At 38.0% G+C, this 72089-nt stretch overlaps 1 pseudogene; it reads right to left on the bottom strand.

Annotated features, from left to right (window-relative positions):
- Window positions 1–29884: 29884 nt before the first annotated feature.
- On the bottom strand, window positions 29885–29985 carry LOC122914809 (annotated as a pseudogene).
- Between the last annotated feature and the right edge of the window lie 42104 nt (window positions 29986–72089).

Raw genomic sequence — 72089 nt, 5'->3', positions numbered from 1 at the left:
TGCACCTACATTCTTTTTTATTTTATAATTGCTACGACCTCTCAAGATGCTAGAACCTGCCAGCCCAACTCCATCCCGATGGATCATCTAAACATCTATAAGCTTTCCTATCTTCTCTAGAAGAAATGCAATTTAAGCTTGGGTGAGTGTTGGGGTCACACTCTTCACCTGCAATGGTGGTTTGGCAATACCCATCTCCTTTCTGTGTCAGAGCACACAGAAGCCAAAAGAACTATTTTCTGCCCATTTGTTCAGGTTAACCATGTAGTTAGTTCTCACAAATACTTCCAAACACACTTGGGGTATTTATTAGTTTCTGTGCCATATGTAGTAGCTCATTTGTAGCAAATCTAGTCTTACTTGACTGCATTTCTTTTCTGGGTGGAAATTGCTAATGAGAGTAAAAAGGTCCAAAAACTAGTTAAAGGAAACCAAAAGTGATGAGTTCAGTGGGATGCACTTATAAAAGGTGTGCCTATTAAGGGCTGGCAGAAGATCAGTAGATATTCTCTGTGGGAGATAAACCTCTGAGAATCATTAATGACAAGTAGTGGTTTAATCCTTGGGCCTGAGATTCCCCAGGAAGATTGCATAGAGTAAAAAGCAACATTTAAAAAAAAAATACCTGCCTAGAGTGAGAGGCAAGATGGCAGAAGAGTAGCAGGCTAAAATGACATCAGATCCCAGGAGTTCAGCTAGAGAGCTATCAAACCATTCTGAACACCTACAAACTCAACAGGAGATAGAAGAGAAGAAGAGCAGCAATTCTGGGAACAGAAAATCGAACACTTTCTACAAGGTAGGATGTGTGGAGAAGTGAATCCAAAGTGATGGGAAGATAGATGATCAAGGTGGGGGTGGCTCCTGGTAAGCATCAGAGCAGTGGAGCACAAAATCAGAATTTTTAGAAGTCTACTCCACTGAGGGACATTGCACCAGAGGATAAGTAGAAGTGGAGCCCTTGCAGGGACAGTGTGGTCTCAGGTCCTGCAGGGTCATAGAAAGATCAGGGTGTCTGAGTGTGGCAGAGCTGCCAGTATCAGAGTGGGGAAGCCGACTACAGAGACAGAGCCGAAGAGTGTGCTTTCAGATCAGGGTAACCTTAAACCATGATCCAAGGCACACTTGGACCACTACTCTTCAAGCAGGGAGCCCACAAGTGGAAAATCTGGAGAGACTCACCTTCCTCCTCTGGGAAAGCAGCATGGCAGGAATCTGCTGGGTTTGGACTCCAAAGAGGGCTGTGCACCAGAGATAGAAATGCTTGGTCACAGGACGGGTGAGCACAGAGTGTGGCCATAAACCAGGGAGACAGGAGTGATCGACTGCTTATCTCTGAGGGTATACTGAGGAATGGGGCCTGAGTTCTCAGCTCCTATGGGCCAGAGACTGGGAGGCTGACATTTTCATTCCTGTCCTCCAAAGCTCTACAGAAAGCATTCAGGGAACAAAAGCTCCAAGAGCAAACCTGAGCAGATTATTTAGCCCGATCCCTGGTAAGGGTGGTGCAATTCTACCTCAGGCAAAGACATTTGAGTATCACTGTAACAGACCCAGCCCCCAGAAGACCAGCAAAAATATCCAGCCAAGAACAAGCTCATGACCAAAGAGAACAGTAGAACACCAGAGCTGGGGGAAAGCAATGCATAGAATTCATGGCTTTTCCTCTATGATCCTTTAGTCTTGCAAAGTTAATTTTTTTAATTTATTTTTTTCTTATTCTCTTTTTTAAACTTTTACTCTTTCCTCTTTTCCCACTGTTTTAACCAGTTTATCTTAATGATACCTTTAAAAAACCATGTTTTTAAAACTTCATTGTCATAGTCACATTTTTTCTCTTCATTGTGTAACCTTAATTTTTATATACATTTAGGTTTTTTTTTTCCTAAAAAATTTTGGGATACAATTTTTTCTACTAGATCAAAATATACCATAACCTAGCACATGGCTTTGTTCTAGTCTCCAGTCTGAACACATTCCCTCCTCTTTTTTTTTTTTTTCCCTGTTTCCAACAAACTTATCTTATCAGTTCCATTTTTAGGATTCATCTTTACAGTCATATTCCATCCCTTCATCGTGTTTACCCTTATGTTTCTATATATATATGTAAGTTTTTGTTTTTTTAAAATTTTGGGAGATAGAGTCCTCTAAGACACCAAAATACACCCAAACTCAAGTGGGTGGCTCTGTTCTATTCATCAGTCATATGTATGTGTGTATATATATATATATATATATAATCATATATAGTATATGAACATAATATATAATATTTTTATTTTTAATTTTTTAATTTTTATTTCTTTTTTCCCCATTTCTTCTCCCCCTGGTTTTGGATCTCTTCTGATTTGCTTAGCTTACATATTTCCAGGGTCTTTGCCACTCTTAGTATTTTATTCTCTCATTCATATATTCTTATATGGATAAAATGACAAGGCAGAAAAACTCACCACAAAAAACAAACAAACAAACAAACAAACAAACAACAAGATTCAGTACTGACAACTAGGGGCCTAATCAATATGGACATTGGTAATATGTCAGAACTAGATTTCAGAATGACGATTCTCAAGGTACTAGCTGGGCTTGAAAATGGCATGCAAGGTATTAGAGAAACACTTTCTGGAGAAATAAAATCCCTTTCTAGAGGAAAAAAAAAGAACTATAATCTAACCAAGTTGAAATGAAAAAGCTATTAATGGGGTTCAATAAAAAATGGAGGCTCTTACTGCAGGATGAATGAGGCAGAAGAGAGAATTAGTGATATAGAAGGCCAAATGACAGAGAATAAAGAAGCTAAGCAAAAGAGAGACAACTACTGGACCACGAGGGGAGAATCTGAGAAATAAGTGATACCATAAGATGAAATAATATTAGAATAACTGGGATCCCAGAAGAAGAAGAAAAAGAGAGAGGAGCAGAAGGTATATTGGAGCAAATTATAATAGAGAATTTATTATTATATAATATAGAACAAGCATCAAAATCCAGGAGGCACAGAAACCACCCTCAAAATCAATAAAAATAGGTCCACACCCCATCATCTGATAGTAAAACTTACAAGTCTTAGTGACAAAGAAAAAATTCTGAAAACGGCTTGGGACAAGAAGTCTATAACATACAATGGTAGAAATATTAGATTGGCAGCAGACTTATCCACAGAGACCTGGCAGGCCAGAAAGCACTGGAATGATATATTCAGAGCACTCAATGAGAAAAATACGCAGCCAAGAATACTACATATAGCTAGGCTATCACTGAAAATAGAAGGAAAGAGAAAAAGCTTCCAGAACAAACAAAAATTAAAAGATTTTGCAAACACCAATGCAGCCCTACAGGAAATATTGAAAGGGGTCCTCTAAGCAAAAAGAGAGTCTAAAAGTGTAGACCAGAAAGGATCAGAGACAATATACAGCAATAGTCATCTTATAGGCAATACAATGGCACTAAATTAATATCTTTCAATAGTTACCCTGAATGTAAATGTATTAAATGTCCCAATCAAAAGATACAAGGTATCAGAATGGATAAAAACCCAAAACCCATCAACATGCTGTCTATCAGAAATGCATTTTAGACCCAAAGACACCTTCAGATTTAAAGGAAGGGGGTGGAAAACAATTTGCCATGCTAATAGATATCAAAAGAAAGTTGCAGTGGCAATCCTTATATCAGATAAATTAGATTTTAAGCCAAAGTCTATAATAAGAGATGAGGAAGGACACTAGATCATACTTAAAGGGTCTGTCCGACTAGAAGATCTAACAATTTTAAATATCTATGCCCCTAACGTGGGAGCAGCCAACTATATAAATCACTTAATAACAAAATCAAAGAAACACATAGACAATAATACAATAATAGTAGGGGACTTTAACACCCCCTCAGTAAAATGGACAGATTATTCAAGCAAATGATCAACAAGGAAATAAAGGCCTTTTATGACACACTAGATCAGATGGATATCACAGATATATTCAGAACCAAAGAGGTAAAGAATCTGTACTCAGAAAACTATAAAGTCCTCATGAAAGAAATTGAGGAAGACATAAAGAAATGGAAAAACATTCCATGCTCATGGATTGGAAGAACAAATATTGTAAAAATGTCTATGCTACCTAAAGCAATCTACATGTTTAAAGAAATCCCTATCGAAATACCACCCATTTTTTTTCCAAAGAAATGGAACAAATAATCCTAAAACTTATATGGAACCAGAAAAGACCCTGAATAGCCAGAGGAATATTGAAAAAGAAAGCCAAAGTTGGTGGCACCACAATACCAGACTTCAAGCTCTATTACAAAGCTGTCATCATCAAGACAGTATGGTACTGGCACAAAAACACATACATAGATCAATGGAACAGAATAGAGAGCCCAGAAAGAGACCCTCAACTTTATGGTCAACTAATCTTTGACAAAGCAGCGGACATGCATCCAATGGACAATCTCTTCAGCAAATGGTGTTGGGAAAATTGGACAGCCCCATGCAGAAGAATGAAACTGGACCATTTCCTTAAACCACACACAAAAATAGACTCAAAATGGATGAAAGAACTAAATGTGAGACAGGAATCCATCAAAGTCCTTGGTGAGAACATAAGTAGTAACCTTTTTGACCTCAGCTGCAGCAACTTCTTCCTATAAACGTGGCCTAAGGCAAGGGAAACAAGGGCAAAAATGAACTATTGGGACTTCATGAAGATCAAAAGCTTTTGAACAGCAAAGGAAACAGTCCACAAACCAAAAGACAATTGACAGAATGGGAGAAGATATTTGTAAATGACATATCAGATAAAGGGCTAGTATCCAAAATCTATAAAGAACTTAGCAAACTCAACACCCAAAGAACAAAGAATCCAATCAAGAAATGGGCAGAGGACATGAACATACATTTCTGCAAAGAACGCATCCAGATGGCCAACAGACACATGAAAAAGTTCTCCACATTACTTGGCTTCAGGGAAATACAAATCAAAATCACAATGAGATACCACCTCGCACCAGTCAGAGTGACTAAAATTAACAAGTCAGGAAATGACAGATGCTGGTGAGGTTGCAGAGAAAGGGGAACCCTTTTACAGTGTTGGAGGGAATGCAAGCTGGTATAGCCACTCTGGAAAACAATATGGAGGTTCCTCAAAAAGTTGAAAATAGAGCTACTCTACAACCCAGAAATTGCACTAATGGATATTTACCCTAAAGATACAGATGTTGTGATCCGAAGGGGCATCTGCACCTGAATGTTTATAGCAGCAATTTCCACAATAGCCAAACTATGGAAAGAGCCCAGATGTCCATCAACAGATGAGTGGATAAAGAAGATGTGGTATATATATATACTATGGAATACTATACAGTCATCAAAAGAAATGAAATCTTGCCTTTTGCAATGACGTGGATGGAACTAGAGGGTATTATGCTGATTGAAACAAGTCAATCAGAAAAAGACAATTATCATATTATCTCCCTGGTATGAGGAATTTGAGCAGCAGAGTGGGGGTGGTTTGGGGAGTAGGGAAGGAAAAAAATGAAACAAGATGGGATCGGGAGGGAGACAAACCATAAGAGACTCTTAATCTCACAAAACAAAATGAGGGTTGCTGCAGGGAGAGGGTGTGTGGAGAGGGTGGTTGGGTTATGGAGATTGGGGATCTCCATATATGATATGGTGAGTGTCATGAAGTATGTAAGCCTGATGATTCACAGACCAGTACCCCTGGGCAAATAATACATTATATGTTAATATAAATAATTAATTTAAAAATGTAAAAAAAAAACCAAACAAACCACAAAAAACAAAAACAAAATTAAGACCCAAACTTGACACTCATAAATAAGAAGAAAACTCTCAGAAAACAAAATCATATAATTTTACTAATATCACTGAGGATCAATGCTAATTTTCATATTTCAAAAAGCAAATGTGTGAAAAGAAAACTGATATTGGGCATGATCAATTTATACTGTTTAATGTTTTTGTATACTTTATTATACTATAATATTGTTTCCAAGAAACAGTTTACAATCAGAAAGCGTATTACCAAATGGATGCAATTTTGCCTGACTCATTCAGTGTGGCCAGCTGGTCACTGAGAGGAGGAAGGGCAATGTTGGGCCTCAGTCTCCCAGCACCCAGGTCTTTGAGGGAGGTGCTACAATCACATCCCGTTTGACAGAAAAGGGCACCAGGACACAAAGACAATGAAGTTGCCCAACATTGCAAACTAGGTGGAAGTGTGTTGTAGCTTCAGGCCTCCCAAGAAAATGGGATTTACATTTCCCTTTCTACCCTATGTTTGGTAGCATAATCTGGGATGCGTTTAGGGAACTCATCCCAAGCATTCTCCAGTTGCTGCCTTGTTCACACAATACAGATGACTGAACTTTTTTTTTTTAATCTCCTACTTCATTCTAATCTCTTTCTTTGGGATCAGAGTCATTCATTTAGGCTTTTGTTGACTTCCCTGGAGCTTACAGTTCCTAGTCCTAAACTTCAAATTGGCTGTGGATCAGTTGCTGCAATGTGATTAAAAAATTAAAGCAATGTGATTAAAAGAAAAAAGAAACAAAAGAAGAAGGAAGTAAGAAAGACTGTACATCAGATCAGACTCCTTTGAATGTCAAAGCTTGTCCAGACCAAATACAAGTCTCTAAATCCTTCAGGACAAATTGATGTCATTTAGCCTCTTCCCACTGTCATACCACAGACCCTTCCCCCCAGTGACAGAGCTCATCACAAGTTTCCTTCTGACGCCTAACCAAGGATCAGCTCAAATCACATAATTTTTCGTGACCAGTGGTGTTCAAAGAAAGATTTCATTTTCGTCTCCTGACATTTTCTCTTTTAAAACACAGGACTACAACAGATCTGAAAAATTTTCAGGGCTTTGCGAGAAGCCTACTATAGTATTTTCCAATAAAAGGTACACAGATAAAAGGAAGAAAACGTCACCAAAAGTTCAGATTCAAAAGAACTGTCACTTGCAACACTGCCCTTACCTTCCAGTGAAAGAAAAGATCAAGTGTTCCAACCATGTCCTCACTCCTTCAGGAAGAAAAACCAAAAAACAGCTTCTGCCAAGAGAATAATTAACAGTTGTTACTTATTGGCCTCTCATGACTGAGTTGCAAGGCATTCATAAGCATTTTCAATCACTGGCTTATTTCTTAGTACTACTAGTTTCCAAACCCAATCCAATGTTTTGTGAAACGCTGATCAGGATGGTGCCTATACTGTCCTGGATATTAACAGATCTTGGTCTTTGTTCCTATTCAGCATCAATTTCTGTGTTGGTTCCTTATTTTGGGACTTCAAATGAAGATGAAATGGGCCAGATGATAAGAGCTTTGCGTACCATATTATGAAGTCTCCCGTTTATTCTCTGTGTAATTATCGAAGAGATTTACTGAGACGTTTTAAGCAGTGAAGCTTTTTTGAGGAAATATGTGGCCAGCTGGGTGGGACTGTATTATAGGGAGCAGGCATGGAGGCCACTTAGAAAGATGGCATATATTCCAGGCGGGAGATGAGGAGATTTCCACTACACTAATGGGTGGGGTGACACGAGGTAATGCATCAAAATGAGTGATCAGTATTTGTGGAAAGAAGAGAGGAAGAAAGGGAGGGAGGGCAGGAAGAGAGAGAGAAGGGAAGGGGAGGAAAGAGGGGGGAAGGAGGAGAGGAGAGGGGAAGGATAAGGAAGGGAAAGAAAGGGAGGGGAGAAAGAGAGAGTGAAGGAGAAAAGAAAGAGAGGAAGGAAGGAAGGATGGGTGGATGGAAGGGCGGGCTGGAATAGCGGACTGGAATAGCTGAAACCCCTTGAAATTCTCCCAGGTGGTGAAATCACATAGACCATACATAATCTTTAAAAATCTTGTTCTATACCAGTAGTTCTCAACCAAGTGGCACATTAAAATCATTTGAGTAACCTAAAAAATCTTTGATGCCATGACTATATTCCAAACCAATTAAATTAGAACCTCTAGGGGCAGACCCCAGGCCTCGGTATTTTTTAATGCTCCCCAAGGATTATAATGTGCAGCCAGGGATGAAAATCAGTGTTCTGAAGACTGTCTGCCTCTAGAATCAATCTCTGCCTGATCATCAGTTGCCATGGAAATTTATCTGCCAGCTGGTCAAGGGATGTCCAACCTCCAGGTTACTTTTAAAACTAACAATAACTGATACTTTTCAATCATTGCAATAATAAAATTATTTTTTGATCCACAGTGAAATGAAAAGTATCTCAATAGGATCCACTCTCCCTCTCTGTATACCTAATCAGGTGTCCTCAGGTGGACTCTAGTTCTAACTACACACTGAAGAGTATAAGAAAAGCCACTGGACATTCGTTCCCCCCTTGCTGCACAGGATCACTTCTAAGGGGTACATCCAGCTGTCATTTATGACCCAGTCATGGTATAGTGAGGGAATGTGCACAAAAGGCATGTAAAGCTTCAGCCTGTGTACTGTCTCTGCCATTTACCATCTGATGAGACAGTGGGCAGACCACTTAACCTGGTGGATATTCAGTTTCTTTATCTGTATAACAGGACATTAGTACTTTAATCAAAATCTTTTCTTGAATTTAGCATAAGATGTGTCACTTTGTAAATTTCAACTGTCATCTAATATCTGTAATAACAATAGTAGATATTTCATTTCTTTGTTGACATCAACAAACGTGATACAGAATTTTAAGATTAAAAGTAATTTATGCAATACCTTCCCTTTATTCTACCAGTCTCTAAATACCAACATCCAAGGGCTCCCCTGTCCCTCAAAGGGCCATGTTAAACAATAATTTGGACTGGATACTGTGTCACATTTTTCTAGGGCTTTAAGGCAATGTTCAGCCCGAGTCTTGCTAGGGAGTAAGTGCCCTGTTAATAGAGTCAAGTCACAAGAAGGTCCCCCACAGTAACAAATTGTACTGTCCAAATGCTGGGATTTGTTGATGGAAATGACTAAAATGCTCCTGTTCGTGAAGGAAGAGTAACAGTATCATGAAATCCCTGCCCTTCACTAACCACCTCCTACAGGTGATCCCTGCAATTGACAAATGCACCTCAGTGTTGTTACAGATGCTCTGTTACTTAAAAAGCAAACTTGAGGGGAGATAAAAAGAGCAAAACAATTCATTTTCAATCTAATTAAAGTCATTATAAACAGCCTCCCGGTGCTTAACCTTTTTTCCTCCAAAATCCCGATCTTTCTGCTGAACGCTCAGATCTGGAGCTTCATTGAGGTTTTTCTTAATTGCCTTTCCATCACTAATGGGATTCACTTCATTATTACCTCTGCCAAAAGCTGCCTCCAACTTCCAGCCCCCATGCTGAGTCATTTACATGTCTATTTATAATGCATAGTTTCACTAAATGGTGAAGTCACACCATCTCAAAGTTTTAGGAAGCTAAATTGGATTGTGGCCTCTTTAACTGGAAAGCCCTGACTTAAATTATATTTCCTTACATTTCTACACACTCTCTCTCTCCAAACTCTTCCCTCTTTCCTTCCCTGATTCCTTCCTCCCCTCCTTCCCCGTTGTTTTACATGCTTATCCTTATAATATCCTTGCAGATCAATCTTACTACTTCAGCCATGTCTATGACCACCTGACCATGACTTTCACTGAGCAACTACTTTACCACCTGATTTTATTTAACCCCGACAAAAGCCCATGAACAATAACAACAACAACAAAAGAAAAGAAAACCTGTGAACTAGACTTAATGATCCCAATTTAAAGGCAAGGAAATTGAAGGTTGAGAGAAAAAAATAGTGTGACGAAGAACACCCAGTTTAACTATGATCAAGCCAGAATTTGAACCCAATCCTTAGCGTCTGAAAAGAACTGAGACCACAAAAAATCATGTTTTATCATAGAAGGAAAACCACCCAGAGGGGGCAGTGCTTGTCCAGGGTCTGTCAAAAGTATAGCAAGAATCCACACCTACAAACTCCCACTGCATGTTTTTTCCATCCCCCTTCACAAATCTCCTGGGATAGAGCATTAAGGAAGATTTGCTACAATCTAGTCTAAGAGAATGAGTTAGCAGGGAGAGGAGGTCAAGGATGGGGCAGATTCTCACCCAGAGGGAGGAAGCAGGCAGGCAGTGCTCAGTGGGGTTGTAGTAATTGTAGTTGGTTTGATGGTTTGTTGGCACGAGGCTGTGGAGATACAGTTTAATGAATTCTATTTTCTCTGTGAACTAAGAGAGAGAACTCCTCCGTTGCATGTGAAAGAGCTGTTGGGGTAGAGGAGAACCTGGAGAGATTTTTTGGAAAACTGGAGACTTGATATGGTTTCTGATCCCATGTCTACCAAAGCTTGCCTAGTCAAGCATGTGTGTACATATTATACTACGCAGAGAGATGTACGTGAACAGAGCCTCTGCTGTCAGAGTTGTAAACTTAACTAGAGAACTTTGAGAATGACTTACCACATCTAAGAGGCTAACACTGAAAAAATGAACAAGATATTATTAAGAAATAAAAAAGCAACAGGAGGAAGGCCAAGTAAATTATGATTCACTCCTAGAACAAATATTTTGAAGACTTTAGAAATGGTGATTTTGGAGGAGGAGTCAAGACAGCGGAGAAGTTGCAGGCTGAGATTACTTCAGCTAGCAGGAGATCAGCTGGATAGCTTATCTAAAGATTGTAAACACCTACAAATCCAATGGGAGGTCGAAGAGAAGAAGAACAGCAATTCTAGAAACAGAAAATCAACCACTTTCTGAAAGGTAGGACTGACGGAGAAGTGAATCCAAAGTGATGGGAAGATAGACCACTGGGGGAGGGGGCGGCTCCCGGCAAGCGGCGGAGCAAAGGAGCACAAAATCAGGACTTTTAAAAGTCTGTTCCACTGAGGAGCATCAATCCAGAGGCTAAACCAGGGTGAAGCCCACGCAGGGTCAGCGTTGCCTCAGGTCCTGCAGGGTCACAGAGCTTAGAGGTATTAGAATGGGGAAGCCGGCTACAGAGAGAGACGAGGAGTAAGCTCTCAGGTCGGGGTTACCTTGAACTGGTCGCAGGCTTGGTGAGCTTGGAGCGTGTCCAGAGGCCGGGAAACGGGAGTAATTGGGCACTGTTCTCTGAGGGCGCACTGAGAACTGGGGCCCCAGGCACTTGGTTCCTCCGGGCCGGAGACCTGGAGGCCGCCATTTTCATTCCCGTCCTCCGGAACTCTATGGAAAGCGCTCAGGGGACAAAAGTTCCTGAAAGCGAACCCCAGCGGATTACGCAGCCCGACCCCTGGTAAGGGCGGTGCAATTCCACCTGGGGCAAAGACACTTGCGGAATCACTACAACAGGCCCCTCCCCCAGAAGATCAACAAGAAATCCAGCCGGGACCAAGTTCACCTACCAAGAAGTGCAGTTTCAATATCAAGGAGAGCAGCGGAATTCCAGAGGAGGAGAAAGCAAAGCAAGGAAATCATGGCTTTCTCCTCATGATTCTTTAGTCTTGCAGTTAATTTAATTTTTTCTTCTTTTTCAATTTTCTTTTTTCTCTTCTTCAGCTAATTTTTTTTATTTTTTTTAACTTCTACCCTTTTCTTTCTTAACTTTTTAACAGTTTATCTAATATACATATTTTTTCTTTTTTTATATTTTTTCTTTATTCATTTTCTTTTTTTTTTTTTTTTTTCCTTTATGAACCTCTTTTTACCCCTTTCTCCCCCCTCACGATTTGGGATCTCTTCTGATTTGGTTAAAGCACATTTTCCTGGGGTTGTTGCCACACTTGAAGTACTTTACTTGCTCCTTCCTATACTCTTATCTGGACAATACGACAAGGCAGAAAAATTCACCACAAAAAAAAGAACAAGAGGCAGTACCAAAGGTTAGGGACCTAATCAATACAGACATTGGTAATATATCAGATATAGAGTTCAGAATGACAATTCTCAAGTTTCTAGCTGGGCTCAAAAAAGGCATGGAAGATATTAGGAAAACCCTCTAGGGAGATATGAAAGCCCTTTCTGGAGAAATAAAAGAACAAAAATCTAACCAAATCGAAATAAAAAAAAGCTATTAATGAGGTGCAATAAAAAATGGAGGCTCTCACTGCTAGGATAAATGAGGCAGAAGAAAGAATTAGCGATACAGAAGACCAAATGACAGAGAATAAAGAAGCTGAGCAAAAGAGGGACAAACAGCTACTGGACCACGAGGGGAGAATTGAGAGGTAAGTGACACCATAAGACAAAACAACATTAGAATAATTGGGATTCCAGAAGAGGAAGAAAGAAAGAGGGGAGCAGAAAGTATATTGGAGAGAATTATTGAAGAGAATTTCTCCAAAATGGCAAAGGGAACAAGCATCAAAATCCAGGAGGTGCAGAGAAACCCCCTCAAAATCAATAAGAATAGGCCCACAACCCGTCACCTAATAGTAAAATTTACAAGTCTTAGTGACAAAGAGAAAATCCTGAAAGCAGCCCGGGAAAAGAAGTCTGTAACATACAATGGTAAAAATATTAGATTGGCAGCAGACTTATCACAGAGACCCGGCAGGCCAGAAAGAGCTGGCATGATATATTCAGAGCAATAAATGAGAAAAACATGCAGCTAAGAATACTATATCCAGCTAGGCTATCATTGAAAATAGAAGGAGAGATTAAAAGCTTCCAGGACAAACAAAAACTGAAAGAATTTGCAAACACCAAACCAGCTCTACAGGAAATATTGAAAGGGGTCCTCTAAGCAAAGAGAGAGCCTAAAAGTAGTAGATCAGAAAGGAACAGAGACAATATACAGTAACAGTCACCTTACAGGCAATACAATGGCACTAAATTCATATCTCTCAATAGTTACCCTGAATGTTAATGGGCTAAATGCCCCAATCAAAAGACACAGGGTATCAGAATGGATAAAAAACAAAACCCATCTATATGTTGCCTACAAAAAACTCATTTTAAACCCGAAGACACCTCCAGATTTAAAGTGAGGGGGTGGAAAAGAATTTACCATGCTAATGGACATCAGAAGAAAGCAGGAGTGGCAATCCTTATATCAGATCAATTAGATTTTAAGCCAAAGACTATAATAAGAGATGAGGAAGGACACTGTATCATACTCAAAGGATCTGTCCAACAAGAAGCTCTAACAATTTTAAATATCTATGCCCCTAATGTGGGAGCAGCCAACTATATAAACCACTTAATAACAAAATCAAAGAAACACATCAACAATAATACAATAATAGTAGGGGACTTTAACACTCCCCTCACTGAAATGGACAGATCATCCAAGCAAAAGATCAACAAGGAAATAAAGGCCTTAAATGACACACTGGACCTGATGGACATCACAGATAAATTCAGAACATTTCATCCCAAAGCAACAGAATACACATTCTTCTCTAGTGCACATGGAACATTCTCCAGAATAGACCACATCCTCAATCCCAAATCAGGCCTCAATCGGTATCAAAAGACTGGGATAAGTCCCTGCATATTTTCAGACCACAATGCTCTGAAGCTAAAACTTAATCACAAGAGGAAATTTGGAAAGAACCCAAATACATGGAGACTAAACAGCATCCTTCTAAAGAATGAATGGGCCAACCAGGAAATTAAAGAAGAATTGAAAAAATGCATGGAAACAAATGATAATGAAAACACAATGGTTCAAAATCTGTGGGACACAACAAAGGCAGTCCTGAGAGGAAAACATATAGCAGTTCAAGACTTTCTCAAGAAACAAGAAAGGTCTCAGGTACACAACCTAACCCTCCACCTAAAGGAACTGGAGAAAGAACAAGAAAGAAACCCTGAACCCAGCAGGAGAAGAGAAATCATAAAGATCAGAGCAAAAATCAATGAAATAGAAACCAAAAAAAACACAATAGAACAAACCAATGAAACTAGGATCTGGTTCTTTGAAAGAATTAATAAGATTGATAAACCCCTGGCCAGACTTATCAAAAAGAAAAGAGAAAGGACCCAAATAAATAAAATCATGAAGGAAAGAGGAGAGATCACAACTAACACCAAAGAAATACAGACAATTATAAGAACATACTATGAGCAACTCTACGTCAACAAATTTGACAATCGGGAAGAAATGGATGCATTCCTAGAGACATATAAACTACCACAACTGAACCAGGAAGAAATAGAAAGCCTGAACAGACCCATAACCAGTAAGGAAATTGAAACAGTCATCAAAAATCTCCAAACAAACAAAAGCCCAGGGCCAGATGGCTTCCTGGGGGAATTCTACCAAACATTTAAAGAAGAACTAATTCCTATTCTCCTGAAACTGTTCCAAAAAATAGAAATGGAAGGGAAACTTCCAAACTTATTTTATGAGGCCAGCATCACCTTGATCCCAAAAGCAGAAATGGATCCCTCAAAAAAGAGAACTACAGACCAATATCCTTGATGAACACAGATGTGAAAATTCTCACTAAAATACTAGCCAATAGGATCCAACAGTACATTAAAAGGATTATTCACCACGACTAAGTGGGATTTATTCCAGGGCTGCAAGGTTGGTTCAACATCCGCAAATCAATGTGATACAACACATTAATAAAAGAAAGAACAGAAACAATATGATACTCTCAATAGATGCTGAAAAAGCATTTGACAAAGTACAGCATCCCTTCCTGCTCAAAACTCTTCAAAGTGCAGAGATAGAGGGCACATACCTCAATATCATCAAAGTCATCTATGAAAAACCCACTGCAAATATCATTCTCAATGGAGAAAAACTGAAAGGTTTTCCGCTAAGGTCAGGAACACAGCAGGGATATCCATTATCACCACTGCTATTCAATATAGTACTAGAATTCATAGCCTCAGCAATCAGACAACAAAAGGAAATTAAAGGCATCCAAATCGGCAAAGAAGAAGTCAAATTATCACTCTTTGCAGATAATATGATACTATATGTGGAAAATCCAAAAGACTCCATTCCAAAACTGCTAGAACTTGTACAGGAATTCAGTAAAGTGTCAGTATATAAAATCAATGTACAGAAATCAGTTGCATTTCTCCACACCAACAACAAGACAGAAGAAAGAGAAATTAAGGAGTCAATCCCATTTACAATTGCACTCAAAACCATAAGATACCTAGGAATAAACCTAAACAAAGAGGCTAAGAATCTATACTCAGAAAACTATAAAGTACTCATGAAAGAAATTGAGGAAGACACAAAGAAATGGAAAAAATGTTCCATGCTCCTGGATTGGAAGAATAAATATTGTGAAAATGTCTATGCTACCTAAAGCAATCTACACATTTAATGCAATTCCTATCAAAGTACCATCCATTTTCTTCAAAGAAATGGAACAAATAATCCTAAAATGTTTATGGAACCGGAAAAGACCTCAAATAGCCAAAGGAATAATGAAAAAGAAAGCCAAAGTTGGTGTCATCACAATTCCGAACTTCAAGCTCTATTACAAAGCTGTCATCATCAAGACAGCATGGTACTGGCACAAAAACAGACACATAGATCAATGGAACAGAATAGAGAGCCCAGAAATAGACCCTCAACTCTATGGTCAACTAATCTTCGACAAGCAGGAAAGAATGTCCAATGGAAAAAAGACAGCCTCTTCAATAAATGGTGTTGGGAAAATTGGACAGCCACATGCAGAAAAATGAAATTGGACCTTTCCTTACACCACACACAAAAATAGACTCAAAATGGATGAAGGACCTCAATGTGAGAAAGGAATCCATCAAAATCCTTGAGGAGAACACAGGCAGCAACCGCTGCGACCTCAGTCGCAGCAACATCTTCCTAGGAACATTTCCAAAGGCAAGGGAAGCAAGGGCAAAAATGAACTATTGGGATTTTATCAAGATCACAAGCTTTTGCACAGCAAAGGAAACAGTTAACAAAACCAAAAGACAACTAACAGAATGGGAGAAGATATTTGCAAACGACATATCAGATAAAGGGCTAGTGTCCAAAATTTATAAAGAACTTAGCAAACTAAACACCCAAAGAACAGATAATCCAATCAAGAAATGGGCAGAGGACATGAACAGACGTTTCTGCAAAGAAGACATCCAGATGGCCAATAGACACATGAAAAAGTGCTCCACATCACTCGGCATCAGGGAAATACAAATCAAAACCACAATGAGATATCACCTCACACCAGTCAGAATGGCTAAAATTAACAAGTCAGGAAATGACAAATGCTGGCGAGGATGCGGAGAAAGGGGAACCCTCCTACACTGTTGGTGGGAATGCAAGCTGGTGCAACCACTCTGGAAAACAGCATGGAAAACCTCAAAATGTTGAAAATAGAACTGCCCTATGACCCAGCAATTGCACTACTGGGTATTTACCCTAAAGATACAAACGTAGTGATCCAAAGGGGCACGTGCACCCGAATGTTTATAGCAGCAATGTCCACAATAGCCAAACTATGGAAAGAACCTAGATGTCCATCAACAGATGAATGGATAAACAAGAGGTGGTATATATACACAATGGAATACTATGCAGCCATCAAAAGAAATGAAATCTTGCCATTTGCGATGACGTGGATGGAACTAGAGGGTATCATGCTTAGCGAAATAAGTCAATCAGAGAAAGACAACTATCGTATAATCTCCCTGATATGAGGAAGTGGAGATGCAACATGGGGTGTTAAGGTGGTGGGAGAAGAATAAATGAAACAAGATGGGATTGGGAGGGAGACAAACCATTAGTTAATTGATTCTTAATCTCACAAAACAAACTGAGAGTTGCTGGGGGAGGGGTTTGGGAGAAGGGGGGTTATGGACATTGGGGAGGGTATGTGCTATGGTGAGTGCTGTGAAGTGTGTAAACCTGTCGATTCACAGACCTGTACCCCTGGGGATAAAAATATCTTATATGTTTATTAAAAAAATTTTAAAAATTAAGAAAAAATAAATAAAAAAATTAACTGTTACTAATATTTACAGGAAAATGAAAATTTTCTTAATTTAGTTTTTACCTAAATGATTAGATATTTGTGGTATTTTTTCAGAAGAAGTTAAAATGAAAGAAAGTCTAAACTTTATTTCTGTATTATGAAAAATTATACCTGTAATAAAAACACTTTAGCATACTGTCAAAAAAAAAAAGAAATGGTCATTTTGCAAAGATTCACTGAATGCCTTTGCTTAATACTGTTTAAATAACAATAAATAATACTGTTTAAATAACACGAACAAAGATATGGTATTGATTTGTAAGTTACTTTAATCAAGTATTAAATATGTTATCTTGAAGTAAATACTGGAAGCAATGAGAAAAAAAAGAAGAGAAAACTAAGCCATTCTCACTTCCTTGGTAAAGGAACATCTAAGCTGAAAACCTGGAGAATAAATCAGAATGAAGCAGAAGTGAGGATTATTTTCTTTTTGACTTCCCTGCCCCTGTCTATTCTTTATCCTTTTCTGACCTGTTGTTCTATATCCCCTTGGATGGATGCCATCTGCAGAATATAGTACAGGCCCTTACTTGCCCTCTGGATTCTGGATGAGGCTTGCCAATGGGACATGCTGACAGGAAATAAGAGGACTGGTAGAAGGAGAAATGGGGTGTTTCCACCCTGTTTTGTCCCTGCTGTGAAATCACATCTCAATCAGTTGTGTCTCTCCATGACTACAGAACCTGCCTGGTGGCCCTTCCTCTGGGGTTCCAGGTCCTGGTTCTCGGTTGGCCCCAGACTATTTTGCTCTATGAGGGTAAGAAATTTTCATCTTACTAGTTGCTGAGTGTCTTTCCCTTTTTCTCTCCATCCTTTTCTTTTTCCTTTAAAACCAGCTAACCTTCAGTAAGTAGGTTCCTACGTTAAAGCCTCTTCATTTGAGCAACTAGAGGTGAATTCTGTTTCCTGTTGGCAAGCTTCACCAGGTGAAGGAAGAGTGAGAGATGGATTGGGAAGGGGTTAATGTTCAAGAACCACATATTGTTCAGTATAGATGGGACAGAGGATGACACTGGGATAGAGAGCAAGGTGAGACTTAGGAAGGAAGCCAGACCCAAAGGGCTTTATGTGTCAAACTCGGGAATTTCTACACAAAATGTAGAAAATGCACATAACATATTAAGTTAAAAAAAAGGATTGAAATACATACATTACAATTTTAACTGTGTTGTACCTAGGAAAAAAAAATATAAATCTTTCAAGATGACAAATATATCAAAATGTGGCTATCTTATGGGTTTTGTAATAAAGGGAGATTTTTCTCTTTTCTATTAGGCAAACTTTCCGAAATAGGTTATGACGATTATATGAATTTTAAAATAGACTTTTTAAGAGCAAATATTCTGAATAGCTCAACATTTGAAATTCCCTTGGGAACACTAAATGGAATGCATATTCCTGATTCTGGAATGCATATTCTTGATTCTTTTTCAGCCTTCCTCATAACACTGGCAGTCCTTGCAAATGGACAGTGCTGCAGCTGTGCACACCAGACGACCTAATGGGTCTATGGGTGGGGAAAGTTTCACAGTGGAGCCCAGGGCGAGACTTTTTCCACAGGAAGGCTGCCTCTGACTTTCCAAAGGTTTCCTGACAACAGGATGCTTTATTAACAACCCTAAAGTGAGGGTATGTCAGGGAATAGCCCATTTCTTGAGAAGAGAGGCTGACACAATTTTTGAGCAAGTTCTTTGAGGAAGAGAGACCAGTTCATAACACAGGAATGGAGCATGGTCTGACAGGTGATCTGTTATGAGATTGGGGGGCAGGTGAGTGAGTAGTGGGGTAGGCAGTGCTCATCCCAGTGCGGTGCAGGAAGACAAGGTCTCAGCCAAAGGATACTGCCTGTCACCACTGCACTTGCAACAGTAATAATAACAATGACCAGAAGAACAACAGGAGTTCCATATATTGAATGTATATGACCATCATTTCCTGGTTCAAAAAATTGCATTGCTACATCTTATGATCAATGTGCATATTGAATTCTGCCTGAAAACTTGGAAAAATATGCACCTGAAAACTTTTGAGAATGACTTACCACATCTAAGAACCAAGGGACTATATATCCCCAAACTGTGCTTAGCCCTTAATACATGAGTCTTCTTGCTATTATAGCACACAATGCTATTAGTATTTTACAGTGGGAAAACTGAGGCCAGGTAAAAATAAAGTGTTCACTGAAGGTGACATGGCTAGAAGTAGCAGGACCGAGATCCCAACCTTGGTTCATTTAACTCTGGTATCTGTGTTTTAGTCACTTTTAGCCATTGAATATAGAGTGCTTTGGCTAAGATAAGACTTAAGATCACACTTTTGACTGTCCTTGTTGTTTCACCAAGTATCCTTTTTATTAACTACTCTGTGGAGTTGCTCACAAAGAGAGGTGAGTTTGTGGTCTGATCTATGCTGACTTGAATTTCTGGTACTGGTATCTGTCATTGTGGATTAACACATTTGTATTCTGATCTTATATACCAATCTCCATGTATTTGGTTAATGTGAATCTGTCCCTGAGAGAAGCCACCTTCACAATGAACTCAGGTAGGTACCCCTTGGAACCCCTCTTCTTTTGTACCCTTTTTGGCATCTTTTTTTGAGTTCTGCATTTCAAATGGTAACATGACTGGGACTTAGCCTGGCTAAGGGAAGAGCACATCCATGAGTAAGGATTGATGCATGAATCATGCTATTTCTTAAGCAGGTTCTAAAATGTTAGCACAGATAGAATTTTCTAACTTCTAGGGGAAAAATAATCTGATAAAAATAAAAATTTGGAGAGCAGCTCCCAGAGTTGCGGACATCTGTAAAAGGCAGAGACCAAGAACTCAAATAGCTTCTAAACTTTAGGCCCTTAAATCCTGGCCCCATGCAGTAGTGGCCTTTATGGTACAGCAGAAAGGGTAAAGCCCATGATTATTATGACAGGTGGCTGGGAGCTAACCCTACCATCTGTCTTCCTGATTCTTCTGTCCCTCTGCCTAGGCTCTGCCTGTGGCCAAATCTAGCTGGGGGACAGAAGTGGTCACTAATAGCCAACAAGCCATATGCAAAAAGGACAATGCACTTATGATGTACAACAGGGAACCCCACAACAATATTACTGTGGCAAGCAAATATTGCAGGAGGAGTCTACTGTGGCATTCCTACACTGTAGAAAGGAGTTGTATCTCTTAGGGAAGAACACCATACCAAGAGTTCAGAGAGCCAGTATGATTCACCAAGGCTCATGAGCCAGGCTTAATGGGGTTCAAGTCTTGGCTGTAGCATATATCTATAACTCTCTGTGTGGTCCCGGACATGTTTTTCTACCCGTCTGTCTTAATTTCATCATCTGTCAAAGTAGATTAAAGGAAACTTAACTGTTAGCCTTAGTTTGATTGCTGGATGAGAAAAAAGCATAAGCACCCATGTTAGACATATGCAAGTTAACAAATGTTACTTCCTTCCTAAATTCTTTTCCTCCACACATTTTCATTTTGTACAAGAGAAAACAAACACACAAAGAGGAGAATGTTTTCTTCTAAAGTCACACAGTTGTGTTTGGTAAAGCCTGGTGTGCCAGAAAGCACACGGCATCAGGAAGAACTGGGTTTCAATCCCAATGTTATTTTTTAAAAAAGATTTTATTTATGTATTTGAGAGAGAGAGAGAGAGAGAGAGAAAGAGAAGGAGCAGGGGGAGGCATAGAGGGAAGAGGGACTCCAAGATCATGACCTGAGCCAAAGGCAAATGCTTAACCAACTGAGCCACTCAGGCACCCCCCACCCATATTATTTTTTAATGTGATGTAGGCAAAGTTGCTTAAGTTCTCCAGGCCTTGACTTCCTCATGGATCTAAGGGGGATAACAATGCTGCTCTTCTTGAATCTTTGGCACATAGTTACTTTATGTTGCACTAAAAAAGAAAAATGCCAACCTAAGGAATCTAACAGAAAACCCCCACATAAATCTCTGGTTATGCCGTTGGTACAGGGAGATAATGAAAGGCATTCAGGAAGTGTGCCTGTCACAGTTTGGTGGTGGAGGAATCTCTCTTTAGAACTTGAATCCTAAGTGTTCAGGTCACTTTGCCTTCCAGATTTACAATGCCGGCACAGCCCTACCCCCAACAAAAAGCCAAAAGAAAACAAAAACCTCTGAAGCAGAAAATATAAAGTGGGCTCAGGTTGATAATGTCCCCATATGACTACTAGAAGCAAACATCACTGGAAGAAGTTTGGCAGTTAACCACAGAGATTAAGACATTAAAGGTACATTTCCAATTCAAAGATGTTAAAGTATAAAAAGATATGAGTCTCAGAATTGATGAAATGGTAGACATGGCAGTACCTCTCTCATGTGATTATTCTATGAAATAATGATTACATACACATGCACACACACACGTGCTTGACTGTGTGTGTGTATGTGTGTGCACACACAATCTTCCTAACTGTGTGGCTTTTGGTGAGTCACTTCGTGGATGAGATTGTGGTTCTTAAGGTTCCCTTTACTTTTTCATTTATGATTCCTCTTAGGATAATACATGTGTCTTTGTTTATTCACAGTAATTTAATTCTGTCAGCTTTCAAACTCAAATTAAGGCGTCCTTGATTATACTCTAAATGCCCCACAACAGTTTAATGGCTTGTTTTTCTGTAGAGTTAGGAGAAGTCAAAGATTCTGCCACATTCCTCTATATCACCTGCAGTTTCTGTTCTAATCACCTGGTATTGCTCATTATCTTCCTTAGCGTTAAAATGTATTACTATGCCAACACTTTTCCTGCTCTGAGATTTAGCTCTGGACAAAAAAAGACAAAGGAATCCCAGAAGAAGCCATTTTTCCATGCTTGGGTTCTAATAATGAGGATGGTAATTAGCTTGCAACCTTTTGTTTTTATGTCACAGTAAGAGATTTCATGAGGGATTAATTCGTTAAAGACCACAAAAGGGCCATATCTACTTTTCTTATCCATAACTAATTAGGGAAGGACAAAGGGCTTTTTTTTTTTTTTTTTTTTTTTTTGGCATGGGGTGGGGAGGGGGGCAGTGTGCTGAGGAAGAGTGAGGAACCAGCAAGTCTGCCCATCCTTTCAAACACCAGTGCTTCCTTATGATGCTATCTGCTTTGCAATTCCCTTGCCCTGGTGGGTTAGCAGGACTAAGAGCAGCATGTGAGAGAGAGATTAGAGTTTGGAAGGAAGTCATATTTAGAAGGGCTAATCTCAGTATCTTTCAACCAAGCACACGTGACAAAACCTGAAATAGTTCTTCTGAGAGCTAGGGCCCTGGACAGGAAGGAGACAGAAACATGTATGCACCCATTCATTCATCCAGCAACAATCTACTGGGTATAATCCCAGTGCTATACACTGTGCTAGGCACAAAGGAAGGGTTGAAGTTTCCATGCCGCCTGCTAGGGATCTCTTCTGTCAGGCAACTGTAACACACACTAGCAAAGGAAGAAAGGCTTCCTTCTTCTCCAAATTAATGAGTGTATCTGTCTTTTATCCCTTCCTTTACTTATTTGTCAGTTTGATCGATATCTGAATACATGATCTATGCAAGGGACAGTGGTCAGTGTGGCTTTCAGGGGAACCTATATTCTAATAAACCTACCTATATGTTTTCATTCCCATGATGTGTTACAAGATCTTACGGTAGGTGCTCAACAAATCTTTGTCAACAAGGATGAGGATTTACTCATTAGACTTTTTAAAAATATGTTGCACATTAAAAAAAATTGATGTAAATTCCAATTAACTATTAATTACTTATTTTAATACAATGGCACTAATTTCAGCAGAAGATTAGTCTAAGAAAATGTCAAGTGATTTGTTAGTGCATAATGTTTTTTACCTAAATAAGTTGATTACTAATTTTTTTTCAGGAAAAAAAATAGTGTTTTTAATAATTCCTGATACAAGACTGACAATGAAATTAGATATCAATTTAGATGCTCAACAAAAATATATGTTTTTCACAAAGTACAATTTCGCTTTATATTCCATCTGAAAGCTCCTTTTGGAAGGCCCTGGGAGAATGAGTTTATGGAAGGAACACGAGAGGGATTATCCAAAAGCATAAGTTCGAGGCTGTGATTTCAACTGTTACTTTTGCATTAAGCACTCTGAATGGTCGCCTCTTCATTTAAAAACAAGGGTTAAGTCCCTGCCTGGTCCACTGTTTGGGGTTGTTAGAAGAACCAATAGGAGATAATACGCACAAAATATGATACCTATATAATGATTAGGATTTTTATTTCTGGGTTTCCATAACAATACAAACTAGAAAAGGGAACAAAGTTTTTGTTGTTACACATTTCCCGTTCTGAGTTAGGACCACAATTAAAAAAAAAAAAAAATCCACACCTGGCCAGGATATGAGGCCACTGTCTGAAATCCCTATATTACAGAATCTTGAAGGTGGTTCTATCTTGGAGATTCCTTCAGCTGAATTTTAGATACTCTTGGCTGGTTATGCCATGTGACACAGGGAGAAGGGACTTGACCCACCTGCCAGTGAATGCCAGCTCTTCCACTTCTCAGCTATGAGGCCATGGAAAGATGGTCTGTCTTTTCTGAGCACAGAATCCTCCTCAGGGAAAACAACTACCTGAAATGGTACTTGGAATATATGAGGTACACGCAAAATTATATTTCCAAGTCATCCATGAGATTGAGGGGAGGAAAATACAGGATGCTTCTCTCTCAGCTTCTTTAGAAAGGAACAGCCTTTCTAGGGGCAACGACCCTTCAAAAGGATGGGACAGAGTGGACAGAGGTGACAGAGCTGAGCTATGACCGTGTCACCTGGGCTTGGCTTCTTAATCTCTCTGAAACAGGTGAACACGGATAAAGTAATTGCATGCTCCCCGAATTTGGAGCTAGAGACATTTCTGGTAGCTTCCTCAGTGTCAATTTTTATCTTCTTCACTAATAAACCCTTAATTAAGTTCAGGGTGGACATCTGCCCAGCTTAAACAACCAAATTTCCTAGCCTTCTCTGCATTTTGTGACATAATTCTTCATGATGAGATATAAATGTAAAGTCACTCCTTGGGGCTTTGGAGAAAATCTTTCTTTTTTTTTTTTTTTCAATTTATTTATTTTCAGAAAAACAGTATTCATTATTTTTTCACCACACCCAGTGCTCCATGCAAGCTGTGCCCTCTATAATACCCACCACCTGGTACCCCAACCTCCCACCCCCCCCGCCACTTCAAACCCCTCAGACTGTTTTTCAGAGTCCATAGTCTCTCATGGTTCATCTCCCCTTCCACTTTACCCAAAAGCATATACCCTCCCCAATGTCTATAACCCTACCCCCCTTCTCCCAAACCCTCTCCCCCCAGCAACCCACAGTTTGTTTCGTGATCATGCTTAGCGAAATAAGTCAAGCAGAGAAAGACAAATATCATATGATCTCCCTGATATGAGGAAGTGGTGATGCAACATGGGGGCTTAAGTGGGTAGGAGAAGAATCCATGAAACAAGATGGGATAGGGAGGGAGACAAACCATTAGTGACTCTTAATCTCATGGAGAAAATCTTTCAAATGCAGGTGGCCTCACTGGCATTTACCCTCTGCTCTTTGATAGTCTCTTTCTTCCTGTCTGAAACACAGAGGTGATGATGGAGACTGGGCTCCCACATCACAACCCTAAAGAGTCCTGGAGCCGGGCGCCTGGGTGGCTCAGTGGGCTGGGCCGCTGCCTTCGGCTCATGATCTCAGGGTCCTGGGATCGAGTCCCGCATCGGGCTCCCTGCTGAGTGGAGAGCCTGCTTCCCTCTCTCTCTTTCTCTCTGCCTGCCTCTCCGTCTGCTTGTGATCTCTGTCAAATGGGTAAATAGAATCTTTAAAAAAAAAAAAAAGAATCCTGGAGCCAAGGTACTGGCCCCAGAATGCTTCTTGTTGTAGGAGAAAATTAAAACTGCCGCTTGGCTAAACCACTGTAACTGAACGTCTGTTATGTACAACTAAGTGCGCATCATGAGTGTTAGGAGAACTCTGTGAAATCACTGAAGTTCTTCTACAGTGTCTGACAATATAGTGTCAGACCTCACTAAATGTTACTTCTTCTTCCCTTTTCTTGCCAAGATAGAGAACACACACAAGGACTCAAGATAGAAGCTCTGTTCAGGAGTAAGAATTCTCTGCAACTATCTTGATTATAAATAGAGTACTAACCAATTAGGGAGGAGTAAATAGCAACTGGGAAACAGATGTCTCTACAGGAAACGGGGCAGTGGTATGTACTTTGCAGTATGTATTGTGATCTCCATTCAACAAAGGAGGAAACACACTCGGTGAGGGTAAACAACTCAGAGAAGGTTGATGTGTCCAAAAAATTCTCATTACTAGAGATTTAACCCTAGGGGGCTAATTCTGATGTTTGTATGTCCTTTTCATTGTGCCCTTCAGCAGGGGCACCAGGCAATGTCCCAGAAGAAACATACTTTTTTTTTTTAAGATTTATTTATTTATTTGAGAGAGAGACAGAAAGAATGGAGGAAGGGGCAGAGGGAGAGAATTCCAAGCAGATTCCCTGTTGAGCAAGGAGTCTGTCTGATTGGGGGACGGGGGCTCTATCTCAGGACCCATGAGATCTTGACCTGAGCTGAAACCAAGAGTCAGATGCTCAACTGACTGACCACCCGGGTGCTCCTGGAAGAAACATTTAATAATTTGACTTGCATTTTATAGTTTAGGTTTCTGTAGGACTTTCATTTTCCAAGAAGTATGAGGGGGAAAGATGGGAAACCTTTTTTTCTTTCCATTATGTCTCTTCTGAAAGTTGGAAGGCACAGAGGGAAAAATGCTCACAGTTTCCAAAGGCTGAAGCCACAAAGGCATTAGATGCAGACAGTTTTTGCCAGCGCATGGGTCCTCATAGTTGTGCAAGTCAACAAGGACCTGAAGATGATGCTCAAGTGATCCCCTGTGGAGTGTACTGTGGCATCTGGAGATGGATCACTGAGGCCTTTGAGCTCAGAATCAGAGTTATTTTTTTACCAGCTGTTTGATTAAACTTGGGTAAGCTGCTTCATTGCTCCATGCCTCATTTTGCTCAAGTGTAAATGGATACGATGACCTAATACAAAAGTTGCTATAACAAATGAATCTGATGAAAATGCTCAGTCCAGTGCCTAACACATAGTAGGTACTCAGTAAACCCTGCCATTTTATTGTATTATTTTTAGCTTTCATTTTTCTAGTTGATTGTAAGTAGAAACAGGTTTACTATCAGAAAAATATAACCATGTAATCAATATGCAGGAGAAAATAAAAATTATGTGTCCACATGTTTATGGAAAAAGAAAGCTGTTGAAACTAAGCATCTCAGCTGTTTCTGAGTTTTCTCATTAACATTTGTTTGCTCTTTTTGATTCCTTTTGTTTTCTGCTAGCAGGGAAGTGGTAGCAGGTGCCAAAGTTTAAGGGAAAATATGGGAGAAAAATGTAAATGGGATTATAAATATCTATTCATTAACTCTTTTTCTCCCTGCAAATTCTATGGGGGTGTGAATGAGAAGAATGTAACTCAGGAAACCAATCATCTTATGCAGATGAGTCCCATGTTGGGCTTCTAGAAGGCTAGGCTGAAGCTGACCAGCAGAGGCTGGTGAAGAGCTTCCCAAGGGGGCCTATCATGTTCTATTTTTTAACAAACTGGCCTAGGCATAGAGGGACCACTGGTCCCAGTCTGCCTGAGATGGTGTTTTAGCCCTGGAAGTGCCACATCCCAGGAACATCCTCAGCCCTAAAAACCAAAATGTTTGGTCACTTTAGCATTAATTAGATTCAGCAGCAGGTAAAACTCAGCAGCAAATTATGCAAAACTGCAAGATGGCCAGCCGACATCCCCCAGCCTCCAGCTTGGGCCTCTGTTTGCTGCTGAAGGAACAAGCCACAATCACTCAGCAGTCAGACCTCCTACTGGTCCGTCAGAGAAAAATGACAAAAGGGCAACGGCTGTTTCTCTTCTGCTGACTCTTACTTCCTGTCCATTATTTGTTTGTTTATATACAGAATGTATTTATGGGTATATTTTTCTGTCTGCAAGCTGAATGGCTGACCCATACTGGTAGCAATGGAGGCAGCAAGGCAGGGCAACCCTGAACAAAGGCTTAACTGATGCGATTACCCAGTGTGGCAAGTACAAAGAATGCACAGTACATTCAAAGTGACTGTCTATGTGGATCCAGTAAATGAGATAACAGATTAACAACAACAACAACAACACTTGTTTGTTCTAGAAAATACAATCTGATATATTGAAGAGAGCCTAGAAAAAAAAGGTAAGATTTTTTTGTAGCCACTTTTTTGAGCACTTCTAAAGTATAATACATTGATGTATATTCTCATTAAAACTTGGAACAATTTGTGAGATAGTATAGATGTGAAAAACAGTGAGGCTCAGGGACAAATTTGTGGAAGGAGAATGTGATTTTCTGTTTAAGCTATTCTAAAATCTAGCCAAATCACCTCAGATATGCCTGTTAGCCACAGTATACCTCTTTATGTCCATCTGTAAAAAAGGTCCATCTTATTTACCAGGGTAAGTTTCAGGATTAGAAAAGAGAATTTGTAAAATGCTATCCGCACATAATCATGTCTCCACTACACACACACACACACACACACACACTCACTTGTAGGAACACATAAAGACATAACTAGTACTCTTGGGAACTTTATTTCCTCTTTCCAACAAGAGCTAACCAAGAAATAATTTATGAATGGCAACTATGACTTTAGTCTTTATCTGAGTCCTGTCATTCCCTCTTCAAGCCACACCAAAGAAACATAAGATGTCGATACAAAGTACTTCCTTCCAGATATAGCTCCCCTCCGTGTCCTTTCTGATTCAAAGTCCCATTCTCTATCCTGGTTCTAAGCTGGGTTTCACATCTATACATCCTGATTTCTGACTGTTTAACTATCTATTGGAAATATGAACACAACTAAAACACTTGTGCTTAGAATACTGATTAAAATTCAAGTATCAATAAGGAGGATGTGTTATATAACAAAGAGAAGTAATTGTATTTATAATTTGTATCTTGATATCGTGTGGGGTTCTATTTGTAATCTTTTCAATTTTTGCACATTTGTAATGATCTCCTTTTCACAATGGGCAAACAGCTTGTTTTAAGGCTTGATAATGTCTCATTTCTGTCACATGTTATGAGGTTTTGTGTTTCAGAGAAAACTAAAGGATGGTAACTTCTAGGCAATCTGGCATTTGTTGAAAGACTTCAATTCTTGACTTTAAAAGTTTTTCATTTAAATCAAATTGAGATGCTATCTGATATAGAACTATACCAGCAAACAGGATATGCATGACTATTCAAAAGAAAAAGAATCTGCAAAATTGTAGCTTACTTATATCAAATATAAAATATTAGTTTTTAAAATCTACTCACTTTCAAAAAGGCCATCTGAAATTCCCAGCAACCCTTAGCAATAGAAGCAGTATTTTTGCCAATGGCAAAACAAACCCAAATATCAAAGGTTTGCTGATGTTGAAAACTAAGATCGCAAGAGGTCTGAGAAACTTTGAGTTAGATACACATATTCTCTTATTTTTTTAAGGCTTGAGGTATAGATAAAAAAAATCACAAGGCTATCATATTCCAGTAGCTTCCTAATGTCTTCAGTGTATTTATTAAAAGATAAAAGTGAGAGCCAAACTGCTCTGAAGGCAACCATAGGAAGACAACCATTGTTTCTTCACAGGTATTTACCAAATCAGGGAGGGCTGAGAAAAGCAGGAATACACACATGTTAACCAGATTTCCCCTATGGATAGATTGGGCTATTCCCTTCGATTTGTCCCACTGAGTTCCACACAGACCCCCTCCATCCCCACCCTCCCTACCCCCTGCCCCAGCAACCTACCAAGTCCTCATCATTTAGGATTTTGTAACAGGGAATCACAGACTTTTGTTGTTGAAAGGGACCTTAGAAGTCATCAGATTCACTTTCTTTTTCTGAGCTTCGATTCCTTCCATAGCCTGTGGGTCACATGGTCAACTGACTGGTAACTAGGGGCCTTCCATGATTAGGAATTCATCACCTTGAGGGCAGCCTAGTTCTTTGGATGGTTAGCACATCATGCTGAATTGTCATTTGTTCTGCTCTAGATTCCTTTTTTCATCACTTTTCTTTTTCCATTTCCTTCCTTCCTTCCTTCCTCTCTCCCTTCCTCCCTCCCCTACTACCTTCTTTCCTTCCCCAAAACAATAACTAGGCACCCACCATGTGGCAAGTACTATGTGCTAAAATCTAGGAAGACACAGCTAGGGTTAGAAGTTAGGCTAGGGTTTCTGCTATCAAGTATCTAACCCTTTGTGGAGATAACTGGACTATCACATACTATCACACACTATCACAATACTGTGATGTGTATGTGCTGGCACAGTGAATAAATGAGAAGTAATGGGAAAATGGAAACAGGACCCTTAATACTTTCTACATGAAGCTATAACTCCAGAACAAGAATGTGATTAACAAATAGGGGTTAACTGAACAACGATGTGTGGAAATACAGTGAACAGTTCTTATTTGGGGTATTGCCAGACCCATTCCATCTTCTAACAGGAAATATTTTCTTTTAGAAAATATTTGTTCTGACTGCATCAATGGATGGTAGAGAATATAAGCAAAACAACTGCAATCTTTCTCTAGGGATTTTGAATCTTAAGTAGAGTAACAAAGTGGTGAAGAAATCAACTGGAGTAGATATTTTTAACTAAAGAAATAATAAAACATAATTTATATATAATGTTGGATAAATTTATTGTACACAATGTGTTGATTTGTTAAATTTATATATTGAAATAAAATTACCACTGTAGTGTTACCTAATACATCTATCCTATCACATAATTAGGATCTCTTTTTCGTGATGAGAACATTTAAGATCTAGGCTCGTGGCAACTTTTAATATATAATATAGAGAAATACAGAACATTTCACAAATCTGCTTGCCATCCTTCCCCAGGAGCCATGCTAATCTTCTCTGCATTGTTCTAATTTTAGTAATATGAAAGTGAGCACTGGACTAGATTTTTTATGACAGATCAGTACAATGGCCCAGGTTTTCCTGCTGCTCAGGAAATATAGCAAGAGGCAGCAACAGTTATTAATCAAACAAGTCTAACTGAAACAAGACGGTTATGCTACATAGAAGGTACAGTATATGCAAATACCTGGAGGCATGTAAGAACCCAAAAGCTTAATTCAAGATGCAGTTAAAGGAAAGAAGCAAGGATGGAAGGATGGAATTCACTGGGAAACAAAGATCTTACATAAGTTCCTGAAGAGTTTTCAAGTCAAGACACAACAGAGTTTTATTCCTGACTCTTATCCCTATCTTAATGTTCACACAAGAAGTCCAAAGATCATAAATTACTCTTTCAAATATATATGTGTTTACTGGTTCTGGAGTTGAGCCTAAAATTTGAGTGATAGAAGATTAGACCCATGCTACTATGACAGCTTATCTCCCCTTTTGATGAAAATAAAAATAAAATAATTTTGGTCTTCTAAAGTATACCATACACACACATACACACACACATGGTATCCATAAACAATGCTCAGTAAGAATAGCTCAATGTCAGAAAAATTCAGTGATACAGTTCATTGCATCTCAATAGATCTAGAAAAATTTGATAATATTAAATATTTTTGTCTGATTAAATATAAAACATTTCTAGAAATACTGAGTAGGGAATTTCCTTTACTTACTAATAGCTTCTTACTCATAAAAACCAGAAAATATCATAGTTAAATATGAAAATGTAGGTCATTCTCTTTAAGGTTAGAGACATGATACATTTCCATCACTAATATAGTTCACTGACACTCAACAGGGCATGGTGGATTAATAAAAGCAAAAGAAATAAGAAATTTAAAGAGTGAAAAGGAAGAATAAAAAGTATATTATGAGATAGCATAATGTATGTAGGCTATCAAAATAATCAGCATAAAAATCAGCAATTACTGGAACTAATTAGAGAATGTAAACAAAATTTGTGTCTCTGTAGTCAGTATACGCAATCAAAAGTATCCCTCTATATTAATAACCAACCATGAAATGCAAAAGAAAATGAGATCACTTATAACATTACCAAAAATAGTCTAAAGCATCTAGGAATTAAACTAATAAAGACTAGACAATCACTTTAAGAAGATTAAAAAAGACATAAAATTATAATAAATTAATTAAAAGTAGACCTAAATATATAAATACTCTCAGTATATGAATGGATATAACTATTTAACTTTGTGAAGAAGTCATGTCACCTCCCCCCACCCAATTTTCTATTAGCTAGATGTAATTTTGCTCAAAATTCCAGTGGGGTTTTGGGAGGACTGTGTAAAATGTCTAAAAAGTATAGCAAAAGCTAAGAATATATAGAAAAAATAAGAACATAGTTGGAGATTCACCTTACTGTGTATTAGGAAATATAATAGAACATTTCTGCTTCTAAACATGTTAGAATAAAAGGAATTGGACTTATTCTCCTGTCTCAAACAACTGAAAAAAGAGAAACAAAATATGAAACCAGGGTCTTCATCAAGCAGTACAGGACCAACAGCTCTGGAGGTTGAAAAGCAAAGTGAGCCCTTCTCTGCATTGTTCTAATTTTAGTAATATGAAAGTGAGCACTGGACTAGATTTTTTATGTGACAGATCAGTACAAAGGCCCAGGTTTTCCTGCTGCTCAGACTTGCGGCAACTTGTGGTTGACTCCACATTCTGTCTGGAGAGAACTTCAGACCACAGCACTGAGAACAAGAAGTCAGGTAGAACCTGGGCAGAGGAGCCAAAGCTGGAATTCTGGGGTGCCAAAGTGGCTAGAATTTTTAGTACACACTCCTTGAGAGGCAAGGGCTGCCCAGAGAGAGCACCATGGATCTGCAGAGGGTCTCCCAGAGTCTTCAGCTGAGTTTTGATTAAACAAACAAACAAACATGCCTGGAAGGAAATTACACGTGGCTGAGGAAGATCTGAGCATCTTGAGGCTTAGAAGTGATGGATTAGCTATGGATGAACTATCATCCTCGGGCTCACACAAAGGCAAGAACAGACTTCACACATGAGTGAGTCAATAACTGATTGTTTAGTAAAATACATTGGGAAAAATGAAGTTGGAACCATTTCTTAAACTATACATGACAACAAATTTCAAATGGATTCAAAGTAACATAAGGTTCATGAAAATACCTGATTATCTTTACGGTGACTGGGTTTGGAAGAAATTCTTAAGCAAAATCTGTTAAAAAAACAAAAAACAACATCACCCCCCCCCAAAAAAAAACAAAAACAAAAGCCACAAAAATTACATAACGTTTTAAAACCAAGTATGTATTACCCTAAGACAACTATTTGCTATGCCAGCAATTGTTTTTGGAATAGTATGTGATTCAATCCTGGTCAAAAGGGCCTGAGATAAACGTCTTCTGAGAAGAATCTAGAAATAATTTCCATTCTTTAAGAAGGAACTTACAGAAAGCATATTAAACGTCTACCAGCAGCTGGCCTGTCTTAAAATGAATCTTGGGAACAAATTGTGACATCATCGGGGCATTACCTGGTTTGGTAGAGCAAAACCTTGAGAGTGCCTTTGAGGATACGGGTGAGGCTTGCATCTATCCTATATTCAGACATTGGTTAAAGTATTGCAGTTGCTGTTATGTCACTTCTGTGGTCAAAAACATCCCAGAATGTTGGAGGATTTATTTATTATATGTCCATTTTATAGCTGTTCAAGTCAAGGCCCTTTTCTGGGATGTGCCCAAGTTTACACAGTTAGAACTAAGTCTAGAAACAAATAGGTTAGCTGAATATCAGCACATTTGCTAGCTGAATAAGCAGAAATAGATATTCCCCAGACATGACTCTCAAATTCTGAATCTAGCCATAATGTTTTCATTATTTCTATATTTGGTCCACCATGATGGATAAAATCTAGAAGATGACCCAGTTGAGGGGATGGAGTGATTGCAGTCAAACGGTCTAGATAGAACTCTTGTTCCATGAAGGTAAAAGGATTTCTCTCAATGACTGCAGAGCTGTCGAAAGCCCCAAATGTTTTACATCTGGGATTACTTGGGGCACATGATATACACACTGCAAAATGCTGTACTCCATGGAGAAACAGCTCTACTGTTGAGCTTTTGACCTTGAGAATGAAGGAAAATCGTGTAAACTTTCTGAGCCTGAGCATTCTCACAATGACTCGGGAGATTTAGCACAAAACAGGTATTCTCTAGATTCTGGGGGTGAAGTGATTTTTACTATATTTCCCCCTAATTTTCTACACTGAACATGTATTATTTTTTGCAATCATAAAGAAACTATAAGTATTACTGAAAATAATTAGCACAGCTTTTCCCAGTGCAGGTGATTTGTGCTCCCATTTTGGTGGCCTGGTGTGTTCAGGCTTGATAAGGAAATTGTTTGTCCAAAGGGCACTTTCATTTATATGTTGCATGGATCTATGTGAAAGGCAAGAGGTTACCATTTAACACAAGTCTGTTTATACACAGACTTAGCAGCCCAGAGCCACGAACAATTGAAAAAAAAATGTAAAATATTTCTATGCTAAGACATATTTTATAATTACTTTACTGTGTACAATGATTTATCTTTTCAAAAGCAATTTTACATCCATTAACTTGTATTCTATTTATCATTTTTTTTTCATGTAGTTAGGGCAGGCATTACTATGGTTGCTTTTGTTCTTATTGTTGATATTTTTTCTCAAAAAGCAAATTAAAAATAAAATAATTATCCCAAATCACAAAGCTGTGAAAAGGTAAAGTGTGACCTCAAACTCAAGTTTTTTTTTTTTTTAAGATTTTATTTATTTATTTGACAGAGAGAGAGAGAGATCATAAGCAGGCAGACAGGCAAGCAGAGAGAGAGGGGGAAGCAGGCTCCCCACGAGCAGAGAGTCTGATGCGGGGCTCGATCCCAGGACCCTGAGATCACGACCTGAGTGAAGGCAGAGGCTTTAACCCACTGAGCCACCCAGGCACCCCAAGTTTGCTTCTTTTAAGAAGTAAACAACTCACTAAAATAGTAATGAGAAAGATAGCTAACAGTGGTCCCCTAATTTATTCTTCAGATATTGCCTAATTTAAACTCTACAATAAACCCATCAAGTAGGTACTATTATCCCCATTTTGCATTTGATAAAAGACACTAAACCTGAGAAAGAGATTTGTTCAAGATCAGAGAGTAAATAGTGTAAAGTTGGACTTGAACACAGGTCTGTCTGGCAGCATGACAAATACTTTTGTATTTTTGTGCCCTCTCTGTACACAGATGGAATGGCCACACTGCCACCTTCATGTAAATAATCACTTCATCTGCCTCTTCCTCTTCATTTCAGCATGGCTCTGTGCTGTTCCCAACTGTTTCTGTAACAACTATTGTATGATATTATTTTCAGTTTTGTTTGCAGGCAGATACGCAGTCCCCTAGCCTATAGTACAGTAAAACAAGGAACATTGAATATTCTGGGTAGGTCTGGGTTAAAGGTCATGCTCTGTTGCTTATCGTTTGAATGCAAAAATCACTTGAGAAAGTCAATTAACTGTTATCATCCATGGTTCATTAGCATAAAATAGGTGGATCAGGACATCTACTGCTCTTGTCATAAATCTACAATGAGGACAAAAGTAGGTACAAATGCTTATTTCTATAAACTCTAATTTTTTAAAAAGATTTTATTTATTTATTTGACAAAGAGAGAATTATTTATTTGACAGAGAGAGAGACATCTAGAGAGGGAACACAAACAGGGGCAGTGGGAGAGGGAGAAGCAGGCTCCCCCACTGAACAGGAAGCCTGATGCAGGGCTCGATCCCAGGACCCTGGAATCATGACCTGAGCCAAAAGAATACGCTTAATGACTGAGCCACCCTGGCACCCCCGTAAACACTAATCTTAGGAAATGTACATTTAATTCATTTATAGAAATAATACATCACTTATAATATATTTATTTACAATAATAAATGATAAATATTCCTATTCCAGGAACTGAGCTTGGTTGATTTATATACATTATCTTCTGAACAAGTAAAGGAAAATAAAATATTCTTACTTTGCATATGAGGAAACTGAGTTTTCAGTTGTCTAAATAATTTGCCCAAGATAATATAGTAGTGAATAAATACTTTCTTTCTCTGTGATAATATAATTTACGTTAACCAATGGCACAGACTAACTCCACAGGGGGAGAAAAAGAATATGGCAGCAAACTGTATTCCTTCTGAATAATCTCAGAGAAGTATGTGATTTAATTATAATTAAATTATATTTGTGATGACAATATGCCAAAATATTTGTTCCCTCTGATATGGAAAGGAGATAATACCAACCAGTCTTTGAAGCCAAGATTGGACAACTTGACCAAGCTGAGTAATTAGTTATTTGCTGGGGGGATCAACTAAAGATTTTCATCATTGCTACTCAACATTTTATATCCAGTATTCATTCATTACCTCAGATGCAACCACACATGTTTATGCTGTTTATTAATTCATCTGCATAGGAAATCTGTCCTTAGAAGGGTCTTTTAAAGGACAGATTATTAATTTTAATCACAGCCTTAATATAATTTGGATTTTGTTTCTCTTCACATGTCACTCATTCATTCATTTATTGAATAAATATTTACTGAACATTAATTACATTTAACATACTTGAATCAAAGATCATGAATAAAGATATAGAGCAGTAAGGGGTGGTTTATAGACAAGGATTATAGCCCCTCTCCACTTTTTTTTTTCTTTCACCTGGGTGATCAAGAATCAAAAATCCTCTCACCTGAGATTTATAAAGACATATATAATGTCAGTCACTTCAGCCTCTGAATACAGATCTAGAATGATCATTTTAGCTTTGACCATAGTAGTTGTGATCAGTGGTTCACAACTCACTAGCCCATGAATCAGGGAAAACTTGGCAGAATCTTCTGGGAAGTGTATTAAATTATAAATTTCTGTTCCATATTTTCACCCAAAGATTTGAATAAGTCTGGAATGGGATACAAAAAACTTTATTTTTTCATTGTAGGTAACCCTGATGTACTACTTAGGGTCCACTGACTATATCAATACATGCTATTGTAAGGAAATTGTTAAGTGTTTTGGATCTTCCCCCACTAAGGTATATATACCTGTGTAAAATATAAACTTTCTATATAAATTCAGAGATTTCACAAAGTTTCTACAGGATACATTAGCATATCTTTGGGTGACTGTAGATGAGATTTAGAACTCTTCATCTAGACCCATTCCCTCATCTTGAAGCCATGATAAGACAGTCTAGGTGCAAGATAGATACCATTAATATCTGAGCAAGGAAGGGAAACTGAAGCCTAGAGAGGCAGATACTTTCCCCACATAACTCAATAGTTACATGTTGTGAGTGATTATTTCTAGGAAAAAATATGTTTCTTTACATTCTTTATATGCTGCCTTATAAAGAAAGTATCATTGGACTAAAAAAGTATTCATAATGAAGGAAATTTGAAAGAAGGAAAGGAAAGGAAAGGAAAGGAAAGGAAAGGAAATTTAAAAAAAATAATAAATAAAAGAGATCCAGTGGGACTTACAGAAGGGGAGACAGAAAGCTTGTTGGGTATGGGGAGTATTGTTTGTGAATACTCCTGTCTTGTCATGAGCTGGAGGACTTAGGATTTCAGCCAGAAGAGAGGACGTAGACATTAATTAAACATTAGTGCATGTTCAAGATAATAGAATGAGGTTATATATAGGAAGGTCAGTTGACTTTGTGGGGGTTACATTGTCAAGGGTTTTAGTTTTACGTCAGAGAAATACACAGTGCAAGAAAAAGAGAATGCCCCTTGCATAATGATTTAAGATCTAAAATATGACAATTATGAGAGTTAAAGATTTGGGCAACTGAACTGATCATCCTAAGCCTCAGAATTCTAAGTTTAAATGCATCTCCTTTCCCACATAATATGCACACACAAGTGCAGAGAGAAAGGGGCCGGGGGAATAACAGACAGAGAGAGAGACAGAAGTGTTGGAAAAGGTGTTTGTTGTTTCTGTGATGACTGACAAATTCAGACAAAAATAAATCCTTAAAATTAGTGAATTTTTAAATAACCATACTGAGAGTGACATTATCAGTAGATACTTCTACAGCTTTCTAACTTAGGTTATACTTGAATTTAGTAGGTAATTTTCAAACTCTAGTTCATAGAGACCTAAGGGTTCAGAGAAAGTATATTAGAAAGAGGTAGGGCTGAGGGTGAGGAATGGCCAGGGACAGAGAGGGCACCCTGCTCCCACAGCTCCACCTTTTTGTTTAATATGGAGATTGTGGGATGCCTGGGTGGCTCAGGGGTTAAGCCTCTGTCTTTGGCTCAGGTCATGATCCTGGAGTGCTGGAATGGAGCTCCACGTTGGGCTCCCTGCTAAATGGGTTATCTGCTTCTCCATTTGCCCCTCCCCCTGCTCCTTCTCTCTCTCTAGATCACGCTCTCTCTCAAATAAAAAAATTCTTAAAAATAAAATAAAATAAAATAGTATGGAGATTGTGCATAGCATTTTGTTTGAAAAGAAAAGGTCTGCTGTTGTTTTTTCTTTCCCCCAGTATGGAAGTCATTGCTTAAAGGTAATATTTAATTTCCTAAGATGGCCTGAATCAAGTGATGCTCAAAATATCCTCTGCAAATCTGATAGAAATTTGCAGTCCATTTATATTTATTTATTATTTATATTTATATTTGTATTTTCTTAAGGAAGTCTAAATATTCCAGCAATATAATCTGGATGATAATCTATAGTCAAAGTTCATTGAGAAATAGTGTTCACATGGGTGTGCCCCCAAATCCAAAGATAATATACTGGTATATAAAGTGTCATATTCCTCTAAGCCCATTCTGGAGGAGGGTATCTCAGGAGACTTTATAACTGTGGAGAAAGTGACAGACACTTTTCAATGCATGGCCTCTCTATAAGCAGCATGTAGTAATAGGAATATTAGTCTGGAAAAAGACAGTTTTAAATCACAGCTCGACCATGAGCTAGCTCTTGTAATCTTGGGTAAGGCATTTTAACCCATGAGCTTCACTTTTTTCTAATCTGCATAATAAGGGTAAGATCTTCATTTCCTAAAGTGGATGTAGGAATTAAATGAACTAGCACATGTAACTAGTACTAAGTAATTTAGAATTCCCTTCAGAACCTTGTAGAAAAGTGATAAAAGTGAATAAAAGGTCTTCAATGTGACAGCTTTACTTTGAAGGCCCCATGTGACCAGTCTGGATGGGAAAAGACGAGATCAACCCAATAGCTTTGGGAAGGTGTAGGGATGATCATACATATGGTCAGATGAGTGACTTCCACATTCCTTTCTAGATGTCATGACCAAGCATTTTTGGGACTGAAGACAACATTCACCAGGCCTCTAGCCTTTGTAAACCCTGAGGCACATTTGCTCAGTAAGTACAGATTTTTTTTTCCCTCAACAAAAAGGAATGGATTGAAATTTGGTCTAATTAAAGAAATTAGTTTAAAAATTCTGAAAGTATAAAAGAAAAATTTCTCCATTCTCGATAAAATCCTCTTTACCTCAATGGCATCAGGGTTCAATAAGAACCCTTGGAACCAATAAGGATTCTAATAAGAATATAAAACAAGTTGATATTCAAAGGAGACCCAGATACATGGTGGAAGCACCAGGGAGACATGAATGCAAGCTAATTACCATGATGGGGACTGCTATAATTATTCTGCCATTTCATTTCCTTGAACACATTTTGCAACGGTAGCTGAGTTAAAAAAAAAAAATCTGGTAGAGGGCTAAAATTATAAGGGCTCTCTTACTGGAATAATGCTAGAGAAACTGCACATAAATTTTAATGGTCTGAGAATTCCAAGGTGGCGTTCTTGAAAAAGTAGTTTATAGTTTTCTGCTTTGATCCTCCTTTGATAACTGCCTACCCGTCTATAACTGTCTACTATACAGTTCTCTAGCAAAGAAACATGTCACTTTTTGCTTTTCAGAGCATTCCGTGCTTTGCCTTCGTAAAACTGATCATACAATATTTTTAGTGTCTTTCTATTTTCTGATTTTTTTCTGAATAATTTAGGCACCATGGGGACAGTCATTGGATTTTATTCTTTACCATGATAATTCTAGTACCTTGTATTGTTTATCTTCAAATGTTGTCATTCCTGTGGATGTGCAGTGGTATCTCATTATGGTATTTATTTGCATTTCCTTAATGAATGATGATGTTGAGAACCATTTTATTTGCTTATCGGCCATTTGTATATCCTGTTTGTGAAGTGTCCAAGGGTTTTGCTCTTTTTTCTGTTAAGTTGTATGCATTTTCATATTGAATTGTAGCAGGAATTCTTAATACATTCTAGATATTAGTTAATGTATATGAGACAAGTATATTTTTCTACTCATTCATTTTTTAAATCAATAGGTGAAAAATTAATTATTATATAATTAATATGTTCCAAAGGCAGTGTTAGTTGGAGGGATTAATAAAGGTTGCTTTATAAATTGCTTATACATGTTTACAGGGAAGGAACATTAGTGAGTTTTACAGTAAAAAATGGTTCACTGGGAAGAAGTATGGCAGTTTTCTGGCTTTTAATAACCTATAACCTTTCACCTAGACACTCTGAGTATCAAGGTTATTTTATAGTGCATCTTTTGCAGGTGAACTGTTCTTCATCATTAGAGGTATAAAGAATTTTCTTGAACATTAAATATCTCTAAAATTATAAGCTGGATGTACATCCTTTAGTATGTATTGGGGTATGCATATGCTCTGGGCAGGTGATAAAACTTTTAGTACTCACATGATTTCTATTACTTAAAAATTTTAAAAGATTTTTATTCCACAAATTACATTTAATACCACTGATTCTTCCTTCTCTCCTTCCTTTCTTCTCCTTTCTCCCTCCCTCCTGTACTATCCTTACCTTTCCTTCCTTCCTTTCCTTCTTTAGATATAATTAATTTTGATTTATCTTATAAATGTGGAATGGAGTTTAGCTTCTTAGTGTGACAGATTAACCATATGAAGATTATATGGGCATCACAATAATGGGAACAAAAGAAAGACTACTAAATGATGACTCAGTCTTCTCAGATAAAAGAGAGGTATCCAGCAAAAGCAGGTTAGGAGTCAAACATTTTTCAACTTAATTCATAGAATAACCTATTAATTTAGTTTATCAATCAATCAATAAATCTTCAAATGGTCCATCAGCAATATTTATTAGCTTAAACACTGTGGAATGGCCCATACTGTGCACTGAGTGGGCATAGAAGTACAAATGATGGGGTCCCTCCTCTCCAAGATTTTATAATCTACCTTCAGAGATAAGCCATGTAACTGATTAAATGTAGAAATGTATATATCATAAGCAGTTTAGAGTTAAAGAGTTATGGCCATTTTTAAATTTATTGTTTTAATTCCGTAACTTGAAGTCTGTGTCTCTTATTCCCCTTCACCCATTTTGTACACCCCCGTACCCTCCCCTCTAACAAATATGCTTATTCTTGTACTATAGGTTTGATTCTGCTTTTTGTTTACCTGCTTGTTTGCTTGCTTTTTTAAGATTCCATATATGAGTGAAATCATATGGTATTTGTCTTTCTTGGTCTGACTTATTTCAATTGGCATAATACACTCCAGATCCATCTGTGCTGTCCCTAATGGCAAGATTTCATCTTTTTAATGTCTGTCTGCCCGTCAGTCTCTGTGTGTGTGTGTATATGCCACATTTTCCTCCTCATCATTAATCTATTGACAGTCACTTACGTTGCTTCTATCTTGGGTATTGTAAATAATACTGAAATAAGCATAAGGTTATACATACTTTTTTCAATTAGTGATTTCATTATTTTAGGTAAATAACCGAGCAATGGAATTACTGGATTATATGGTAATTTCTATTTTTAATTTTTTTAGAAACCTCCATACTGCTTCCACAATGGCTATATCAATTTATATTCCCACTAAGAGTGTACAGTCATTTCTTTTTCTCCACCTCCGTGCCAACTCTTGCTATTTCTTATGTTTTATTTTAGCTATTCTGATATGTGTAAGGTGGTATCTCATTATGATTTTTATATGCACTTCTCTGATGATTAGAAATGTTGAGAGCATTATTTCATGTGTCTGTTGGCCATCTGTATGTCTTCTTTGGAAAAATGTCTATTCAGGTCCTCTGCTCATTTTTAAATCAGATTATTTGGGCCTTTTTGGTACTGAGTTGCCGAAGTTCTTTGTATACTTTGTATCTTAACTGCTTACAAGATATATTATTTGCAAATATATTCTCCAAATCAGTAGGCTTCCTTTTTGTTTGGTTGATGGTTTTATTTGCTGTGTAAAAGCTCTATATTTTAATATAGTCCCAATAGTTTACTTTTGCTTTTGTTTCCCTTGACATAGAAGACGTATTTAGAAAAAAATGTTGCTATAGCTGATGTCAGAGAAATTACTATCTGTGTTCTACTCTAGGAATGTTATGGTTTCGATCTTTAATCCATTTGTGTTTATTTTTGTGTATGGTGTAAGACAGTGGTCCAGTTTCTTTCTTTCTTTCTTTCTTTTTTTTTGCATGTAGCTAGCTGGCCATTGTATACTCTTCCCTTCTTTGTCATAGGTGAACTGGTATTCTTGTGGGTTTATTTTTGGGCTCTTTATTTTGTCCCACTGAGCTATATGTCTTTGTCCAAAGATATGGTACTGTTTTGATTACTATAGCTTGTAATGTATCTTGAAATCTAGAACTGTGGTACCTCCAGCTTTGCTTTTTTTCCTCAAGATTGCTTTGGCTATTTGGGGTCTTACATGGTTCTACAAAAATTTTATTTGTTCTAGTTCTGTGAAAAAAAATGTTCTTAGTATTTTGATAGGGACTGCAATGAATCTAGATTTCTTTTGGTATCATGGGCCTTTTAACAATATTAATTCTTCCAATCCATGAGCATGGAATCTTTCCATTTGTGTCAACCTCAATTTCTTTTATTGCTGCTTTATAGTTTTCAGAGTACAGGTCTTTTACTACTTTTTAATTTTATTCTTCTTGGTGCAGTTGCAAATGGAGTTATTTTCTTAATTTCTTTTTCTGCAACACTATCAATTTCTGGGTAGTAATTTTGTATCCTGCAATGTTGCTGAATTCATTCATTATTGTGTTTTTTTAATAAATATTATTATTCATTCATTCATATATTCATTCATTAGAAGGTTTTTCTGGTTTTTGTTTCTTGCAGTTTATTTTTGGTGGAGTCTTTAAGGTTTTCTAATATGTAACACCATGTCATCTTCGAATAGTAAAATTTTTACTTCTTCTTTACTAATTTGGATGCTCCTAATTTCTTTTTCTTGTCTTATTATTGTGGCTAGGACTGCCAGTAATATGCTGAATAAAAGTGGCAAGAATGAACATCTTTTCCTTGTTCCTGATCTTAGAAGAAAAACTGTTATTCATCATTGAGTAAGATGTTAGCTGTGAGTTTAACATATATGGCCTTTATTATGTTGAGGTAGTCTCCCTCTAAACCCACCTTATTGAGAGTCTTTATCATGAATGCACGTTGAACTTTATCAAATATTTTTTTCTGCATATATTGAGATGAGGCTATGATTTTATCCTCTGTTTTATTGACATGGTGTATTACATTGGTTGATTTGCAAATATTGTACAACTTTGCATCCCCCAAATAAATCCTACTTGATTATGATGAATGATACTTTTAATATATTGCTGAAAGAGGTATGCTAATATTTTATTAAGGATTTTTGTGTCTATTCTATGTTCTCAGGGATATTGGCTTTAGTTTCCTTTCCTTTCCTTTTTTTTTTTAAATGTCCTTGTTTGACTTTGGTATCAGGGTAGTGCCTGCCTCATAATCTGGAAGCCTCCTTCCTCTCTAATTTTTTTAATAGTTGAGAAGAATAGGAATTAACTCTTCTTTAAGTGTTTGACAGACTTCTCCTCTGAATCCATTTAGTTCTGAATTCTTATTTTTTCATAGATTTTTGATCACTCATTCAATTCGATTACTAGTAATTGGTCTTTTCAGATTTTCTATTTCTTCTTGATTTAATTTTAGAAGACTGCATTTCTTCTAGGTTGTCCAATTTATTGGCATATAATGTTTCATAGTAGATATATACATATATATCTATAGATATATATGTATATATATTTTATATATATCTGTGGTATCAATTGTTGCTTCTCTCTCATTTCTGATTTTGTATTTATTTGGGTCTTTTGTTTTTTTTCCTGATGAGTCTGGCTAAGGGTTTATCAATTTTGTTTATCTTTTCAAAGAACTAGCTCTTAGTTTCATAAAATTTTTATATATTTTTTAGTTTATGTCATTTATTTCTGCTTTGATCTTTATTATTTCTTTCCTTCTACTCACTTGGGCTTTGTTCTTGTTCTGGTTCCTTTAGGTGTAAGGTTAGATTGGTGATTAGAGCTACTGCTTCTTCTTCTTCTTCTTCTTCTTCTTCTTCCTCTTTTAAGAGAGAAAGAGTATGTGTGAAGGGGGAGGAGCAGAGCAAGAGAGCAAGAATCTCAAGCAAGTTCCACATTTAGCATGAAGTTGATCACAAGGCTCAATTTTACAACCTGAAAACATAAACCTAGCTGAAATCAAGAGTCAGACTGAGCGACCCAGTGCCCTTTCTTATTTCTTGATGTTGGGATATAGTTTTTTGGGATATGGTCATTTAAAGGACGATGCAAATTCAAAGGGGATATTGTGTCTTTGAATGGAGCCATGGAGGACTGGGACTGAAAAGAGGCAATCTATACTTAAACTGCTTGATATGATAGCCTTGGTCACTTAAAAATACTTACATTTAGATTAATTGAAATACGAATAAATAAAAAATCAATTTTTTATTTGAACTAGACTGGTTTCTAGTTTCAATCAATAACTACATGTAACTTGTGGCTATTTGGCAACACATTTATAAAATATGTTCTTTATCACAGAATATCCCATTGAACAGGACTAATCTAGAGAGAAGAGCACAAACAGAACAAGTATAGGAAATTGGGTAGTATACTGTGAAAGAGTATATTTTAGTTTATTTAGGTAACTTGAAATAAATGACTAGAGGCAACTTTGAAAAAAAAAAAGATGGAATTAAGCCATGAAAGCGTTTGAGACTGTTTTGTTTTTCCTTTCTCTCTGTCTCTTTTTGTAAAATAAATAAATAACCTTTAAACAAAGGAAGAACAAATATACTACCCAATTTCCTATACTTGACAGAGAGGAGAGGGAAGGAAAGAATCTCAGACTTCCTGCCGAGCATGGAGCTAATGTGGGTCTTGATCCTATGCACCTGCGATCATGACCTAAGCAGAAATCAGGAGTCAGACAGTTAACTACTGAGCCATCTAGAGAAATCATACTATTCAGTGTCTTGACTTGCTGTGGAATGTGAGTAATTTCCTTTAGTAAAAGGAAAGATATCAATGCCATTTATTTAGAAATGTACCATAACTGCACCCAGACTGTCCCCTGAATAAACACTCAGTTCACATTTTTTTACTGCTCTGACCACATTAGTATAATGAAAAAGGTCTGGGGTCTCCATGTGAATTAATCCTAAAAAGATGGCAAAGAAGAAGCAAAAATAAAAACATGCACCCAAGATGTGAAAATGAAAGGGGTTTGAGGAAGAATGTCCCTGTGACCACACCAATTGTGATGGGAAATTTTACTAATACTTGTAGGTACTCACAGCAAACTCAGGGCCCTATCTAGTATGTTCCATGGTCAGATCTGGAATTAACACTCTCTATTTCATAGTCAAAGGAAGCACTTACTTGAGGGAGCTGATTAGTAGTTTGCCTCTTTGGTGAAAGAATGGCATTTCTAAGTATGGGCAAGTAGCTTGAAATTCACAACCCTTTACTCTGACTCTCAGGCTTCCCAAGAGTAGGGGCTAATGATGCACAGGCACTGGGGTATTTGATCAGGTACATCCCTGTTGGTAGTGTGATTGGTTACAAACTGATGTATTTCCCAAGCCTGAAGTCTCAGATAGTCACTGTCTTCCTTCACTTCTCTTTTAGGCCACATTTCATCAACCCCATCCACTTAACACCCTAAATAGAGTCAGTTTTCCTCACCAGCCCCTGACTCACCCATAGCCCATTCCTTCATCCCTTCCTGTTGCTTCAGTTACTCCAAAGGCCTCCTAATCTTGCAACCAATTCCCCATTTCCCTGCTACAGTGCAATCCATTCTAAATGCTTCTTCTGATTAGTCTTTTTAAAATGATCTGTCCATGTAAATCCCTTGATTAAAAATCTTTAGTAATCCCAATTGATCTTGGATGTTTTCCAAACTTTTTAACATGATTCCCAAGGACCCTCATGTCTGATCATTTTTTTCATTAATTGACACTCCCCTCTCTGTGGGTCATCTCCTATAACTTTCATCCAATTGTTCTTCCCTGAGACCATACAATGCATTTCATAACTCATCCCTTTGGAAATAGTGATATAAATTAAATTTCTTATTTTGTGTGTATTTAGTTGTATTCTCCCACATTAACTGCAATTCCTGTTTCTAACCTCAAGGGATACCTAAATCAGACTCCCGGGAACCAACACCAAGCCTTGACTTCCTGAAAGATAGCTTAGCCAGGCCAATGCAGACGTTGCTGAAGCAAGATTTCAAATATTTCTCTGAATCCAAGACTTGAAATGGAGCTACTTGTGGAGAAGGCACTTTTATTTAAGAGCCTATATCTGATGCTCCTGTATTTATTCCCTGCTGATAAATACATATCCTTGATGCTAATCATCTGCACATTCTGACAATGACTGATTGATTGAGAACATATTTCATAGCTGAGCTCTAATAGTCAGGCATCTTCCCCTCCTTGCTCTCCTTTGAGGAAGGCACCATGTTCCACTGTGAAAGTATGGTCCCTGGCAGTGAGGGTGACTATCAAGCCTTTTAGGGACTAGAGACGGCACACAGTACTAGAAAGTAGAGGCAGCACAGAGAACAGAGAACAGACATAGAGGCAACATTCTCTTCTCCTATGGGCTCACTTACTTTCTTCTTTTGCCATCAGAAGGAAAGATCGGACAGACCCAAAAATGGCTAAGAAAAAGGAATGTGGCAAGGAAAATGAGGGGACTGATTATTCAGATTGGGTCTAATGTGGGTTTCAACAAAAGGACAAGGATGGGAGGACTGTTCATAAGCACTTGTAAAACTGAGCCAGGGCTGCAGTGCATCCAGACTCATGGATGTGGGGCAACCTTAGAGATGTTCAGAGTGTGATACTTCAGGCAAAAGCTAACACTCTTGAGATAAATTTTTGTCATTTGATTTTAGATGTAGAGATTTCTGAATCATTGAATGAAGCTTTATAGGCACAACTTCAGAAGTTCCATTTATGAACTTGGGAATTTCTGGAGTCTATTGCCTCCTGACTGTACCGTTTTGCTCAAAGAAAATGAAGGATGGATAGATGCCCATTTTCTCCTTTTGGTCTCAGTATTTTCACCCCTGATTTCTGTGAGACAAGAACAGTATCAGATATTCTCCACTTCTTTCTTCCTCCCCAGAGGATGACCAGAGAGTTCTCCCTAGGGGGGGCTACCCTTCACCAAACAAAATACCTTATGAGATTAAAAGTAAGGAGAGAAGTGCTAGGCTACTTGTTTTTCATATGGATACCCAGACATCACCACTCAATTTAAGAAGGGTCAGCAGTACTGACTGGATGACTTCCCCCCCAACCCTGCTTTTGTTGAAATTCCTGAACACTTTCCTGGATTTTGGTTAAGACAAAGAACAGAAGAGAACATAATTGCTCTGCATGCTAGATGAGAAGAGAACCTGGAGCTCAGCACGGTGAAGGAGAAAATAGGAATGAACAGGGTAGAGAAGGAGGGAGCCAGCAAGAAGCAGAAACTTTGGATGAAGGAATGTGTTTCCTCTCTAAACTTTGGAGACTCTACTAAGCTTATGTGGTGTTCAGCATGTAAAAATCCTTGTGGAAATCAGTGAGTACTTCAAGTTTTGTGTGGATTGATGCTGAGCAAAATATAGACAACTTTAAATGCCCAAAAAATGTGGGAGGATAAAGAGCTCCTAAGATAAATGGATGTTTGGGGGGAGAGTTGGAGCTTTCCTAGGTCTAGGGATTGGTAGTATCTGAGAAGATTCTATCTACCATGTGCTAATGTCCCCTAGCACACATTTGAGTAACATCAGGCATTTTCACAACTCAAGTTTGCTGTGGTACAAGTCACCTCCAGAAGATGGGAAAGATTCCCAGCCGCAGTTCTAGTCTAACATGAAGACAAGACTACAATGTACGAGAGCCAGTGCCATGTGTCATCTCTTACAAAAACTCTAAGAGCAGCACTAAGAAACAGTCGTTGAGCCTCAGTCACATAGCTCTTAAGAATACAAGAACTTTTCAAGGATGTTTAACAGAGTAAAAAGTGAACATACAGAGTTGAATGAAGAACCGTATTTGTATCTAAAATAAAGCAACTGGGATATGGACATTTTCTATGTAAAGAGGCAGTCTGGAAGTGTGGAACAATGGAAAGAGCCCAGGCATCAATAATATATCAGTTTACCCTCCTTCTCCATGGAGCCACTTGACAATGTGGGAGGTGGTACAGGTCCAGGGCAACCCCCTTTCATTCCTCCACTCACCTACTTTATTGACGTAATTGTGCGTTTCAGTTTGTGCACACTTGTCACACACACACACAAAAAAAGCCAGTTTGGGGTAATTTGTTGCTGTAGGAATGGATAAGCCATTTGCCTTCTGTGGTCCCAGATTTCTGAAGTGAGGTGTTGGGACAGATGATTTTAAATATCCCATCTAGCTTTAGGACACCGAGTGAAGATTTCCTTTCCTTAAAACTTATCCCGTTTAGAGATCTGACTTTCAAGGATCCAAGTAAAAGAGAACATTTTGTTCTATATTCAGCATACCACAGTTTTGAATTCCTCATCTGTAGCTTTCAACTGTGCTTAAATGGCCAGAAGAGAAATGCTGTAGTGTATTCATAAATTAGTGACTAATGTGACTTTAAACATTTAAGATACAACACCATGCCAGACATATTGGCTGAATATTCATTAGACAAACATTTTTTATCTCAAAACTAAGCCAGTAAAAATGTTCAAAATGCCTTAATTTGTGGCTGCTCTTAACCACAAATTACCGTTACAAAAATATGGTTCAGTTTTCAGCTTAGTGGAACAATGCTTACATCCTTTTTCTCACATGGATTCCTTTCCGCCCCCAGTATTATGAAATATCCATATTCACAAATCAAAGTGAATAGCGCTTTTCTTGGTAAAGGGAGAATTCTCAAAAAACTATTCTGTCCTTCACCTAAGTTTGTTTGTCAAAATCCCTTCTTTCCCTGATCTTGGATTTGGGGACTTTAGCACCAAACTGAGTAACATAACTTTTATGACATTACAAAATTCATATAAATCCACAATGACTTTCTGAGATTAAAGTACAAAGGAAAAAGCATGTATTAATCATTCAAGATGTGCCTAGCACAGAGTACTGTTCCCAGGCATTCACTGAAATCTATTTAGAGGGATGAGTGAACAGACACACACATGATAAACACATGCTGATCGTTCCCAAGACAGTCCTCCAGAATAGTGATTGTAGTACTCATACTCTAGGAAAGAAGGGTGCCTGGGTTCCTCTAGCTGACAAGCAAGCAGTGGGACAAGAATTTGAAGGGATACAAAGCTTCTTTTTGAGGGAGGAAAAGTGGAAGTTAAAGAAGTTTCTTCATGTCATAGAACTATATAACTGCATTTGCTTTTACTCTATTGATGGCATTACATGTCTATAGATAGTGTGCTGGAGTATAAGAACACAAGGTTTAGGATTAGAGAGATAGGCTTGACTACCTTTGCTATTCATGAGCAAGTTGATTAACACCAAGGCTCAGTTTCCTTATCCACAAAATAAGGATCATAGTACCTAAAAGGGTCACTCTAAGGATTAGAGGAAATATGTACACAGTATCCCCTTTTACCCTGATGTTTTCTGGTGTTCAACAAATGGGAGCTATTATTATTACTGTGGATGCTGATTAAATATTTCATGAATGGGAGCCTCAATTATACAAACATTTAAACAGCTTGGTACCATTTCAACTTCTGAAAAGTGAAATAACACACATAACCTTTTGAAACCTCTAATGAGCAAATGGAAAGTGAAAGTTCTGGCACTAAAAAGTCATTTCTGTAAGAGAGGTAATTATTAGTGTGAGCTGCTTAGAGTATCACTGACTTGACTTCTAATTTTGTTTGGAACAAAGGTCTTAGCAATGCATAATCAGTTAAAACCCCTAAAAGAAAATAGATTTGCCAGAGCTGCATTCATCCATCCTTTCCTTACCAATGAAGTTAAGTTCCTTGCTATGGCTCTAAAGATCTACACACACCTTTCTGAACCTTTCAGTGTGAGTTTTGCTTTGTGCTTAGCAGACCTTCTTGGTTTCTGTATTAGCAGCTCTTTCAATTACACACTCTGATGTGTTAGGCCTGCCTGAGTGTTGTTGCTAATGGGGCTTTCTCTGCTTACCCTGCAATAATGGAAAACCATTTTGGTTTTATTTTTCTATGCAATGCAGCTAGTTAGCTCAGTCTTTCTTTACATGCATAAACACTAAAGTAAGACTGCTTGATAGTGTTGCCAATCCAAATGTAATTGGTATGAACATGTAGACTTTGATTATATTTAAAAGTAGATAAAAATTGAATTTAACCTCTTTTGCCTTGAGAGAAAGATGCTGTGGGAGGCAGAAGAAGTAAGTCTAATGAGAATATTATATTCAAAAGTCCTGGATTCAAATTTTGGGTAAGTAAGCATCATCATCTTCCTTGTCACCATCAAAATAACAATTATAAAATTATAACAAAAATAACTACAACAACAAAATAACAACTATATGATTTGTGCCAGGTCCAATAAGGCCATTTTAAATGTCTCTTATCACTTAACTTTGCAATATTAAAAAGAATATATATTACCCTTTTTTAAGTCAAAAATTGAATCTCAGGTGATTGTATTATGGCCTATGTCTCATGAGTGATAAGTGAGAGTCAGGATACGCACATGAATCGTGTGACTCCAAGTTCATGTTCTGTTTACTATGTGATTCCACATCCCTTTCATATCCTACACATGTGATAGCGTGTAGGTCCCATAAAGTCTCTAAATCTCTGTCCCTTCATTCATATATTAACTGGGACACACAATTACTTGAGGATCAACTACAATACTCCATAAAGATATGCATTTTCTTTTGGAATGTGCTATGTCATTAATGACTAGACAAGTTTTACTCCTTAGAAGAGATATTGTACTCTTATCATTTTAAGAGCAACAATATCTGCCACCTCCCCTCCATAGGGATCCTGCCTGCAAGACTGCGGACAGAAAAGCTTTGCCCCAGTGTTCTATTAGTTCCTTCCCTTCTTACTTAACAGAGTCATCAGATGGGTGGTGCCCAGTGGTCAATATCAAAGCTGGGGGAATCTTCATCCTCAAGACCGCCAAGGATGAAACATACTGGAGGGTAAGTCTCCCCCCTCCCAAGATTTTATTTATTTATTTGACAGACAGAGATCACAAGTAGGAAGAGAGGCAGGCAGAGAGAAAGGAGGAAGCAGGCTCCCCATGGAGCAGAAAGCCCGATGTAGAGCTTGATCCCAGGACCCTAGCTAGGATCATGACCTGAGTCAAAGGCAGAGGCTTTAACCCACTGAGCCACCCAGGTGCCCCACTGGAGGCTAAGTCTTAAGTTTGTCCTCGATTATGTCAAGCTCCTCAGCAAGGGGATCTCAGAAATATCTGTAGGTTGGGTTGGAAGTAGGCATAGAAGGGTCAGTTTGAGAAAGGTGGGATGAACTCATCAAAAGTATGTCCAAATCAAAGAATATTCCTATTGTATATAATCTATTCTCTAGCCCTGGAAACCACTATTCTATTTTGCTGCTGCTCCCTGTTAAGCCAGGATGGCAGGGGGTGCTAGAAGTAATCTATGAGGCTGGAAGAGGAAGAAGACTTGCTCTTTGCCATTCCTAGGGACTTCCTGCCTGTTTCCTGCCCCTGTAACACTCTCTAGGTATACTTCTGCACACAGTCACCAGGAGTTCTTCCCCATGACAGCAGCTAAATCCAGTTTGCAGGGTCTTAGCCCTTGAGCAAACCCTTTTAGCTTAGTCACAGCCCCTTCAGATATGCCAACCTTAGCCAAGCAGAACACTTTCCTTAGGAGCACTTTCTTTTGAGCTCAGATGTAGGAACACTAGCAGAGTAACTCTCCCATCCCACCCAGAAATGTGAATTGCAGCTCCTCAGTAGCCCCCCGCAAATTTCTAAGGATTCCAGTCTTTTCCCTTCCTATTCTGCAGGTGCTCCCTCCATGTACATTAGCATCTTCTTTGTCTTTTCAGTTGTCTCACTAACAATTTTATACCTACTTAGGGATGCTTATATATTAAATAGTCTTTGCTCAAATAAGTGGTATGGGTTCTGTCTCCTGCCTGAACCCTGTGCATATACCCCCCCCCATGTGTATTTTTAGCCAGATAATAGGACTGATGGGTAGAACCTTTGCCAGAAGAGAACAAGGAACACAAAACTCAAATCTCTGCAAAAGTTATGAGCCCTTGTCTGGTAAGTGATACAGGGTTGTCATTTACTGAGAAGCTACTATGTCCAAACAGTGTGTTAAACATTTCTTATGCATTATTTCTAAATCTTCACATAAAAAAATTGCAAGCCTCTTACTATTAAATCGCTTTATAAATGAGGTTTATAAAGGCTAAATAACTTGCCCCATGATACACAATTGGCAGAATTGGGATCTGAATACAGGTTTGAATGATGTAATAGTCTAGTCTTCATTAAGAAAGATAAAGGAAGGGAGGGAGAGCTAGTTGGTGGAGGAGCAGAAGACCTAAATTTTGTGTGGTCCAAGAATTTAGCTAGATAGTTATCAAGCCATTCTGAACACCTACAAACTCAACAGGAGATCAAAGAAAAGAACGGCACCAATTCTATGAACAGAAAAGCAATCACTTACTAGAAGGTAGGATGTGCAGAGAAGTGAATCCAAGGGGATATCTGGGAAGATAGACCGCATGGGGAGAGGGCCTTTGTCAGCTGGCTACAGGCTACCAGCAAGTGATAGAGCAGCAGAGCACAAAATCAGAAGTTTCAGAAGTCTGCTCCACTGGGGGACATTGCTCCAGGGCTAAGCAGGGGGTTGGAGCCTTTGCTGGGACAGTGTGGTCTCGATACCCATGGTGTCACAGAAAGTACAAGGGTGCTTGAGTGCAGCAGAGCTCCCAGGTATCAGAGTGGGGAAGCTGGCTGCAAAGACAGAAACGAGGGGTGGGCTTTCAGCTCACGGTTTTCATAAACCATGATCCAAGGCACAGTCAGGCCACTGCTCTTCGAGCAGGACCCAAAAAGCAGAAGATCTGGGGAGACCCCTCCCTTCCTACACTAGGAGAAGCAATGCTGAGCATGCACAGGAATTGGCTGGATTCGGAGACTCCAAATGGGGCAGTTGCCAGAGACAGAAATGCTTGGTAACAGGCCTGGTGAGCTCGGAGTGCGACTGGAGACCAGGAAGACAGGCGTGACTGACTGCTTTTCTCTGAAGGTGCACTGAGGAGTGGGGCCAGAGCTCTCAGCTCCTCTGGGGCCAGAGATTGGGAGGCCACCATCTTCATTCCCGTCCTCCAAAGCTGTACGGAAAGCATTCAGGGAACAAAAGCTGCAGAGTGCGAACCCAAACAAATTACTTAGCTTGGCCCCTGGCAAGGGCAGCACAATTCCCCTTGGGCAAAGACATTTGAGAATCTGCAATAGGCCCCTCCCCCAGAAGATCAGTAAGAACATCCAGCCAAGACCAAGTTTACTGATCAATGAGAACTGTGAAACTCCAAGCTAGGAGAATATAGCACATAGAATTCATGGCTTTTTCCCCCCATGATTCTTTCATTTTTCAAAAGTTAAATTTTCAAAAATTTTTAAATTTTTTTTCTATTTTTTTGAATTGTTCCTCTTTCCTATTTTAACAACATTTTATCAATACCCTTTTAAATATCTTTTTTAATTTTCATTTTTATAGTCATATTCTTTTTAGTCATATTCTATTCCTTCATTGTACTTAACCTGATTTCTTGTATACATATAAGTTTTTATTTCTTTAAAATTTTGAGATATAGTTTCTTCTAACAGACCAAAATATACCCTAACTCTAGTGTGTGTATGGCTTTGTTCTAATTTCCTGCCTGATCACTTCTCACTTTTTTTTTAAGTGTTTGTATTTCTTTTTTTAACCAACTTATCAATTCCTTTTCTTAAATCTTTTTAAAACTTTCTTCTTTACAGTCATATTCCATCCCTTCATTGTATTTACTCTTGTTTTTGTATATATATATTAGTTTTTCTTTCTTTAAAATTTTGGGAGGCAGTTTCTTCTAAAAGACCAAAATATACCCAAAATCAAGTGTGTGGCTCTGTTCTGTTCACCAGCCTGATCATATCTATCTATCTACACACACACACATATGTGTGTGTGTGTGTGTGGGGGGGTGTTCCCTCCCTCTTTTCCTTCCAGTTTCGGGTCACTTCTGATTTGTTTAGTGTATATTTTTTGGGGGTCATCGTTACCCTTTTAGTGTGTGTGTGTGTGTGTGTGTGGGTGGGTTCCCTCCCTCTTTTCCTTCCAGTTTCGGGTCGTTTCTGATTTGTTTAGTGTATACTTTTGGGGGGTCATCGTTACCCTTTTAGCATTTTGTTCTCTCACTCATCTATTCCTCTCTGGACAAAATGAAAAGGTGGAAAAATTCACCTCAAAAATAGAACAAGAGGTAGCACCAACAGCTAGAAACCTAATCGATACGGACATTAGTAAGATGTAGAGTTTAGAATGACAATTATAAAGATACTAGCTGGGCATGAAAAAAGCATAGAAGATACTAGATAATCCCTTTATGAAGAAATAAAAGAACTAAAATATAACCAAAAAAGCTATTAATGAGGTACAATAAAAAAATGGAGGCTCTTACTGCTAGGATAAATGAGGCAGAAGAGAGAATTAGTGATATAGAAGACCAAATGACAGAGAATAAAGAAGAGATAACTGGATCATGAAGGGAGAACTGAAGAGATAAGTATTACTATAAGATCAAGCAATATTAAAATAATTGGATCCCAGAAGAAGAAGAAAGAGAGAGAGGGGCAGAAGGTATATTAGAGAACTTTCCTAATTTAGGAAAGGAAACAGGTATGAAAATCCAGGAGGTGTAGAGAATCCCCTTCAAACTTAAAAACAGGTCAACAACCCATCATCTAATAGTAAAACTTACAAGCCTCAGAAAAGGAGAAAATCTTGAAAGCAGCTCAGGACAAGAGGTCTGTAACCTACCTACAAAGGTAGAAATATTAGATTGGCAGCTAACCTATCCACAGATCTGGCAGGCCAGAAAGGACTGGCATGGTATATTAAGAGCATTAAATGAGAAAAAATACACAGCCAAGAGTACTATATCCAGCTAGGCTGTCATTAAAAAATAGAAGGGAAGTAAAAAGCTTCCAGGACAAACAAAAACTCAAAGAACTTGCAAACACCAAATCATCCCTACAGGAAATATTGAAAAGGGTCCTCTAAGCAAAGAGAGAGTCTAAAAGTAACATAGACCAGAAAGGAAGAGAGACAATATATAGTAACAGTCATCTTACAGGCAATACAATGGCACTAAACTCATATCTTTCAATAGTTACCCTGAATTTAATGGGCTAAATACCCCAATCAAAAGACACAGGGCATCAGAATGGATTAAAAAAAAACCAAAAAAACAAGTCCCACCAATATGCTATTTACAAGAAACTCATTTTAGACCCAAAGACACCTCCAAACTTAAAATACCCAAAGGCAGATTTAAAGTGAGGGGGTGGAAAATAATTTACCATACTAATGGACATCAAAAGATAGCTGGGATGGCAATCCTTATATAAGACAAATTAGATTTTAAGCCAAACACCATAATAAGAGGTGAGGAAGGATACTGTATCATACTTAAAGGGTCTGTACAACAAGAAAATATAACAATTTGAAATTCTATAGGTATTCTCTATATAGAAGAATACCTGTATTATTATCCTCAAGTTGTTCCAAAAAATAGAAGTGGAAGGAAAACTTCCAAACTCACTTTATAAGGCCAGCGTTATCCTGATCCCCAAACCAGACCAATACCCATTCAAAAAGGAAAACTACAGGCCAATATATCCCTGATGAACATGGATGCAAAAATTCTCACCTGAATACCAGCCAATAGGATCCAGCAGTACATTAAAAGGATTATTCACCATGACCAAGTAGGATTTATTCCTGGGTTGCAAGGATGGTTTAACATCCACAAATCAATCAGTGTGATACAATACATTAATAAAAGAAAGAAAAAGAACCCATGATACTCTTAATAGAGGCAGAAAAACTTTTGACAAAGCACAGCTCCCTTTCTTGATCAAAACTCTTCACAGTGTAGGGATAGAGAATACATACCTCAATATCATCAAAGCCATCTATGAAAAAACCCACAGCAAATATCATTCTCAATGGGGAAAAACTGAGAGCTTTTCCCCTAAGGCCAGGAACATGGCAGAGATGTCCACTATCACCACTGATATTCAACATAGTACTAGAAGTCCTAGCTTCAACAATCAGACAACAAAAAGAAATTAAAGCATCTGAATCAGCAAAGAAGTCAAACTCTCATTCTTTGTAGATTGTATGATACTCTATGTGGAAAACCCATAAGACTCCACTCCAATACTGCTAGAACTCATACAGGAATTCAGTAAAGTGTCAGGATATAAAATCAATGCATAGGAATCAGTTACATTTCTATATACCAACAAGACTGGAGAAAGAGATATGAAGAAGTCGATCCCATTTACAACAGCACCCCAAACCGTAAGATACCAGGAATAAATCTAACCAAGGAGGCAAAGGAATCTGTACTCAGAAAACTATAAAGTCCTCATGAAAGAAACTGAGGAAGACACAAAGAAATGGAAAAACGTTCCATGCTCATGGATTGGAAGAACAAATATTGTGAAAATGTCTATGCTACCTAAAGCAATCTACACATTTAATGAAATCCCTATCAAAATACCATCATTTTTTTTCAAAGAAATGGAGCAAATAATCCTAAAATTTATATGGAAACTGAAAAGAGCCTGAATAGCCCGAGGAATCATGAAAAAGATAGCCAAAGTTGGTGGCATCACAACTCCAGACTTCAAGCTCTATTACAAAGCTGTCATCATCAAGACAGTATGATACTGGCACAGAAACAGACACATAGATCAATGGAACAGAACAGAGAGCCCATAAATAGACCTCTACTCTGTAGTCAACTAATCTTTGACAAAGCAGGAGAGAATGTCCAGTGGAAAAAAGACAGTCTTTTCAACAAGTGGTTTTGGGAAAATTGGACACCCATATGCCCAAGAATGAAACTGGACCATTTCCTTACACCACACATAATAACAGACTCTAAATGGATGAAAGACCCCAATGTGAGACAGGAATCTATCAAAACCCTTGAGGAGAACACAGGCAGAATTGTCTTTGATTTTAGCCACAGCAACTTCTTCCTATAAACATCTCCAAAGTCAAGGGAAGCAAGGGCAAAAATGAACTATTGGGACTTCATCAAGATCAAAAGCTTTTGCACAGCAAAGGAAAAGGTCAACAAAACCAAAAGACAGGCAACAGAATGGGAGAAGATATCAGATAAAGGGCTAGTATCCAAAATCTATAAAGAACTTACCAAACTCAACATCCAAAGAACAAATATTCCAATCAAGAAATGCTCAGAGGCCATCAACAGACATTTTGGCAAAGAAGACAGCCACATGGCGAACAGACACTTGAAAAAGTGCTCCACATCACTGGGCCTCAGGGAAATATAAATCAAAACCACAGTGAGATACCATCTCACACCAGTCAGAGTGGCTAAAATTAACAAGTCAAGAAACAACAGGTATTTGGAATGATGTGGAGAAAGGGGAACCCTCTTATACTGTTGGTAGGTATGCAAGCTGGTGCAACCATTCTGGACAACAGTATGGAGGTTCCTCAAAAAGTTGAACATAGAGCTATCCTACAACTCAGCAATCATATTACTGCATGTTTACCCTGAAGATACAAATGTAGTGATCTGAAGAAGCACCTGGACCCCAATGTTTATAGCAGCAATGTCCACAATAGCCAAACTATGGAAAGAGCCCAGATGACCATCAGCAGATGAATGGATAAAGAAGATGTGGTGTATATATACAATGGAATACCATGCAGCCATCAAAAACCCAAAATCTTGCCATTTGCAATGACATGGGTGGAACTAGAGGGTATTATGCTGAGCTAAATAAGTCAATCAGAGAAAGACAATTATTACATGATCTCATTGATATGACGTATTTGAGGAAAAAAGACAGAGGATCATAGGGGAAGGGAGGGATATGAAATGCGATGAAACCAGAGAGGGAGACAAACCGTAAGAGACTCTTAATCTCAGGAAACAAACTGAAGGCTGCTGGAGGGGAGGGGATTGCGTGATAGACATGGGCAAGGGTGTGCACTATGGTAAGTGCTGTGAATTGTGTAAGACTGATAAATCACAGAGCTGTACCCTTGAAACAATATATTATGTGCTAATTTAAAAAAAAGGAAAGATTAAAGGAAAACTCCCACATTTTATTCTGTTAGGTTGAATCCTCCAGAGGAGAAAGGGAGATGGACAAAATGTTCTCATTAATTCAGGTTGTTCATATATACATTAGGTTGTTTGTTTGCTCAGAAACATAAACAAAATGGACATGGTCCTAGGGTAAAAGTGAGGAATTTTAATGAGCTTGCTATTATTCATTCCCTTGATAGGAATTGATCACAGCATTAACCAATTTACCCAACTCACCATCGCTTACTAACATAACCCCCTAGAGAAAAGATGGATACTAAAGTTTTTAAGATGTGTGTGTGTAAAGAATGTAAACCTACTCCTGTTGCATGACCAGCAATATCAAATTATGTCCTTGGAATTTTCAAGGCTTTTTTTTCTTTTATCCTTCAACTTTATTGATATAACTGACATATAACTGATATAACTGACAAGTTTAAGATGTGGAACTTATTGATATGATACATTCATATATTACAAAATAACACCGTGTAATGCCTTCATTACACCACATAATTATATTCCTTTTCTTTTGTGGGAAGAATGTTTAAGATCTATTCTCTTAGCCACTTTCAAGTATATAATACAGTATAATTAACTGTAGTCAGCATGCTGTACATTAGATTCCCAGAACCAATTCATCTTCCATCTGAAAGTTGTACTCTTTGCCCAACATCCCTCCACTGCCCACCCAACCTTCCCCTCACTGCCTCTGGTAATCACTATTCTAATCTTTGTTTCTATGAGTTCTTATTTTTTAGATCCCACATATAGGTGATATCACACATTATTTGTCTTTCTGTCTGACTTCTATGGTATTGTAGCTGATGTTGGCATCTGATTAGAGTTTAGGAACAAGGACATTCAAGACAGAGAACAACTTCTATAAAAAGTACACATATGTAGGTGAGATCTATGTTCTAAGAACTGTTTTAAGTCTAGACAGTAGGGAAAGCAGGTGGGGAAGGGGTGTGAAATGAGCTCTAAGAAGTAGAAAAAGACTTGGCCCTGATGCAGTGTTAAGATTTTGTTCTGGGTCATAAGACCAGAACAATGCAGAGTATATTCATCTTTTAAAAATTTGTTTTGAATTCTCAACTTAAATAAAAAGTATAAAAAAATAGTTTCAAGAGTTTCCTCGCTTCCCTCTTCCCACTTCCCCTAATGTCAACATTTGTACACGATCATAGTACAATGGTCAAGAATGGGAAATTAACAAGAGTACAATACTACCAATTCAACTACAGACCTTATTCAAAACTCACTAGTTTTTCCACAAATGCCCTTTTTTTCCCTCTTCCAGGATCCTGTCCAGGATCTAAACATTGCATTTAGTTATTTTTCTTTTATTTCCCTTAGTTTATGATAGCTCCTAAGTTTTTTCTTATTTTTCATAATCCTGACACTTTTGTAAAGTACTGAGCACTTATCTTGTAGAATGACCCTTAATTTGAGTTTGTTTGATGTTTTCTAGTGACTGAAGTGAGATTGTTAATTTTTGTCAAAAATGATGTTATGTTCTCAGTGTCCTTCCATATAATGAAGTTCCTATTATTGTTATATAAGATTACTGGTGATGTAAAATTTACTTGGTTAAGTTGGCGTCTCCTTTATTTCTCCAACTGTCAACTATATTTTCCTTTGGAGTTGATAAATATCATGGGGGACATACCCTGAAATTCTGCAAATCCTTTCTTTTTTTAAAGGTTTTATTTATTTATTTGAGAGAGAGAAAGATTGAATGAGTGGGGTGAGGGAGGGGCAGAGGGAGAGGGACAAGCAGACTCTGTGCTGAATTCAGAGCCTGATGTGGGGCTTAGTCTCACAACCCTGAGAGCATAATCTGAGAGGAAATCAAGAGCTGGACCCTTAACTGAATGAAACACCAGGCTCCCCTGCAATTCCTATTTCTATTAAAACTTTATTCCATGAATTTTAGCATCCACTGGAAGATTTTTATCTATGACATTTATTACTATGGTGTTCACCTAATGCTGTTTCTATTTTATACCTTCCATCTGCATAAATTAATTAAAATTCCTTTGTGAGGAAGAGCTGAGCATGAAAGCAACATTATCTTTAAAAGAATATCTTACAGAAGAATAGAATATCAGATACTGGACTGGTAGTGAGGCTAGAGGTGTATAGCTTGGTGACTAACTGTGTGGAGCCGAAGGAGAGAGAAAGCAAGGCACAGAGGAGTCTTTTGATCTGGGTGGCTGGTGCTGTGGATAATTGAGATGAGGAGCCTAGTAAAAGGGGGCTGGTCCATGGAAGTATACCTTGATCTTTAAGATGAAAACTCATTTAAAGCTCTATACTACTCTTTGATCTTCTTCACAAAGTATTTCCCAGACTGAAAAAGGGGATTCAAAGATCTGTTGTAGTTATCTCTACAAATTGACCAAATTGAAGAGTAGATGATGAAGTGGTCTAAAGTACCAAATCTACATATTCAAGCTAAGCATTATAATTACTGTCATGCTTATCCTGTAGACTCCTCTAGTGGACACAGTAAAATACAAATATATTCAGACAAAACCTTCATGATGTGGCTCCTGCCCACCCTTGTGGCCTCATCGCCAGTCATGCCTTCTCATTTCAGATCCCATGCTGAAGTCAGATCAAACAATTGACAGTTCTCTGAATATGCTGCAAAATTTCACACTTCATGCTTTCACAGACCACGTTCACCCTTTGAGCCCACCCCCTCCCACCCCCATCCTCCCACCATAACCACATCCTTTGTTTGATTCCTACACTTTCTTTTTAATTCAATGCATGCGTCTCCTCCTCTAAAGCTTTCCTGAAACTCTCAGACAACTATGAATAGAATTTATATATACCTCTGTTATTGTATTAAATACAGTGCATTGTAATAGTTGGTTCATACTCTGATACAATTTGATAATAACATTAACTTTACAGTAAGGTATAATACCTACAGATTGCTTATTATATGGCAGTGCTTCACCTGTAATATTTTGATCCTGTCTCCTATAAGGTGGTTGCTATTATTTTTATATAGAATCTACTATATATTATTATATATAAATATTATATATTCACATATTTATTATTTATTAATTATTTAATCAATATTTAAAATTATTTTATATTATTAAATATTAATAGCTTATTTATTTAATGAATTAATTTAATTGTTTAATATATTAATTATTCACATAATTAAGATAAATATTATATATTTATTAAATATTATATATAATCTATAGAGTAGGAAACAGACTTAGAGATAAGAGGTCACTTGCCTCAGGTTACTCAACTGACAAATTATGTTCCAAGTTGCCTGGAACCAGGCTATATACCAAACCACTGGATCGCCTACCCTTCTCCCAAGTCCCTGAACTTCTCAGTTCAGGAGAAGTAGAGATGGAGAGTCTTTAATCTTTCCCTTCATTTCACTGTATAAACTGGAGAGTTGACAAGTAATGGAAGGGGCCAGTATCTCCTAGTTTGGCATCTTGGGAGCAGAGAGTGTGAGGGAGGGCACTGGCCTTCCAGTGTTCATTTACCCTGGGCCCCTTGCCCCTCATCAGTTTCTCAAGCAGCCACAAAATGCTTTCTAGAAAGGATGCAATCTCTCTGTCTACTTTCTGCATTCAAGTCTATTAAGTCTGCCTTTATTTTGTGCACACAGCTGAGTCAGCCACACGTGTGGGAAAGGCTTCTGATAAGAGTGAGCTAGGCATCAGATACAATGGGTTTTGTGATGGCTTGACTCTGCAGAACCATAGCTGTTGTTTCTGGATGTTACTCTCCCCCACATCTGGCACTGGCTCTAACTGGGACCAATTTGGAAGCTCCAGTTGCATCTGCTGGGATAAAATATGCATAGCCGTGGAAATAATAAAAATGAAAACTCACTCTGAGTGTGTGTGTGTGTGTGTGTATGTGTGTGTGTGTGTGTGTGTGTGTTGGGGGTGGGGGACCTTACAGATTTCTACTGAGCACTTAAAATGAAAATATTGCCTTTCCCATCAAATAGCATCGCAATTGCCCAGGGTGCAGTTTTCTATGCTCATTGGCATAAACACAATGGGTATTTTCACAAATGTCTCCCCACGAGTTTTATTGGGGTTACCTCTCAGAAGTGAGCCTTTATTTTATTTTTTAAAAATTTTATTTATTTGTTTGACAGAGATCACAAGTAAGCAGAGAGGCAGGCAGAAAGAGAGGGGGAAGCAGGCTTCCTGTTGAGTAGGGAGCCCGGTGTGGGCCTCAATCCCCTGACCCTGGGATCATGACCTGAGTGGAAAAAAGAGGCTTCAACCCACTGAGCCACTCAAGCACCCCAGAAGTGAGACTTTAAATACAGTTTTTTAATAGGGCCTAAAATGGTTGGTCTGATAGGGAATCTCAATTCTACATAAGATACAATTATTACCAGACTAAAGGGACACAAAATACCCACAAAATTCTTCTTAGAGTGCGGGGTCAATTTGGATATTACTTCTATTTCTTCTCTCCCCAACCATGCCAGATCAGTGTTTTATATCTGGTATAGATATTTAAGCAGTGATCAATGAGTCAGTTGAAGAAGTTCCCAAACAATGAAAAATGTGGGAAGTCAAAGAGGAAGGTCCAGAGAAGGCACAAAAGGCACAAAATATGTTTAACTATTACTACTAACTATTGAACAGTGTGCCTGAAATTTATTTACCTTCAACCTCACAAAAAACCTGAAGTAACTTTTTATTTTATCAATAATGAGGACTCTAGGGCTTAGGAGAATCACCCTGTAAAGCTTTGAGGATCTTTACTCCCTGCTAAATCAAAGTCAGAAAACAGACTGCTCCCCTGCCACCCACATCCCCAGGTGAGATACACGTAGGGAGCAGCGTCCAGCTCTCATCACACTTTCAGAGTTGGGTCCCCTAGGCTGGATTCTGATTCCACCGTGAACCACCCATGTCATGTTGGGTGAATTAACTAAACTTTTTAAGCCTCAGTTTCTCCATCGGGAAAACGAGATTAATAATAGTATCAATTTTTTTAGAGTTCTTGTGAGGAGAAAATAAAATTTTTAGTAAGTCCTTAGAATAGTGTCCCCTGTGTATAATAATATACTAATAGGCATGATGTTTTCACAAAAGCATAGAATCAATATATATTATATATGTCATTTCAAATCCACATAGCAGCCATGAAAAAGAAATACTATATCTCTTCTGTAGATCAAGAAACTGAGGTTCAAGTAGCTCAAATGGCTTGTCCAAGCTCTAGAGCTAGTAAATGAGAATGCTAAGGTTAAAATTTATCCCATTTATTTTCCAGACAGCATTTTATTTTCCTTCCAACAATGAGAACTTTTGAAATTCATTTTTATAGTCTGTTTTCCCCACTAGAACATAAGCATATGAGAATAGCAACTACATCTATCTGTTTTATTCAGAATTGATTTCCCAGCACCTAAAACAGGACCTGGAATAAACTATCTTTAATAATGAGTGAATGAATGAATGAATTAATCAAGTAATTACTTAGATCAAAGCACAACATATGGGCCACTAAGGTCACAGAAAGGGAATCCAGAGGGTGAGGATTATTCCCAAATATATCACTATTCATCAGGGTGATGTTAAGCAAGTCAGCCCATTCTCTTGAAGTCTGCTTTTCTTTTCCCCAAAATAAAGGGGTGGGCTAGTTAATTTCTGAATTTGTGAGTACTCAGTATGCAAATTGCCTTGACTATTTGAAGAGAAGGCCATAAAGCCTTGGTTATGAAATAGTATAGTTTTTTCATCATCATTTTTCCTCTTGTTATTAATAATATGAATTGTATACAAAGCCACATCCCACTTTCTGGGGACTACCCACCTATCTCTTGTGTTGTTTATAGGGCATTCATTTTCGGGGTTGGGGATATTTCCTCTTCTTCCCATCATCATCATCACCATAACCATCATCATCAAAGCAACCAAATATTTTTTGTGAATGCTCCTTATATGCAAAGCACCCTATTAAATATTTTATAAATGTAATCTGATCTTCTCATGAAACCCATAGGGAAGGTATTATCATGTACCCCATCTTATAGAAGAGGTAACTGAAGCTCAAAGTTTTATGAACTCACCTAATTCTCATACAAGCAAGTAAGGAGAGAAGGAAGCAGTGAAACCCAGAACCAGGAAACCTTCGCTCTCAGTTACTGCTCATCTTGCCTTTCCACACAAAAACACTGGCAAGTTCAAAGTAGAAATGAAATGCAGGTGAAACATAAATTAAAATATGCTTCTTGTTTAAGTCCTTTTTTATAACAAAGAGAAAAGCTTTGATGCTATAATGATTAAATATATAATTGTTCCTCTGTTATTATGGTGTATGGCATTGTACCATTTCTTCATGAGGTGCTCATGAAGGTAAAATGGCATAGGTTGTAAGCAATTCCATTAGCTCCTGTTAAGAACTTCTATAACCCACCATTTCATAAAGGCCCATAAGTGCTAGCCAACAGGCAAAATCCACCAGGATAATCAGAACATGAATTATTTTTAATCACCAAAATGGTCCTTTAATTCTCTGAAAGATTTTTTTTATAATGTGTAATTTAAGTAAATAAACTATAATATTTTCCTGATGCCTATATCATCACTTTTCACATTATGAATATTGGAGTTAATGTTTGCTAAGAGAAAATAGGAGTAAAATTAAATATTTTCAATAGAAATGATAACTGAGTACTTAAATAACAGAATTGTTTGTTTAAACAAAGTAGACTAGTGTTTTATTCTATCTCAGGGATTCCATTTCTGCCATTCCATTCTGCATTTGTTCCCAAAACAATAATTAAGAACACATATTCAGCTAACTGGAAGAATAAGGAAATCTGACTGCTTTTGTATGTCATAAATCTAAATATAACTCACTACAGTTTTCAACATTCTCTGAAGAAGCCAGGTTTTCTCATATCCCCAATACTTTGAGCCTTGTTCAGACTTTGAACTCTGTGCAAAACATGGGTGGGAGGGTCTTTGAAGAATGTTTTCTCCACTTGACAAACTCTTACTCTTCATTAAAAACTAAACAAATAGGATAAAACACATAGAGCTGAAAAGATCATATGGCATTTCTTTTGCTTTCTTTCAACAGATAGTTGCCCATTTCCTTATGATTCAAGGTAACTTCCTCATGCTTCCATGCTTAAAATCGCAAACTGTCAGCCCATGGAGGGATTTAAAAAGGAAACACATTAAATATTTAAAGGAGGGGAATATTAAGCCAAGGTTTTAAGTTAGGGCTGTTTTATGTAAAAAATCTAGATTCCAGTGTCTCTTGGGAAAATAAAGAAAAGCAGTAAAAGAAAAGAACTGACTATAATGGGTTGGCTGCCCCCAAATGAAAAGTCACCTGGGGCTGAGAAGAAGTTGTCCCTTCACAGAGGACAGGCTCCCTAGTGCTTCATGAACCTCACTGCTCCCTACTTTTTTTTTTTTTAAGATTTTCTTTATTTATTTGACAGACAGAGATCACAAGTACGCAGGGAGGCAGGTGGGGGTGGGGGGTGAGGGGAAGCAGGTTCTGACCAGAGAGCCCGATGCAGGGATCCATCCCAGGACCCTGAGATCATAACCTGAGCTGAAGGCAGAGACTTAACCCACTGAGCCACCCAGGCACCCCTGCTCCCTACTTTTTATATTTGACCTATTTCACTCATTTTGTATTTACTGTGGCATATGTAAGCATTTGGATGACACACTTGCTCTATGACAACTCTATTTCATAAGAGTTATTTGGTGATTTCTCCCCTCCTTACCATGAAAGACATATGCATTTTCCCTCCAAACATGTATTTTGCACATATTATGTATGAGATTCTATTTTATACTGTTTACAATAGCTTATTTAAAGCTCACACTTACTTAATGAACAAGGAATTTACATTATCTCTACAAATCTGATAAAGAAAATGAGCATAGGGAATTTAAGTAATTTGCTCAAGGTCATACAGTTATATGTCTTGAAATCAGAATTCATCTCTGCAATCCACTAACTAGCACATGACCTGTGCTAGTAAATGTTGAATTAATAATGGTGATGTCATAGTTTCAACAGAAGCATTACTATGGTTAAACATTAGATGTCAAAAGGTTTAAAGGACAAATCATCACATAAAAATTTATTCCCCCCAAAACAAACAAACAAACAAATAAAGAAATGAATTTGGAAAAACAAATCCATTCAGTGGTCCTTGAATCCATGTACTTGCTTGGAATACATGAAAAGGAAAGCATGAAAGAGAGGTATGTATTGGTATTGAGTGGGGGGTGGGGGTCCTTTACCTCAAGCACAGAGAATGGGTAGGATGACTCAGATCCTGCTCTGTGTGTCCCTGAATTAGGATCTTACTCCTCTCTGGTGCATCTAATGGGCAAGAACCTAGTTGACTCCCTGCTTCTCAGTGGATATGAGAGTACTGCTACACTGGGCTCATCTCACAAGCCCAAAAATAATCAGGACAAAGGATGTACAAGTGTTTACTGTGGTTCAGATGTGGGTCACAGAGGAGGGAATGCTGAAGCAAGAGTTACCTTGAGTTCTGTTTAATAGGCCTACAGAGAAGGCGGAAGAGGCTTCCACCCCTAGAACCCACACTTGAGCATGGCTTATAAGTACTGAGTTAAAAAGTCCCAAATCACCATCAGGAAGGAAGGGGGATGCTTCTGCCTGGGTCAAGTGATCTGCAGTAGAAAAATCCTCAGTAATGGAAATCTCTGTAGAATCACAAAAGTATCCCTGAGAAAAGGCATGTCTTGTAAATATCTGTAAGTCTGAAGAGTATGAAGCCAACTTAAGGAACTAGGAGCGGAAGTAAAAATCCTCTTCATCATCTTTGATACTCAGAAACTGGTTAGCAAGCTGGGTGGTGAAATAAATGAGCTGGTCGTATCACTGCTTCCAACTATCAGCTTCTTCCACCTCAAGTAAGTTGAAGACAAGATTTCATCCTGAATTAAGTGTGAAATTTGCCAAAAGTCTTATTGATAATGTATTTGTAACTTAAAGTGACTTTATAACTTTCTGATACCTGATTGTGAGTAGAAGATTGACAGGACCTTTGAGTTTTTACCTAGTAATGGGAGAAAGCTTAATTCTCACTGAATAACTTTTATAGGGATGATGGGAATTGCAAATAAATCTGTTTTAATTATTATAAATTGGTTTCTTCCACACAGAGATTATAAAAAAGGTGATAATGTTGATGTTGATGCTGATGCTGATTTGATTATTTTAGGGGACCCAGGTTAGTATGATTAAGGACAGGAGTTGTGGACACAGACTAGCTTTGGTTCAGACTCCTTTTCTGTTATTTACTACATGTCACTGGGCAGGATACAGAACACCTCAGAGTCTTTGCTTCCTCTTCTATAAAATGGTTCCATTTTAAATAGCTTTAAATATTACATAGAATATTTAAGGTGATAATGCATATAAAGCACCTACTATATGGCTTGAATTTATTAAGCATTCAACAATAGAACCTGGTTAGCTACTGCAGTAACAATGATTCATGAATGAGTAGGTAAGATGAAAGTTTGACACTGATAGCACTACATGCCTGTCATTTCTCTGGAAACTCAGCTTTGTCTCAGCCCTGACTTCATCCTTCTCTGATCGTGTACAGATGTATCCCTCATCTAGTGTGTTTGAGGGTTTCAACATATGAATTTTGGGAAGGGACACGACTTAGTTCATAGCAATGTTCAATTAAGCAATGTTCAGTGGGGGATTCAGTAAGGATGTGGAAGTGAAAGATAATCATAATCCTCAAGGTGTTTACAGGTGAGGCAGATCTAAGAAAAAAGACTTGCTGGTGTGATAACATATGCAAAATGTTTGCAGGTGGATTATTAGCAACTACCATACTAGACACTGAAGCCTGTTAAATAAATGTTATCACTGTAATCCAGAAGTATTAGCTATAGATTGACCATAATTGTGTGCACAGTATTTTTTGCACATATTAATACTGGACTTAATTCTAAAAAGGCCTTAAAGACCAGAATTATGATTATCTTTCTTTCACAAACAAAGCAAGTGAGGCTAGGAGGTTTTAACCTCCTTTAGATTACTAGCAGTAAGTGGCAGAGGTCTTAACCTCCAACTTTTGAAAGTACAAGTGCTTCTGCCAATGGGAATAACAATAGACTTTGGATGATGTTTAGTGAAAGGATGATTAAACATTGGTCTGAATGTGAGGGGAGTCAGAGAGGAAAACATAAGGGGTATACCTTCAGCGCCAATGTTTGAATCCAGGAAGTACTGAAAGATAAGTATTATTTTTAATGCTCATGTAACTTCTATTTATATTATAAATAGGCATTTGGCTAGTGACATAAAATATAGCTATCAACTTGTTACAGTTCTATCAGAATCACAGGGTAGGTTTTGATGATCTATGACTTTCCTGACCATCCCATAAGAAATATTTTCTTGTTCTATATTTTCTTTTGTCAAAATTTCCCCTGAAAAGCAATTTAGTAAACTAAATCTTCCTACTGAATTATTTTATCTGTATTTGGGGCAAGGAGGGATTCTCATTTTGAAAGGACAGTGCTGATCCCTAAAAATCACAAGATTAAGACTTAAAAGAAAATTCTCTAAATGGTTTAGTCCCAAGTAGAACAAGATCATATAAAAACCAACGAGCATTTATAGTGTTCTAGATGCTAGGTGAATCTCTAAAACACATGTATTTTCACATTTAACCTTGGCACAAGTTAATGAGAGATCCCCCTCATCTTAAAGACTAGAACCTGGGGTGTAGTAAGCTGCACTAAATTAGCCAAATAGCTAGTTGTGCCAGGATTCAGCCTTAGAGAGTGAATTTTTTTTCTTTTTAAAGATTTTTATTTATTTATTTGAGAGAGAGAGAGTGAGCACAAACAAGGGGAGCAGCAGAGGGAATGGCAGAGGGAAAAGCAGGCTCCCCATTAAGCAAGGAGCCTGATGCTGGACTCTAGCCCAGGACCCAAGGATCATGACCTGAGACGAAGGCAGATGCTTAACTGACTGAGCTGCCAGGAACCCCATTATCATTTTTATGAAAGGGCTATTCTGGAATTGAATATTTTTGGCAGAACTTAGATTAATAGAGGTTATGAGTGGCCCAAAGCAACACATCTAATTATTATTTGGTACAGCATAGTCTCATTCTATGTATCCATCCAGCAAGTATTTGTTATGAACGTAGTATCTTCAAACAAAAAAATATGAACTGGCTTGGAAATACATATAAAATAATACATAAAATAAATTAGGAAATAGAAGCCATACAAAAATAAAGATGAACCAGAATAAAAATCAGTACCTAACACATATTTATTAAATTATTAACAATTTCTAGTGGAGATTAGCAGAGAAGAGTTAACATAGCACTCCTGAAACCAAATCCCTAGAAGACTCTTATTACCTAGGTTGGCTCATGGCTGAGCTCTGGGAACAAGTGTTTCAGGAGGGTTTTTAAACAGATAAAGTGGCTCACTGTGCCTAAACTATTTGTATAAAATAAAATGTGGTGTATGGTAAGTCATTGCTTATCTTCTGGGCAAGTGGACTTTGGATACATGCTAGACAGAGGATGCCTATGTGACCAATGAAAACCTTGGGCACTGAATATTTAATGAGCTTCCTCATAAACAACATTTCACACGTCACAACTCATTGCCGGAGAGGAACTGAGTGTGTCGTGATTGACTTCATTGGGAGAGAACACTTGGAAGCTTGTGTTTGGTTTCCCCAGATTTGACTTTGTGCAGCTTTTCCCTTCGCTAATTTTGTTTTGTATCTCTTCTGTGTAGTAAATTAGAGCTCAGTAATAACTGGTATTATTACAACTATTATTTATGGTGTGGCTACTCTAGATTAGGCATTGTATAAGTACCACATACACCATGATCTCAATTATTCTCCACAACAATTCTGTGTCATAATTATTAGTATGCTCATTTTAAGAACAGAAAATTGAGTCTCAGAATGGCTAAATAACTTGTCCTGGATCAAATTTACCTGAGGTCTGTGTTTTCAGCTAGCCTATCTTCTTATTCTGCTCTGCTCATATCAAGATAGGAGAGAAATTTCTTCCATGGATCTCTATAAAGGAGACACTGGAACTTTATTTGATAGTATCTTTACAGTAAACTTAGTAGTAAGCTTTATATGATTCCTTCTCATAATGTCCTTCCATGCAGTCAAGACAAAGCAATCTACTCTTGTCACACTGCTTCCAGGTTGGAAGAGAGGGAATGTGATTCTGCCATTCCTAAATCCAAGTTCTCTATTGCTTTCTTTCCATTTAGAAACATTCCTTCATAAGACGGGCTCAAACCACCTACGGTAGTCTAAATTTGTTTTGCACAATAATCTTTGAAAGGCACTTGTTCTTTTATTAAAAATAACCAACTGGTGGAGGGGTGCGTGTGTAGGAAAGCAACAAGCTGTAAGTGCAGAGGTAGCACCATGCTGGTTTTGCTCCACTGGTTTGTGTTCCTCTCAGCTCTCTTCCTTGCCCCTCCCCCATGTCAGGGGAGCATCATAAATGAAGAATTCGAGATACATTAAACATCATTCTTTTTGTAGAAGGCTTCCAGAGGCCTCCCCTTATTTTACCTTAGTACCCTCATCCTTGATCCCTCTCCTACCAACTTTCGGGATTTTATATCCCACTACACTGACATGAAGATACGTCTTCTTTCTCTCTGGGTCTTAAAATTAGTTCATCATATTGAAAACAAAACAGTAAGAAAGGAATAAAGCATATAGTAGGTTAAAAACCAGGTTTAGTTTTCTTGCCCTAAGAATTATTTATGAGTTTCCTTCAGTGGTGGTCTTGACCCTGAATGCTTTCCTTCCTTTCCTTCCTTCTTTCCTTCCTCCCTTTCTCCCTCCCTCTCTTTCTCTTTGTTTCTTTCTTTCTCTTTCTTTTTTTTTTTTATTCCTTCCTTTTCAACTCAAAATACTTCCTCTCCTTTTTAATTTACATCTGTGGCCCTTTGTCTCACACATCAATTGCCCTACTGCCATAGCTACAATGTGTATCAGTTTCTTGCAGACTGGGGAATTCTCAAGCCAACCTGCTTTAGGAACTAGTAGGTTAGGAACTTGGCTATTACACTACTGACTGCTGCCATACACTTCACAACCACAGGAAAGAGAGGATTGATGAGAGTTTTCTTATGGCTCTATTTAACCCTTCCTTGCCATTTGAATAGAAGCTTCTGACTCAGGGCAAAGTAATAGGATAAGAAGTGTCAGCTGTACATAGTGTACCTTAGTTACTGGTATTTGTCAAACCCTGCCCATTAACACCACTTAGATTCTCAGAGAGAACAGGGAATTTTTAAAAGATTCGATAACAATTTTGAGAGAGGAAAAGAAAATTGATTTTGGTCTTTCAAACATTTTATCTAAATAATCTGAGGTCTCCTGCAATAAGTTGATGTCTAACTTCTCATTCTACAGACTTAGAGGATTAATATTTTGCTTGTGTCTTTGTGGAACTCAAGGCTTATACAAACCCCAGAGAGAAGTTTCAGTGTGATTCAAAATCCTGTACTCATGCCTCTGGCCAACCTGTGGAGAAGTATGCCTGGACCAGGTGTATTAGGACACAGTATTAGGCAGGCGCTTCTTTCTTTTAAGTTCAAGAACCCTTTGAAACACAGGAAAACCAGCCTGAGCCTGGGCAACAAACAGAATGGCAGCTCTTCAAGGGAGTTTTATCCCAACACTGGGAACACCTGCTACCAGCACCTGGTGGTTTGTGGGAAGGTCTTACTTGCAAAGTTCCTCCCAGGGACATGGTAGAACTGCTTCACTAGCACATTGCCATATAAGGCCAGCAGGGGGCATCTGGCCTATCAGAAGGTATTGTGGTTGTCTTTCCACCTTCATCAGCTAACCCCCACCTTCCCCATCCTCCCACCCCACATACTTTATCCATGGGATGTATGTTCCAAGACCCTAGTGGGTGCCTGAAACTGCAGATAGTACCAAACACTATATGTACTAATTTTTTTTCTGTACATATACACACATACCTATGATAAAATTTAATTTATAAATTAGGCACAGTAAGAGATAACATATATAAAGTAGAATGATAACATAAATAAAGTAGTAATAAAGTAGAATGATTATAACAATATACTATAACATTTATATACATGTGATAGCTCTCTCTCAAAATATCTTATTGTACTGCAATCGCCCTTCTTCTCCTTGTTATGTTGTAAAATGATAAAATGCCTACATGATGAGATAGAGTAAGATAAATTATGTAGGCATTGTG

The sequence above is a fragment of the Neovison vison genome, chromosome 7 (genome assembly GCF_020171115.1).
Source record: "Neovison vison isolate M4711 chromosome 7, ASM_NN_V1, whole genome shotgun sequence".
NCBI classification, from domain to species: domain Eukaryota; kingdom Metazoa; phylum Chordata; class Mammalia; order Carnivora; family Mustelidae; genus Neogale; species Neogale vison.
The sequence above is the reverse complement of the archived record's forward strand: the minus strand, read 5'-3'. Positions and strand labels throughout refer to the sequence as shown.